The following is a 72,089-nucleotide window of genomic DNA, read 5'->3' on the forward strand; positions in this document are numbered from 1 at the left end:
AACATGAGGCACTCATAGGTACCTTAGGCCCCTGTGATCAAGCATGTTAGGATTAGGATTAAAATGTTGTGGTTTAGCCTTGCCATAAGGTGGAAAAATGTCTCCTAATATGTCTGCAGAATTTGATGAGCAAAGCTGTTATGCTACCAAATACGTGTCAGCACTGACATGCTCACAAATATAATTCTTGTTATTATATAATTACCAGACTCTGATACAGAGTCCTTTAAGAGTACAATAAAACTTTGATACAGTCATATAATGATTTGCCTATTCTGGTAAATATAGTGTAGCTTTACAGAGGCCATAGGCCTTCAGCCAGAACTTAATCAGAACAGTGTTCATGTTCTCTAGACTGCCAACATACGACCATTGGATCATCTGGTATTTAAGCTGTTTTGTAAAACAATTATCCTGTCAGTCCCTTCAGAGCTCCAAAAGAAAAGCTTCATTTAGGTGACAAGGCCATGTTTCTGTGGCTGAACAATGACTGTCTCTTACCAAACAATGATGTGTGTGTATGTGGGTATAAAATAATAATAAAAATCAATGCCTCATAGTCTCATAAACAGAGTTTTGGTATAAATACACTGAAGGGTGAATGTGTTTGTGTCTTCAGAAAGTATTCATCTGCCATTTTTCCCTGAAAAACACAATATATTATATTTATAAAAATATCAAATGTACATATATAATTTTTATATGATAATATCACTATGGTCTCAAATCATTATTAATAATAATAATACATTACTGTAAGCTGAATGTGTATGTCAACGCTATCTCATGACCAATTCTTCGTACGATTATAGCCACCTTTTACGAATTCGTAAGATTTGTCTAAACCCACTTGAAGGGTAAGTTTAGGGGCGAGGTCAGGGGTAGGTCATTCGTACGAATTCATACGAATTCGGCAACTTGTAAAATACGAATCGAATTTGTACGAGTGAGGTTGTATGAATTCGTACGAATTAGCCACCTCATAAAATTCATACGAATTGCTGTGAGGTCGGGTTGGTATATGTACACAAATATTATATAATATTATTACTATGGTCTCAAATGATCACTAAAAAATAGTACAAAATAAATAAATACTATTACTACTAATACATATTTAATTTAATTTAAATTAAAACAATTTAATAAAATCATTTATAATTTTCATTTATAAAAAAAAAAAAAAAATTTCCCAGTCAATACTTTGTACATAGTCTCTTGCAATCATTTGTTGACAATAAATGTTCACCCATCATGCAGATTTCTGACTGATTGAAACATGTTTTCCTCAAGGTGTTTACTTGTAAAAGACTTTCTTTCCCTGCCAAACAAGCTTTTCATTTCCTCTTGCTGAAAAGAAATGCCAGAACATAATGCTGTCATTCACAACGCTCGATAGAAGGAATGGTGCTACGTGCCCTGTGCCAAACATAGCGCTTTACTTTCAGGCCAAAGACCTTAACTTTTGTCTCTTTAGGCCACAATCTTTTCATCAGAAAGTTTTTAGCTTGGTCACATGACTTCAAGTAAAGCCCTATGTGACTCAATGCTGACTTTTTTTCCCTAGCCACTTTCCCAGAGGCAAATCTGTGAAGTGTTTAAAGATTGCTGATGCCTGGGCAGTTTCTTCTGTTGCAGCCAAATTGCTCAAATTCTATTTGTGTAATAGCTGGTCTCTTGGTCACTTCTCAGACAGTTTGCCTTCTTGTCTCGTTGCTCGTTTTGTTAGAAAGGCCAGACAGTATCTGGCTTCTGTCATTTTCATGCCTTTTTGAGCTCCAAGTAAGACATGTTCTACCTTACAACATCTCAAAGTTTCACAGACAGCTCATCAGTCTTCATGAGGGCATGATGGATCTGATCTACTGCTTTAGTTGTGAGACTCAGGGTGTCATGCATCTATTTTTATATGTGCTGCCCTGGCTCACTCTGTACCATAGGCAAGACGTATGTACTGTAGTATAGATTGTCAGTTCATTTCAAGTTCACACAGGTGTCTTCAAAGAGTAGCAATAGGTGTAGTTCATCACATTAACCAAGCACTTTGACAACTAGAAAGTGTCAGAATAATTTGCCCTCATCTGAAAGCATTGGTAGCTGACTTTTTCATGCCCCACTGCCCTATCAGGCAATGACTTTGCAGTCAGTGTTTGCGCATGAAGGTACCTCATAAAACTGATTTTGGAAAGACTTCTGAGGCAGCGTAATGGTGTAATGATCTACAACAAAATAAGAGCTTTGAAAATAGAAATTCATTTCTTGTTAGAAATGACATCAAAAATGGAAAATGTTGGACAAAAATGTTCATTTACACACAAACTGACCAACAACTGCTACTTTCCATAAAGGACCTTAAAGGCAGGGTCGGCAGTTTTTTTCTAAAAAAAAAAAAAAAATCATTTTTTTTTTTAAACTTTATTTATATACCAATACATAATTAAAATGTAAGTACTCTGAAAAAGAGAGTATAAAAATCGAGTGTCTGTAGTCCTCGCAGGACTGCAATAAACACAGCTACTTATTCCATTCACTCCCACCCCCTCCCTTCTGGGCTCCTTCTAAAGCCACGCCCCCAAAACACATGGACGCGTGATGCCGACCGCTCACACTGTTAGACTTTTCTGTAATTTATACAGTTATTTACTTTAAATCCCCCAGTATTATACTGCTATTTCTCTTCACAGTAAATAACTGTGATTCCCATTGCATCATGGGAATTTTCTGTGACGTCTAACACCACATACAGAGACTTAGGCCGTGTGTCCACCAAAGCGTTTTTTCACGCGGCTGGCGTGTTTTTTCAATTGTTTTCAATGGGAGCGCTGCATTTTTAAAACGCCATGAGCGTAACGAGGCGCTGAGCGTCTTTTTCACGCTGAAGCGCTGAGCGTTCGGCGTTTTTTTACAGGTCGCCGAGAGTTGAAGAATGTTCAACTTTTGGTAAAACGCAGCGCTCATCACTGTCACTTTTTACCCAACCGTCCAATCACAGTGGAGTAGGGGCGGGACTAATACCACACCGACCAACCGCGTTTGCCACATTCTGCTTGTACAACGTACGTCAACAGATGACAACAACAAGCATAATAACGGAACAAAATCATTTAAAACAAGAGCCAGAGAAAATACAATACATTGTATTGACATTTTAATATAGAATCAACACAGAAACAAAGTATTTGTGAAATGAGATACTAGTAACACTTTCGCGGATATTCCGTATCATAACAAGCAAAGTGTCTCAACTGAAAAAAACGCAACTCTGGCAAAACGCTCTCAAGCGCCCACAGCTAGGCGTTTGCAGCAGAGCGCCTAGCGTTTTCAGCTGGCTAAAAACGCTTTGGTGGACACGCGGCCTTACTGTATTTTTAAATTTGCTGTATACTACTGTATTTGTCTAACACCACATACAGAGACTTACTGTATTTTTTAAATTTGCTGTATACTACTGTATTTGACGTAACGGCCTCTCTGGCTGGCACCATTCCATCGTGCTTTTTATTGCCTAATTTTTGCCTTACACCACGTGTCTACAACGCTATAATAGCCAGAGGCTGTCTATATTGGACACATTGAAGCGACCGGGCCGGACCATTAATGCAAAATGTAAACCTGTTTGTCCCTTGCCAGAAATAGCGCGAGCGCTTGGACTCGGAGTAACATTACCGTCCGTACGTCAGAAATATAACGGCGCATCACTATACACTGTCTGGGATTTGTCGTGTCTCGCCGGAGCATCCAGTGTATCACTGGGACTGTCTTTTGCTGGACCGCGCCGTTCGTGTCTGGCCCGGGGAAGAGACGGAATTCACTTCACCGAGAGAGAGACCAGCAAGCAAGGGAAAAAACATTCTGTGTGTGTTGACAGGAATGTGCCCAGTTTAACCTGTTATACTCGTCAACGTGGCGGTAACGAACTTTACCACAGTAAACTGCGCTAACGTTTCATTTTACAGACTTTGCTGTCGAGTTAAAATACGCCAACGAGCAATGCTTAGTTTACATTAACAATAAATTAACTGTGAAATTCTGTTTTGGTTGTAGATAATGTTGGCCTACTGATGAGAAAATAACATTGTATGTTAGCTAATGTTAAGTTTTATTTGGCTAGCTGCCACCTTTCTAGTTTTAGCATTAGTTTGCAAACTATAACATATTATAGTTTTTTTTAATGGAATTTAATATTTACTTCCATTTTTGTATGTGTTTAAAGGCAACTGCAACAAAGCGCCAATTCGCGCCAGTGACTTCTAGCAAGATTCCGGAGATAAGTTAACGTTAGGCCATTTGTGATATATTTTGACATAAGTTTGCTGAAATGATTAGCAATATGTGATAAGTGCTTTGGAGTCACTGGTGCAGACTAGGTAGCATACAATATCTTATAAAATCTCTATAAAATTGGCTAACTTTATATCAAAGTGACCTTTGCATCATGTCTAACTTTATATTTATTACACAGCAAATGAACCAATCAGAAGATGGACCATTTTCTATGTTCAGTCTCACCAGATTAAATGTATCCAGGTAAGCACTGCACTAAAACTCTCACTAATTCATTCATACCAAATCTAGCATTCTAAACAACTTAAGTTTATATTTTTGCATTATTTTGATATTTTATTAGGCAGAAGACTCTCTACCATTGCAGTCCCACCTGAACAGGAAGGTCCTAACATCAGCGCACAGGTGGGTTAACTACTGTAGGAAGGAGAACGGTCATCACTCAGTGATTTCTTGCATGTGTCTTACTCTTACTGTGTATTTGTCTCAGACAGGGACCCCTTCACTGCAGATGAGCTGAAATGGGCTAAAATCATCGATGTCAGTCTTTCTCTCTATGGATCTCAGCATTTTTGGACAGAATTTAGGATTTGTAAGTATTCAAATTTAATCTGGAATAATTTAATTTAGTTCAGTTGAAATGTTTGAATATGCTATTGCCAAAGCTGTTTACAAATATATATTCTTAAATTATTGTAAACATAATAATAAAAATTTACAAAAAGGAGGTTAAAAATATTTTGACACTAATATTTCTCTCTCTCTCTCTCTCATAAATGGACATTACATACACAAATAATCAATAAATTCAATAAATAAATCAGTAAACAAATGCATGAATACATTTATATAAAAAACAATAAATAAATAAATTAAAAAAAAAAACACCTATGTACATTTGTACCAACATTCAGACAAGATGAGAATGATTCTGACTTTAGTTTTGTCCACTGGCTGACTCTCGTAGTTTGTGGCAGGCTGTCACATATTTTGCTGCTGTTGTGATTGAGCTGGAGTTCTCTCCCAGAATATGCTTTCATTTTTCTGAATTTGGTAGTGCCATAAAATTTGGTTCTATTTGTTGGAATCTAGTGAAATAGTCTGATCTAATGCTGTAATAGTGATCACAGTGTATCAGGAAGTGTTCTTCTGTCTCCACCACTTTCTGAGAGCACAGTGAACACAGTCTCTGCTCTCTCGGCTGCCATCTCTGCCTGTGCCATCCTCTCTCTACAGCCAGACTGTGGTCACTCAGCCTGTACTTGGTTAGGGTCTTTCTCATTTTATGCTCTTTCACACAGCTCAGGTATTCTGCTGGTGTATAGTCTCTTTTCAGGTGTAAATAGAGTTCCATCTTCTTTTGTGCTTTAGTAGCATCTTTCCAATAGGTAATGTAATTTTGTTTTTGTAATTTAATAATTTGGTTGGGCCAGATAGTGCTTTCCTTTCCTTCTCTCTCTCTCTCTCTCTTACAGTATATAGTGTTGGAACCGGGCTCTCCTCTGAAGGACTGAGTACATTTGTGTTTGTGGACACGCATACAGATCAGGGAACATTCTGATGTTGTCAGTAAAGTTCTGAACAGGAACCAATCTTTGGAGAAGTTCATTTATTCGCAAAGGTGGACAAAAACATTGTTTTGACTTTTTAAAGATTATTTTGATGATGATTTTTACTCGTAGAAGTAGAAGTAGACTGAGGGGTAGACAGTCAGACATTTATAATAATAAGAAATGTTTCTTGAGAATCAAATAGACTTCAAAAACATTAAGACACTTAAATACTTCTTTTGGCCACCAGTGTACACGAATCCAACAAATTTTTGTAAATAAGTGAAATTATTTTGAAGGTGGGGTTATGTGTCATGTATTGTGAAAAGAACTGTGTTTTGTCCTGTGTTGGACATTTCCTTTTTGACTGCTGAAAAATGTTAGCCTGACTTCGTCATACTCATATTCTAGTCAGAATGTGAGTCTGAGACTGCTCCATAGAGATTTGATTATGGGGCGTGTCTCAACCGAACCAGGGAAAAAAAAAAAACTCTGCACTCAATTGGATAGACCTACAACCAATCAGAGCAACGGAGTAAATGACGCATGTTCTTCATTCATATTTTCAACCAACAAAATGTCGCGGCTCTCTGTTCCTCTTTTAAAATGAATGCGCTGTGGATATCTTCTATAACAGACGCGATGGCGGAATCTACACATGATGTTTCATAAACAAAGTTCGGGAGAAGCACGTACAAATAATCAATCCAATATCAACTTGTCATCAAACAATACCATGTCTAACGTTACCCTATATCAGCATGAGGAAGCATATTCACTCTGTCAACTTACCTAACACTCCTTGACAGTTTTTCAGCATCCCTCCACCACCCCGAATCCTCACTCTTGTCTTGTTCTCTCACAACCAGGAACACGGGGGAGTATGGCTACCGAGCCCACAGCCCTCGGACAGCACGTCATATACGCATTTAGTCTATCTGACTTATTTGTGTGAACTCGTGAAATCTTATAGGCTATAAGCATTTATTCTATCTGACTTATTTGTAAATGTGAACTCGTGAAATCTCAATTCTCCAGCTGCACTCGTCTTTGTTGTAAACTAATTCAAATCAAGCGCTCTTTGGTGACGTACGGTGATTACGTAACCGCAGATCATCTGTCCATCATCGATTAAAGCCCGCCCTGACAATTTGATTGGTCCGAACAATTTTTGTTCGGGCATAAATAGCTCCTCAACGGAGCGAGTCCAGACCGAACTTCCCGACCAAAAAATATTGTGGGCGGGGTTCGGGCTGGCACCCAGGCTAGAAAAATGTATTTATATTCTGCAGTTTTATGAATGTAATGGTTGATATTTCATTATAATACTTGTATAAGCTAAACAACCAATGACTCTACATTCATTTTGTCAAATGCTAACGTTTTGTTTATGATTTTATGTATGATTTTAACAATGTGTGCAGTGAAGGACAGCACATAATGTGTTAATTTAACACGTTTACACATCTTTGTGCTAACCTTTCTGACATATTTACTTTGTTAAAATCATTAACACAATGAATGAGTTAAAATTAACACAAAAAACGTCCCTAAACTCACCCATTAATGTGTAAAAATTTCAGCATTGGCAGACTGTATATTTTGTGATATATATGAAATGTTTTAAATAAAAATATGGTATTTTGTAATCACTTTGTCTAATTGGTTTGTATGTTAGTAGTATTTATGTAGGATAAAAATAAAATTAATTATATATCAAAATTATGAAATCTAATTTAGTACAAATAAAAAATAATTACAGTAGTGTACTAATTAGCTTCGTTTTACAGTAATGCACTGTATTACGCAATTACAGTACCATACTGTAAAACTGAAAACGGTAATGTACTGTAAATCTTAATTACAGTAACAACAGTGTTGCCAGTAAGTTACTGTAAAAAACCCTTGAAAAGTCTAACAGTGCAGCTGCCAGCTGGAGGACGCGTTTACCAGCGCCGAGCGGAGAGGAGCGCAGTGCATGTAGTGACATCATGTCAGAATCACATGTAATAAAATACCTAACTTTATCATTATGAATATAAACAACTAACATGTCTGTTAGTACTCACTATCAAGCTAGCAAATCGATACTGGTTTGTTTAAAATATAAAATACGTTTAAAATATATTGAGTTTGATTCGGTAACAAGCTAGTAACATAAGGCAAAGCTAAAAACAGGTTGCATTGATACACGTTTTCCGATTACCAGTGTATCAGTTACACTGATGAAGGTGAATTTCGTGTAAGATTCATAACATATACTGTGTTTTGCATGTAAGAGCTTCCACGATGAAAGCACTGTTGGCTCTGATGAGGACTAACATTACACTCCGGAGACAAGTACCTTTCTACCTTACTAGTTCCTTGACTGTATATGCAGGTACTGGGAATTTGGACTTCTCTTTCTCTGCCATAATTGTGATTCTTCCTAGTTTCCGTGCCTCTTCCTTTCCTCGAGTCAAACGGGTGCGTGCATGTGGGCAGCTCCTGTAGCAGCAGGGGTGGTAGCCATGGTAGCGAGGGAGAGTGACACTCGCCCAGCCAATCATTTCATTCGTTCCGAATGGAAATAAGTAGCTGTTTATTGCACCCTGAGAGGACTACAGACACTCGATTTTTATATTCTTTTTCAGAATACTTACATTTTAATTATGTATTGGTATATAAAGAAAGTTTAAACAAATTTGGAAAAAAATTTTTTAGAAAAAAAACTGCCTTGTAACGCGCAGCTTTGTATGATGCGTTGATGTAATTTCCACTGAAACAGGAAGCTAAGGCGGGACATATTGAATGGCTCCTCCCCCTTTTCAAATAGCCAATAGCGTTTAGTTTACCTCACAGACTGCGAGTCGTACTTGACAGCTCCATGGAAGCGAATCTGAGCGCTGATGATATGTTGGATTCAATAGTAGAGGTGTGAATAAATTCTAGCCATTTCATTCTTAACCAACGTACAGTTGGAAAACGTAATAACTTTTTTGTTTGAGCGTTTGAGCAACCGAACACACATCTCCAGCCCATATTGCTCTGTGATGTGTCAACGGTCGCTTTAGCCAGGTGGTATTTGTAGCATAGGGGGCGCTACGCTTTACATTCTATAGAGCATTTGATTTTACAGAAGATGTGATGAGAAGCTGAAGTTCGCGGTGATGTCATAAAAATCCCTGATCCATTTTAGCGGAAGTGAGAGACTAAGTTTTGAATGCTTATATCTCCCAAATGCGAATTTTATCATTGTTTTATCATTATTCATAACCTTAAGGCTAACATATTCATACTAAAAGCTAAAAAATGTACATTTTGATTTTAGGGGGCCTTTAGCAGTCACAGAATGGAATGCACAGGAGTGTGGGATATTAAAGGCAGCGAAGGATATTATCTATGCTGTTTTCAAAAATCGATCAGATGAAGGTATCCCAGGAGAGAGGAAGGGATGATAACATTGGATTTAGATGTGCCTTGATGCCTTCCTACCTTGGAATGCATCCTCCGATGGTAGTATTTTTAAGCTTTTGAAAACAACCATGGTCTTTCTTTAAAATGGCATTTGTGATAGTCAATTGTGATTGTTATACAACAGATGTATATGATATTTTTATGTCTATCTCTAAAGTAGTAGTTAAAGTAGTTAAATCGAACCTTCATTTATTTGCTTGTTGTCTAGAGAAATAATAAATAATGTGTTAAGGTGTGCCAAGTTTTCACCATAGCAAAAGTCAAATTTCACACTGAAGATAAAACTGTCCTTATTTTTTTAAGTTAATAAGTGGCTTTTATTGACACGTTTTAGTTTATCTTGTTTTTTTGTTTTGTTTGTAATTAGATCAGATTTATTATTATTATTATTATTATTATTATTATTATTATTATAAAAAGGGATTTTAAGTCCTTGATACACCCCACGTTTCACTTCCTCTCTTTCTGGGAAGATAGCGAAAATGTTTATGCTGTATTCATGAAACAAGGCTAAATATTTGCATCAGGCATATATAAAATTAATGTGAAAGAAAATAATAAATTATTTGAATCCCAAGGTCATTTACACAAACTTGAGAAAATCAAAAAGTGTTTGTTTTATGCCTCGCTCTTGTCTAGTGGTGTTGTTGGCATTTCAGCTGTGTACACAGTAGCCCAAATGTGTGAAAAAAGCCTGGAAGGTGAAATACACTTTTACCCAATAGTTATGATAACATTTCCTTTGGCGTATCTTGGCAAAGATGTGCCTGTGCTTGATTGACAGCTGATATGAGAGCAGTGTGTTGTGGCAGGGAAAATGTTTGACTGACTGTAGCTCAATGCCACTGTTATGTTAATGGGTTGATTTGCTGCCACTGAAGATTTTCCAGAACTTAAGTTCAGCCCTGGAACAGCATTTTTATTTTTAAACTCATAATTGCACATTTCTCATATTTTCATTCAGATTGTATTTGTTCCAATAAAATATGCCTTGGCATTAATATTAATCTATATATAAGACCTTGCCAAAAGTGAAGTTTTCATCTGATTTGCTGTTACCACTGCAGTTAGCAAAAGCATGTGAGCTTTCAGATGTTGGCAATGACTTTACTATTAAAGTCACACATATGTTTGAATATATCTTGGCTTATTTCTCTTGCGTCAAGCACAAAATGCTCGCTTTAGGCCATGTGCAAATGATGCTCTATTCCATTTGTCTTAAGGATCATTGTCATATTCCAGTTACATATCTTCAATTTGCAGACACCCTTAAAGATTTGTCACTTCTGTCCAGAAATCCACAAGAAAGCCATTCCTTGGTGTTGGCTCCAATGCATAATGTTACTTAGAAACCCTATAAACATCTAAAACTGCATTTCAGCAGCACATGCTCAATTTTCACTTACACAAATGACTTTTTATTCTCTAGTTCTTTAGAAGTCCATCTAGAAAAAAATGCCATCAAAGAGTTATTTCAGTCTCCAAAGAATTGTATAGCCATGTCAAGATCCCAGTAAAGTAAAATAATAATAATAATAATAATAATAATAATAATAATAATAATAATAATAATATTAAAAAAAATAATTAAAATTAAATTGTCAATTTAAGTAGGCAATAGGCATGAAGTCAAAATTATATTTTCTAAATGCATGCTTATTTTTTTTTTTTTTATTAGTTTTGACCTTGTAATTTTTAACCAAAATATCTCATAACTCGGCCTTCCGGTGAAACGACAGACCTCTCTAGTGATATGCTTCAATTTGTTTCACTCTGATGTACCTCACAATACGGGAAAAAAGAAGATCTTACTTCTTTTTCACCACTACTTTAAGAATAAATGTATGTGTGTACTGGCTTAATCTCTAAATAAACATATTAAATATTTTGGTAACACTTTATTTCAATAGTCCACTTTAGACATTCTACTAACTATAAGTAACTTTGCATCTACAAGTACAACTACCAGTTATTAGAGTGTTAGACTGTCTGCTTAGTATCTGCTAACACTATTTTGATGTCCCCAAACAGACATTCTACTGACTCTAAGTAACTTTGCAAGTACGAGTCAACTTATTCTACTAACCCGAACCCTAACCAAACAGTCTACGGTGGAACGTCTAAAGTTGTGTATAATAAAGTGTAACACGTATTTTATTAAAAATGTAAAAATGCAGAAAATTTTCTGTGAGGGTTATGTTTAGGGGAGAGGTTAGGGATAGGGGATATAAAATATCATTAGCTCAGTATAAAAACCATGCAACACACCTATTGAAAGTCCACACAATGATAAGTGTATACCATATTTGTGTGTGTATGAATGTTTTTTTCTTCTTTACCTTATAGCCTACTATGAAGGAGTATGACCAGCAAACTTTAGTCCAGTGTTTGCAGAACAACATAGAACTGTAGTTTTGAAGCAATTGTGTGTCATTTTTGAGATTTGAAGGTTAGCAGGGAAGAAATACATCTTTGTGAGAAATAATAGAGCACTCAGTGAGTGAGTCGAGCTGAATAAGCAGCTTATTGGATGGTGATTGGTCTTACCGTAGGTATATGATCACAGCTAGAGATCAGAGTTTCACAAAGCTGAAAGCAGTCGTGAATGGACCAATATTTCCTCTATTCTTTAAACTGGACAATAGATCATTCATTGTAGCTATACAAAGAAATATGGAATTCAATTCAATTTCACTTTATTGTTCCAAAAATTGTCTCTCATCACACAGCGTTTACTGTCTCACTTCAATACACATCCACATCAAGTAATAAAATACAATACAATAAACCCCACTTGACACAAAAACAATAAATACATAACTGGCTGCAGTGCAATGATTTAGTCCTTTCTATTTTTCAGAAATCTAAGGCCTACTTAGACCTCCAATTCTGATTTATTAATTTTACAGACCGATGAACAAAAGAGTTCTGTAATCTGTTCATTCTAGCATATGCTACTCAAAGTCTTCTGTTTGTTGGCAAAAGTTGATGTTCCTCATACAGAATACACAGCAAAATCACCAGTGTCCACACTACAGGGTGTTAAAATAACACTGAAGCAGTGTTGAAGTTTATGAGATAATTAAGATTTGATTAGTTAAGTGATTATTGACCATTAGTGGTGACACCTGATGTTAATAAGCAGAATCACTAAAGGAAAGAGAAACAAGAAGAACAGAAAAAGAGAGACAACAACTACAACTGACTTCCAGCCATTACACATTATTACACTTATTATTAACCAGTATGACTTTATTTCTGTCATGCATACATAAGTTCTTATTGAGAATTAACAGAGGTTTAGATGTTAATGTTTTAATGAATGTTACATATAAAATCTCCATTATGGTGATCATTGTTTGCTTTAGTTGGACTCTTTACTTTTGACTTTTTAACATTCTTTTTTTCTCTGGCTGCTCAATTTGTGTTTGCAAAGCACATTTGTTATGGCAAGAGAAACTTTGACATGGTCATAATGGTTATGTTTTGGTGATGACATAATAGTGGCCTATTTTCACACCTTGAGTGTGGACACTGAGGGGTGTTAATTTAACACTAGGGATTTTGCTGTGAGAAGGGTCAGACATCGAGTTAAACAGAGAGTCAGCTATACCATGCACATTCCATATTGTACAACACTCTATATTTAAAAACAATAGCAAGATCTGTTTGTCTGCTCCAAAGGAACTTAGTCTCCTAAGGAAATAAATACGTTGTTGTACCTTACATAATCTATATGTGCACTGCACTCCATGATAAAGCAGCATCGACAAAGACACCCAAGTATTTATAAGATGACACTCGTTCAATCTGTATATTATGTGTAGTCATTTGTATTTAATATATATATATATATTAAAAATATTTAATATATTTATATATATATACTGTTGAACCAAAATTTTCTAATTTCTAATCATAATTTTCTTTGAGGAATTTACTTATTATAAATGAAAAAAAGACACACACCACTCCACTAATCTATCTGTACAACTCTGATGCATACTGGAATCATCTTCAATCTCCAATAAAGACATGCAACAGCAGAGTATCATCTGGGAACGTATATGTATTTACAATAGCAGCTTTATAATCGTCTGGGGAAAATAGGAAAGGTGAGCTCACACAACCCTGAGGCGCTCCGGAATAAGTGACAATGGGAGTTGAATATTTCTGATTTGCTCTAACTATCTCGGTGTTCTACCTGTCAAAAATATGTAGTACCAATGAATCAGGTAAGGATTAACTTCCATTGGAATAATTTTTGTCAATAGAAACTATGGTTGTATCATATTAAATGCAGAGGTAAAGTCCAAAAAGTCTAAAAACTCATACTCTGAATTGAAACATTTCCTTTCTCAAACCTGTAGAAGAATTTATTCAGTTGATTTGCGACCTCGATCTTTTTCTCTACCACTAAAGATTTCTGTGTGGTTGACAATCCCATACAGTCTCCCTTAACGGTTACTTTTAAAAGCCTTTTTTACATCTTCACCTCTCGTTTTGTCTTCTTTAACTCCTTTTCTATGTGCTTTATTTCTTTTGTATCCTTCTTAAAAGCAATCGTCCTGAAGTTCATCACATGCTTAACATCTTTAGTTATATACATCTTATTATTTGGATAGATGTTTATCTCCTTAGTATTATGGATGATATTTTATATCAAGAAGCCATTAAAAAAACTCCTCTCACACAGTACAATCAAAGCATGCTTTGTTTTTCAATACTAGCAGACGACCAAACTCTGAAACTCTGAACCTGATTTCCTCAGGTTTACTGCTTTTCAGCTTAGATTTTAAAAGTTGGTACAAGATGTACCACATTATGATCTAAATTTGCGATTGGTGATCTTATACTCGACACATATATTCCCATTTACAAAACATTTATTCAGCAAATTACTCTTGTTTGCCCCATAAAGTATTGCTTAAAACATGGTTTTACACTGGTTCTACTATGCTTTACTTATGTTATGTATATACTTCAGTTATGAATCTAAACTATAGTCTAAATTTTTGCTGAATAGTGCTTTAGTTCCAAGGCATCAAAAAAACTAAAAAGTCTTCTCCCATATTTCACTCTTTTTCACAATCAGTCCAGAGAAGCTCTAGGGTCTTTTTATTAGTTCAATGTTGATTACTAATGTCAAATAACCGCCTGTCTTATTTAAATGTCAAAGCATTTTACAATCATGGATGCTTCACAGTCTCCTGTCTGGTCATCTGTTGTCAAATATTGCACTTATGGAACAGAGTGGATCACTGTGTTATTCAAAGACACTATTAGAATTCTGTGGAGTTCTGTTAAAGCTGTAGCTGATATGCATAAGAGATTAGAGCAGGCACTAAGGGCAGACTGCTCTTTTGAACTCTTTATCCTGCTGATAAAGCCTGTTATAATCCCCCAAAGCAATCACAGAGCCTTTCAGCCTCAACAGACCTATGAAGACACACACACTAACTCGTATAACAATGCTGGGATTAATACTGTGCAAGACTGAAAACCACATACCTATTACTTTAACTAAAAACAATACTCCGTTTTCAAATCTCTCTTTCTTTGACAGTTATACACCCATACACTTTCTCTCTTTCATAAGTATTAGACAGAATGCTGTTACTAAAAGCCTTTAGTGACTACAGTGTGGCACTTTTGGTCCTGTGGACTTTTAGAAAATAAATTCTTTAAACACTTTTCACACACTTACTAGTTTCTGTTTTTTCTTCTATAGTTGGTTCTTTGTTGTTTTTTTGTTTTTGTCATGAAAATTCCCATCACAGTGTGATTTCCATTGTCATTTTGTTTCATAGTATTCTGTGATGGAAATGTTGGAAGTGGAAACTGATGAATAATGAATAATCAGATGAAGATGATGAGATGTGGCAGCGTGAATCTAAATGCAGTAAACTGCTTTAATAAACAATTTCAAAATAAAGAAACACATAAGATAAAAACATGAAAGTCAGACATAACTGGAGACTCCCAGAAGCCAGCCAGGATAATGGTGACCCACGGTGGAACCAATAGAGGGAGGAGCCATTATGGAGTCCTGAGCCCGACTGACCCATGTGATGATGTGATCGGTGGAGACCTAGGCGGAGTTCGATGGAACGGTGAAGCTGGAAGGACTATGGTCCCAGGTGGAGCCAAGATAGCGAGGAGCCAAGGTGGAGCCAACTAGTTGACGGCCTAAGGTGAAGCTGTGAGATCAGACTGAGACGCCTGAGGCGGAGCCAGGGGATCCAGACACCAAGGCAGAGCTGAAGACTGGGGACTCGATACATTATAGCATCACTGGGCTGAGTCATACAGTACCAGCATAGCTGACACCGATGAACCGTCTGCCTTGCTGCTGGTTTGCGTCAGTAAGCTCCGTATAGCTTTCTGTTTTGAATCTCTATTTACTATCATTCCTTGTTGTTTATGCTAATGTTATGTCCCAGGACGTTTGGAATTGTTTTACAATTTTAGTGTATGTGTCATTCATTGATTTACTGTGTGTGCTGCCAATGTATCCCACAGCCTGATGGGAGTTGTAGTTTTTGTTGTATGTTCTGTCCAATTTCCTCTGCTCCTCCCTGTCCTAATCTAGGTGATGGGACCTACCAGCTGCTCCTCATCAATGGAAAGACGAGCCAGTATTTAAGCAGAACCGGAGAGAGCGACGTGGAGAGATTTCTTCTCCCAAGAGAAGAAACTCACTATTGAGTGTTGGAGCAGTAGGGAGATGGGTGCCATTTTCTTTTATTCTCATATTCTCCTGTTTTTGTTAGGAAGTAAGGTTAGAGTTATGTTGTTTATTTGTATTTATATTTGTAGGTTAATTCGATTTCCTTCTACCAGGTAATGATCTTTTGTTTGTTGTTTTGGCTTTACCCGCTCCTGAAGAACACGCTTCATTCATTTTTATTTTGGTGTTGTTTGTTTAGAGTTTGTTTTTGCACTGTATTTGTGTTATCACTTGTTTATTGTAAATACATTTATTGGAAATCTTACTTTGTGTATTGTGTGCTGGGACTGAGAACGGTTAACTTCTCTTTGTCACTGTTAACTTTTGCTTTAAAACGTTACTTCCCTTTTGCACCTAGAAAACTAATTGGGAACGTAACACTGAATATACTGTAACTTACTCATCAACATATATTAGATATTGTCTAATATTGCCTATCACATTAATCTGACATTGCTAGCACAACACGCAAGTATCTTGCTAGCCTGTTAACGTGCCATCCGTGCTTGCCGTCTTTTTTTCTTGCGTGCGCTCGCACCTTTTACGAGTCTACCAAACAACTGTGGTAAGTAGGATCAGTCAACAAACATAGTAAGTAATGTCTTCTCCTGTTATTGTCACTTGCACTTCATGTCACATAGTATAACATTCTCTGTCAGCACTTAGGGCTTTACATGTGATAAATGCAGGGAGATAGGCTGACGGAGAAAATTTCAGAACTAGAGACACACATCCAAACTTTAATTGAGGATAGTAAGAATTCAAGGGCTTTAGATGCTGCTTTGGATGAGACTAGTTTTGGCTGTAAAGCTCGTGTAGCAGGGCAACTGGGTGACTGTGAGACGCTGTAGTCACGGGACAAAACACAGCTCTTCCATTCCGATTATAACATTAAACAGGTTCTCCCCACTCAGTGAAACACCCACTGAGAATCCTGCTGAATGTGCCCTTGTTATTGGCGATTATATTACATGGAATGTGAAAAAAGAGACACCAGCCACATAGTTACATGTTTGCCTGACATCAAAGCAAATTTAAAAGTGCTGGCTAATGCTAATTGTAAATTCTCTAAGATTATTATTCACGTCGGCACTAATGTTGAAAAGAGATGGTATTCATCCCTCCTGAGATGGTGCTGCTCTTCTCTCTAGTAATATGGCACATAGTCTTAGAGCTCAAACATGACGAATTGGGGCTCAGGTCAGGAAGCAGACAGACTGGCTAAACCGACCGTCTGTTAGCTGTCTCACGTCACTGAGGTCAGATAAATCACATCACGTAGAGACTCTTTCATCTAGATATCATCATATTGTAACGTCAACGGACTGAAGAAGAAGACGAAGGTAGAGCGAAGATACAAAATACTCAATATTTATTTACATAGGCAAAAACTAGAACAAACACGAAACAGTGTGCAAGTGCACAAACAATTACCGGCAAAAGACAAGTGAAGACCAGGAACTTAAATACACACACAGATGAACAAGACAGGTGATGCAGATGATGATAATAACTGGAACACAGGTGAAGGAGATGATGATAATGATGATGACGAATAGCAGGTGCAGGTGATGATGGAGGATTCTGGGAACTGTAGTGCAGACAGGACGATGGCAGACGGTGAATGTGACACATATAGAGACTGTATCTGTACAAAAAACTCCCAAACCCATTTAAGGGTAAAAATTTAATTGATGTTCAACAAACAAAAAATATATATAATACAGATAAACAAATGATAAAGCTAGGGTTGCTGAATAATTAATCCCTTACTTCAAAAGCACTTATTGTTAATGATATGATTACAGATTATAACATGGATGTGTTGTGTTTGACAGAAAACTGGCTAAAACCAGACGATCACATCACTTTAAATGAGTCCACCCCCCAAGATTACTGTTAAAAAAATTAGCCACATCTGAAAGGAAAAGGGTGTTGCTGTAATCTATAGTAATATCTTTAGAATTACTGGGAAGTCTAGTTTCAAATATAATCTTTTGAAGTGTTGGTGCTTAATGTAACACTATCTAGTGTAAATGATAAATCACGCTTGACATTTGTGCTAGCTACTGTATACAGGCCACCAGGGCACCATACAGACTTTATCAAAGAATTTGCTGATTTTTTTTATCGGAGTTAGTACTGGCTGCAGAAAAAGTCCTAATTGTTGGTGATTTTAATATAAATGTAGATCACGAAAAAGACGCATTGGGATTGCCATTTAGAGACATTCTGAAATATTGGAGTTAGACACGTGTCAGGACCCACTCATTGTCATAATCATAATTTAGATCTAATATTGTCACATGGAATCAATGTTGATGCCGTTGAAATTCTGCAGCAGAGCGATGACATCTCAGATCATTATCTAGTCTTGTGTAAACTCCATTTAGCCAAGGTTGCAAAACCGACTCAGTGTTACAAATACGTTAGAACTATCACTTCTGCCACTAAAGATTGCTTTATTAATACTTTTCCTGATCAGTTTCATCTCCTCAGCATCCCATATAACTTAGAAGAACTCGATATTGTGACAGAAACTTTTGACTCTCTCTTTTCCAGCACTTTAGACTAGATGAACCGATACCATTTTTTCAGAACTGATCTGATACCAAAAATTCTGAGTATCTACCGATCCGATACCAGCGCAGGTTTTTTTTTTTTTTTTTTTTTTTATCAAGTAGAATTTCTATAACTCTGTGTGTTAAACTGATAATCACACTTTTGTGTGTTAAACACAATCTACTTAATACAGACAAATTCATTGTAAAGAAAAACAACAAATCAAAAAAATATGATCATAATCTATGACAAAAATGCTATTATAAACTAGATTAGTCAAGTCACATTTATTTATATAGTGCTTTTTATAATACAGATTGTTGAGTGAGCACAGCACTGGCCACTCCCCCTCTCACACTGCACACTGAATGAGCACAGCACTGGCCACTCCCCCTCTCACACTGCACACTTAGTGAGCACAGTGCAGGACCAGAGGCCACTCCCCCTCTCACACTGACTCTGAGTGAGCACAGCGCAGGACCAGTGACAGAGAGGGTCGAAGAAAACAGCGGAGCTTAAGTAGCATTTTCTTGGAGTTCACTGTGTAGCCTGCTCCCTGAATCGTCGTGCTTATTCATTTGTGGATGTTAACTGAAACTGTAAGTCAGCTACACTGTTTATTTCTGAATATTATATTTTATTCTGGTGCGCTTAACATTATCGCTACTGTGTAATAGTAGCCTATGCTATTCACCAACTAAACATATCCTATTCAATGCGTTCACAGTCTCTTTCACGGCCATCATTTGTAGTAGCCTATTCACAAACTGTTTGCTCAAGCGTAGCGTTTTCTCGGAGTTCACTGTGTAGCCTGCTCCCTCAATCTTGTAGTTCAATTTTTCATATTTATTATATGTCATTATGTCAGTGTCAGTATTTGCTTTCTACCATGCACAAATGAAAATGTCACTGAACTTTGGCTGTGTAATTGTAACAATGAGCACTCAAACACACCGAACCAACAATTACTAAAAACACACACAAAAACTGATTTTGCATGGGCACTTTGCACTAGTTAAATTAAATGACCTATAATGCTGCCTGAATCATAATCATACACTGTTTGTTCGTTGGCCAGAGAAGAACTGGCCCCCCGACTGAGCCTGGTTTCTCCCAAGGTTTTTTCTCCATTCTGCCCTGATGGAGTTTTGGTTCCTTGCCACTGTCGCCTTTTTCCCTTTGTCGCCTTTTTTCACCTTTGTTGTCATTGGCTTTTGGTTTGCTTAATTGGGGACATTTAATTTAATATTCAACAATAATATTGATTTGCCTGCATTGGCACCGTTATATGAGAACTGAACTGAGCTGGACGATGACATCACGGTTTTCTCCAGAACAGATATGCAGATATATATACATTTTTTACTTTTTTTTACAACAAAAATGAAACATCACTGAACTTACTTAAGCTGGACTGTGACACTATTTTCTTCTGGAAACAAACTTTTTTGCATTATTTTCCTGTTATCTCTGTAAAGCTGCTTTGAAACAATCTGTATTGTAAAAAGTGCTATATAAATAAATGTGACTTGACTGACTTGGAGGAGGGAATAGGAGGCTGGGCGGTACCATCAGGGTCAAAGAAGACTTGGAGCTGGGCAGGACCAGCAGTGACGATGAATACTTAGGGCTGGACGGAACCAGCAGAGAAGGAAGGTCATGGGCATCAAAAAATTATCAGAAAATTGTATATCCAGATTCGGTATACTGACTTCTGATGCAGGAGGATGGCGGGATCTACACACTTCATCATCCAGCTTCACTAGTAAGTTACTCCCACAGGAACAGATTTAAAAACCAGCTGACACACCTGCTCAGATGGGACGGCAGGCTTTGTTTCCGGGATAGATGAGGCTGCATGCTCTTACACCGTTGTGGGCATTGGTTCAGGCACTGGGTCCATGGTGGGCATTTGCTGGTTCTCTTAGTCTGTGGTGGGCTCAGGCTTTCTTCCATGGTGGGCATCAATCAATCGATCAATAAGGGGAAAGCATACTCAAGGCACCGGAGAACGGCTTCACTCCATAATACGGCTTTCATATTCGGTAAATCTAAAGGGTTGTAATAATTTGCTCCAACTCAGTAGATTGATTTTAAAGTCTCATCGTCCAAAAATGAGCACTGGGCTAGCTGACAAAAGCGGGCAGTATATTCTGTTATAGGAAGCCCTTCATGGGTGAGGGAGATAAACTTAGCTGCAAGATCCATTTAAATCCTTTTGGGTTCTTCTGTTTTGTCACAGATGATCAGATGAAGAAAATGAGAATGAAAGTGTGAATCTAAATGCAGCAAACTACTTTAATAACCAGTATCAAAATAAAGAAACATGCAAGACAAAAACACTGTGCTCCACACACATCCAACACAAGACAATTATCTATATACACAGAAGGCTATATATATATATATATATATATATATATATATATACACACACACAAGATAATGAGCTAAATACAAAACAGTTGTGAAGTAAACAATGAATCACCACGACAACAAATAACACAACCTAGAAACCATGACAGCGTAAGGAAAGACAGGAAATAAAGCGCTACAAACTTTTGGCAATGAAAATAAAACCAATAAATCAACATAACATGACAATTACATTTTTTTTAAATTAAAGAGGCTGACTTCTTTGTCTTTCTAAGGGTTATTTCATTGCTGACAATGTGACTATGTATGCTAAATATACACAATTAACTATTTTTCACTTTTAGCATAATTTGATAAAATTACAGTTGTTTTTCTGGTAATGCAGAATTGCTAACTATACTAATTATTTGTATTCATATTATATTTAAAATGTGCATCATTTTCACACAATAAATATTGAAATGAAATGACACATTTTGACACTCTGTTCGAGACTGCAATAAAATACCCTACATCAGTTGTGTTCATCTCAAAGAACAGCAAATTAATCTCTGCCAATATAAATCTGAAATGTGACACCACTAAGTGCTCCAGTGTGACGCACAGCCCGCCTTCAACACTTGCCACCAATTGGTACATCCATCAGTCACTCTCTCAATCAATCCATCTTTCAACGTCCAGCCACTCCCACACACATCATTTAGAGTTCATTTTGCCATTTATCACTTTATCTGCTGCTTGTGATGTTTCATCTCTCCTTCATATCGTTCCTCCCTCAGCCTCAATATGTCAGGAAAAAGACAGTGATGAGACCCTTTCTCTCCATGCTGTACTGGCTAATGAGCTCTATATGGTTCTATATGATTGCTTAGTTATATCATACACATTTATTTTGGGGTGAATCTTGTTTATTATATTAATATTTAAAAAAATGTGTGAATTTCTTGCCCGTGTAAAAGCCATCACTATAGTGAGAGAGTGTTTTGTTTGTGGTTGGTGCATTGCAAAGCAGTTGCTAGGGTGTTCTGGATGGTTCTAGGACATTGTCAGGTGGATTCTAGTGTGTTCTGTCCAACGCTATCTCACGACCAATTCGTACGAATTCGTACGAGTGATAAAAAAGTGGCTAATTCGTACGAATTCGTACGACCTGACTCGTACGAATTTGTACGATTTGTCTAAACCCACGTGATGGGTAGGTTTAGGGGCGGGGTCAGGGGTAGGTCATTCGTATGAATTCATACGAATTGGCAATTCGTAAAATATGTAAGATTTAGCAAAAATCGTACGAATTCGTACGAGTGAGGTCGTATGAATTCGTACGAATTAGCCACCTCGTAGAATTCGTACGAAATGCCGTGAGATCAGGCTGGTTCTGTCAGTAGGGTGTTCAGGGTTGAGCCTGGTTAGTACCTGGATGAGAGACCTCCTGAAAAAAACACTATGCTGTCAAAAAGCACCGTCCTTCGGATGAGACGTTAAAACGAGGCCCTGACTCTCTGTGGTCATTAAAAATCCCAGGATGTCCTTCGAAAAAGAGTAGGGGCGTAACCCCGGCATCCTGGGCAAATTTGTCCATTGTCCTCTATCCATTATGGCCTCATAATCATCCCCATAAATTAATTGGCTTCATCACCCTGTCTCCTCTCCACCAGTAAGCTGGAGTGTGGTGGGCGTTCTGGCACAATATGGCTGCCGTCGCATCATCCAGGTGGATGCTTCACATTGGTGGTGGTTGAGGAGATTCCCCCCTTCCATGTAAAGCGCTTTGAGTACCCAGAAAAGCGCTATATAAATACATAGATAGCAAACCAGATTGTATGTGTGTGTGTGCGTGTGTGTGTGTGTGTGTGTTTGCATGCATGTATGTGTGTATGTATGTATATAAAGACATGAATAATGTTACAAAAGATATATTTATTTCAACTAAATATTGTTCTGAACTTCTGAAAATCCAGCTTTCCGTTCACAGGAATAAATTAAATGTTAAAATATATTAAAATAGAAGTTTTTTTTTTTTAAATTGTAGTTATAATTCACAAAAGTATGTATACTTTACAGTATTTTTGGCCACACCCTCTTGGAACAGGGTGTGTGTGTATATGTATATGTATATGTATATGTATATGTATATGTATATGTATATGTACAGTATATCATATGATTATGCCACGCACGCAGTATCTGAAGCCACGACTATTTAAAACAGGCCCAATGTGTCTACAGTGAAAAAATTGCACTCATCACATTTAAATTTTCAAAGTAATAATCATCCAGCCAGCCAACGTGCAGTGATAATAATGAGGAAACCAGAAGAGCGATGCGCAAGACTGTGAATGTATCTGACAGAAAAGGAGGTGAGCGTATTCCTGTGATGTCCTGCAGTGTGAAGTTACAGCTACTTGAGGATTAAAAAACATTGAAATTTCTCTTCCTTCTCTGTCTTTCTGTAGGAATTTCATTTCATCCCTTTCAAACGGCAATGGACAGCTCTAATGAGGCTTTTCTCTCTTTTCTGTCTCTCTCTCACATACAGCTGTCATATTAACTTGCCTTTCGCCCTCCTAAACGTTACATCAAACAAATGACATGAAAGACCTCTCAGTGGACTGAAATTGCCTGACAACAAGTTTTAGTAAGAGGCAGGCAATAAGAGAGCCCTTATGAAATATTATTTTCTATAACTGCCCATTTATATCTTGAGTGTCAAAACATGACACATCCATCACCTTGGTTTGCATGGGGGAAACATACATTTTAATCTTCTTAAAGTACTGTTTTCATGCATTTTGAAACATGCCATGTTTTTTTTTTTTTTTTTTTTTTTTTTACCTGCATTATTCGACAAGTTGAAGAGAGAACATGCTCTTGCAGATTAAAAACCCTCCAAAATGTCTCAGACAGCATGGCTTTGTCTAAGACGGTGGATTCAAATGAAAAAGATTCAACCCAGATCAAATGGAATACAGTAGAACAAAATATCCATGTACGGTCGTGAAAGTATGTTCCCAAAAACCTTTAGAGCCCTGAAAATCTGAAAACTACAAATCATTGTGCAAAGCTTTATCTTTTTTCAGCACACTTTCCTTTAAAACAGATTCTTTACATAAACCACATGCTTCACTAAACCCATAGACATTCCACTGGCAATCTTCATTTATAATATCTATGCCGTGTGCATGTTTCTTTAAGACTATGGAAAGCCTATGCAAAGGAAGGTGTTTTGTGTCAGTGATTTGAATTTCATTATTCTATTCTACACTTTCCTGGCAGTTTTGCGTGTGTGTGTGTGTGAGCGAAAGACTGTGTGCATGTGTGGACATAAAAGATAAATCTGTGTGCAAATAAATGATCTTGCCTCCTCCACACATTGCCATATTATTATTTTTTTTTATCTTCGTTTTTCTTCATTTTTGCCTTGATTCTCATCTGTTCTCCGTTTATAGGTTGCAGTGTATTTGAGTGTTTGGACATTGTTCGGTGTAAAAACTGTAAAATTTTATGATTGAATATTATTGAATGTTGAATGTTGGGCAGGAAGAGTCTTCAACATGGTGGTTACATCCCTGATTAAATGATTGCATACTGTGACCTCACAGTGAACGAGGTCAGGAAATCAATATAATGTTTTGTAGACGCAATGATTATCTGTGTTTGCTTTGCAGTCATTTCTAATGCATTTACAGATTACCTTGTAATAGTGTGATGTAAACAGGCTTTCTTTAATCGAAAATATATTCGTTGATTGTGGCCATTGTTGAGTTAACAGAAATACCCCCTTCTCCTTATATAAAAGATTATATGAGATTTTATTTGTGTTCTATAACACAACGTCTCTCAAATAACAAAAATGATAAATGAAAATAAATTACAAAACGTTTGACTTTAAGTCTTGGGCTGTAAGTATAAAAATACAATATATACTGTAAGTTGTTAAATATCTGAATACAAAATATTCACCTATAGGAAAATATATACAACTTGAAAAAGAACACAGTCGGAAAAGTTGTTTGCTTGGGAAGTCTTATTTGATTACATCATTTGCAGTGCTCAATCAGAGTGTGTGAGGTTCCCGTTTCCATAGTAACAGCAACTCTGATTGGTAGACCTCCCTCCAGGACTGTGACCATAGACTGTAAAAAAATATGGACGTAGTGTCCGTGACGTCACCCGTAGGTTTCTGAAGACCGTTTTTGAAGCCTAAAGTGGGCGTGGCCGACCGTCGCCATCTTGGCAGCGCGTCACTCCCGAATGTATTTATTTTTACAGTCAGATAATGAGCTGAGGTAATGTGACGGCTAACAGACAGCAGACAAATGGCTAATGATGACTAATGACCACAGCAGCGGAATCCACCTGTCACTCAAAAGTGGACACGCCCTTAATTATGCAGAACTTTAAGGCTTAATATAATGTAAACGGATGAGTTATGAAAAAATTCACCCCCCTCACAGTTGTCATGAAGGGGAAAATAAGCTATATAGACCAAAGCCACTTTTTGCACCAGGCTGTAAACGTGTTTTTTTCTGCTGTAAAGTTGGGTATTTTAACATGGGGGAGATACAGATTTGACTCACTTCTGCACCCAGCCTCAAGCGGCCAGTCGATGAATTGCCGTTGAATTCACTTCCGTGTTGGTTTCAAGAGAGAGACAGGGAGGTTGCCGCTTGACTGTGACTTGTGAAATACTTTACAGGGAATTGAGCATTTGGTGTCCACCAAAGCGTTTTTAGCCAGCAGAAAACGCTAGGCGCTCTGCTGAAAACGCCTAGCTGTGGGCGCTTGAGAGCGTTTTGGCAGCGCAGCATTTTTTTTTCAGTTGAGACGCTTTGCTCGTTATGATACGGAATATCCGCGAAAGTGTTACTAATATCTAATTTCACAGATCGTTTGTTTCTATGTTGTTTCTATATAAAAATATCGATAGATTATAAAGTATGTGCTCTGGCTCTTGTTTAAAATTATTTTGTTCCGTTATTATGCTTGTTGTTGCCATCTGTTGACGTTGTACAAACAGAATGTGACGGTTGGTCAGTGTGGTATTTGTCCCGCCCCTCCTCCACTATGATTGGACGTCTGGGTAAAAAGTGACAGTGATGACAGCTGTTTTACCCAAAGCTGAACATTCTTCAACTCTCGGCGACCTGTAAAAAACGCAGCGCGCTCAGCGCTTCAGTGTGAAAAAACGCTCAGCGCCTTGTTACGCTCATGGCGTTTTAAAAAATGCGGTGCTCCCATTGAAAACAAATGAAAAAATATGCCAGCCGCGTGAAAAAACGCTTTGGTGGACACAGGGCCTTAAGGTAAATAAGTTCAAGGAACATTACATTAGTCATAAGGTTACTACCATAATGATAATTTATAAAAAAAAAAAAATAAATAAAAAAAAAACACCAACAATGCAGTGTGATTATTATTATTATTATTTCTTTTTTGCCGGAGGCTATTTGCACTAAGTGGAAATGCTATTTACATTAAGTGCAAAGAGTGATAGATACTATTTACACTAAGTGAAAACTAGGACACTGATTAAAGTGTTACGAGAACAGAAAATGAACAGAAAGAAACCCAGAGCTTAAATACACATACAATCTACAAAATGAATCACATGTGCGCAAATGAATAAAAAAAAAAAAAAAGAAAAAACACAGAAACAAACTGAAAACTAGGACACCGAACTAAAACACTTGACAAACCCACCCAAACCAGAAACAACCCAGATTATCCCTTACAACGTGTAAATAGCTGTTAGGTGCTATTTAGTTGCAAATAGTGGCAGATTTGCATTTTAGTACATTATAAAATCCAATAATAACAACATATTGAGTGTATTATATGTATTAAAATCATTAAATAGTTCCTGCTTTATTGAGACAATAGTTCTACATCACTTTTCAAATATTACTTTTTTTTTTTTTTTTTTTAAATGCTCTTAGCTGATATGCAATGGGAAAAGGGAGAAGAATGAGTTCTGTAAAAGTCAGTTTCAAACTCTGGTTGATCGCATCAAAAGTTATGCCACCCACCTTTCTGAAAGGAGAGATATTCATGTTTAATGGTCTAGGAGAGAGCACCATTGTAAAGTCAAATGAAGGAGAAGGGAAATACTTCCAGAGAGAGCTCTGGAGATGAAATTCCCAAAACCCTTATTTATTTAGAATTGGTTGATTAGGCTCAGAGTGTAATTCGCAATAATGAATAATTTCAGAACAGAGGGCTGCTCTATTATCTACTTTCATGAGCATACAGTTTTGAGGAAGATGTTATTATAATATATTTGAGGCCATCTGGATGCATAAAACCCTTATTAGCGTAAAATATAGTGTTTACAATCAATAACAGCTGACTATGGCTTTACTAGGAAATGCGTTTTCATCACAAATATGTGATAAAACTTGTACAAACTATGAACGAAAAATAGTAAAAAAAGACTAGCTTCCTCCTCACTGTCTGTACAGAAAATTGCTACTTTCCATGAGCAACATATAGGGCCTGAAATTCTTATGAAATTGTCATTGAGAGGTGCATTACTTTAAAAAAAAATGCTAATCATTAGACTTGGGAGGTCAAACTAAATATTATATGAGCTGTTTTATTTTCAATTCATTTTATGTGAGGTTTGCAATTTTTGCAACCCTGTTATCAAAATTTGGAACTTGACTATTTAAAATGGCAATTTTTCTAGCTATAAATGTTATATAAACATCTAATTTAAATAATCTTTATACAAAAAAAAAAAAACATCTCAGGTTACGACTGTAACCGTGGTTCCCTGAGAAGCGGAACGAGTCACTGCTTCTGGTATTGGCGCTTTGGGGAACACCATCAACATGACGGGTGTCTGAGACATGTATAAACAAAAGCCAGTAATCATTGGAAGACGGCAGTCTATGACATCACACGCGGAGCACCGATGAATATAAAAGGGAGCCTGAGTGACATGTCATCATTTCTTTTGTATGAAGGAGACGCACAGGTAGGCCCAAGGTACGGCAACGAGGCGCAGTGTCTCGTTCCCCCTTCTCAGGGAACCAGGGTTACAGTCGTAATCTGAGACATTCCAACCTGATCTTATGGCAATTTTACATTTACATTTACATTTATTCATTTAGCAGACGCTTTTATCCAAAGCGACTTACAAATGAGAACAATAGAAGCAGTTAAACTAGCAGTAGGACAACAAAATGCAAGTGCTATGACCCTTCTTAGTTTAAATCAACGCATTTTTTTTTTTTTTTTTTTAATAGAACAGAATAGAGTAGTAGAGAGAAAGTGTTAGTATTACTGGATTTGTACGTATTTTATGAGTTGGCCAATTTGTATGAATTCGTACGAATGGCCTACCCTTGACCCCGCCCCTAAACCTACCCATCACTGGGGTTTAGACAAATCATACGAATTAGCCACCTCATACTCACTCGTACGAATTCAAACGAATTGGTCGTGAGATAGTGTTGGACATTCCCTTTCCAAGTGAAACTTCAACACTGCATCTGGTATTGACGCTATGGGGAACCAATACCCACCAGCACAAACATAGTGGGCATAGCATAAATTGAGTCTATGAATTACCCAAGCATGTCAAATCCATGGGTGCATCCCATGCATGTGACTCATATAGTGATGCTACTCCCTAAGCCAATGGTTCTCCATTTTTTTGGTCACATGCAATTGACCAAAATGCAATTCACATGCAATTCACATGCACCCCCCTTTAACCCCCCCCCCACACACACACACCTACCTCACCTCTGACTACCAAATAAGTTTACTAAAAATTGTACAAACTGAAAATATTTTACATTGAAAACCGTGCAATGAAAACACCTGCAATAGTTTCACTTTGTAACGTCGTTGAATGATTGAAAAATATAACAGTAAGAGAGAATAATAAATCAGAACATAACTTTTAATATAAATAAACAAAAAATGAATTATTTCAGTGATGCTTTGGATGAGCAATATATAATTAGTGGTTGCAGTGAGCTCTTTTGACAGCGCCTCACGAGCTCAGCTTGTTGTACGTCTTCTCGCCGGAACAGGGCAGTGGAGCGGCTCGTTCACAATAGCAGCGTGTGATGCCATCCAATAAAGAGATGCTTCTCAATGGCAAGGATATGTCAAGCTTGTTCAGACGGTATATATTTGTTTGAAGTTATTGTCAACTTTCATATAAGGGTTGAAGGTTGAGATTGAGGCTAGCACAACAATTATTGTGAAAATTGCGTGACATTTTTTACTTGTCATCCTACAATGCTGTAGACAGAGTCTAATTGATGTTATTTCTTGTTTCTTGTCAATTAAAAATAATAAAGTTTTACTACAAAGAATGATAAAATGTATTTATGATAATTATTGTTAGATACATTCATAAGAATGGGCTCCAGGCTATTTCAAATTTGGCTTCTTTACCCTGAAGATGTTCTTATGTCTTTCCCGTATAAAAATGGCAATGATATAATATTCATCATATTCTTTCCAAACTCTTTTAAATTTCTCACATTCCCACATACAATGAAATAATGTACCCTTTGCACTTATACAAGTTAGACAAGTATATGTATGTTGCTATTAATTGTATTTAACCTTACTGGAGTTACATACGAATGCATAAGCCACAGTTGCTGTCTACTATTAACTGTCTCTGCATATATTTGCTCCCATATTTCCTTGTCGATACCTAATCATACATCTAAGTATTGCTTCCACAGGGCTAAACTAGATGCAGAAAACTCTAGAGAGCCTGATATTAGCATGTTATATAAACAAGATATGCAACCTCCACCTGACTTGGTTTAGACTTGCATTTCTCCAGATTAATTGGTTATGGCTCTAGGCTTTGCCCCTGGGCAGTAAGTATAAAACTCCTAAGTTGCTGGTATTTATAATAATGTTCTGTAAGAATTTTGAACTTTTATTAACATCAATAAATGACATTATAATCTTTCTCTAGAGTTGAAAGCCTCAATCTTTTCGACCATGCATTAAATTGTCATTCCCTTATATTGGGCAATTTTTTTTCCCTACTATGGAAGTCAATGGTGCCCCCAATTTGGTTGCCCATATTCTTCAAAATATATTCTTGAAGAAATTCATACAGGTTTGGAACAACTTGAAGGTGAGTAAATGATGATGGATTTTTTTTTTTTTTTTTTTTTTTTATGATCTAGCCCTTTAAGAGGGGAAATTGCAGAAAAAAACATTATCACCATTGACTGGGATGTCCAATAATACCATTGAATATACTGAATTGAGTTTCAGTCTTCCACTATCATATGATTAGTATACCAAATATGTCATAACTCCTGGTTGTTTATTATTCCCAAAAACAAAAATAAATAAACATTCTCCACAAGCTGGTGAAAAATGAAGAAGGAAGAGACAGATGGACATTTTGGAACAGAAATTTGGGTAGTATATATTCATCTTTAAACTATTAATTCATTGAAATATAGAGATTGGTAAATCTGACCATTTATCAGTAATTTGACAGGGCCTTGGTATTTGAACCCGAGGCCTGGTAGTTCAATGTGATAAGGTTATATTTTTAACACTAGTCGATTGCCGAGTTCACGCGCGTGATCATAGGTAACTAAACCTATGCGCGTGAACTCGACAATCGACTACTTTGGACTTCAACCGAAAACAGGATGTAAATACAGGTATTTGCGCTGGCTTACATAACATCATTTTTATCCATTTCTTTCACATCTACTGCAGTCAGATTCACTCGTGTTCACTCTGAAGGAATCACTCACATGACCTGTGCACTTGTAATGACACATCAAGGATGTTAAGAGGCTAAAAGCAGGTTTAAATATTGCCCCATTGAAGTCAACAGGGTGCAAATTTTAAAAAGAGGATAACACGGTGTAGGCAACACCGATTTTTGTCGTTGTTCTCTGTATTGACAGCACTCCAAATTGACAAAAAAATGAGCTCAATGTTAAAATTGACCGGAGTTCTCCTTTAATCGGGTACATATTTACACAGCATTTTGAAAAAATATTATATATAGTAATTACATACGGTTTTTCTTTTTACTTTTATTATGAGAGCCAGTAATAGCATCTGCAAACAGAACACAAGTCCGCAAGTCACAAGTGTTGCAGTCAAGCTTCATGTCGAACCATTTTCTTTTCACTTCTGGGACTGTTCGATTAACAGATGAAACTCCATTAACTGCATCTGTAATATGCTGCCAAGCTTCCTTTTTTTAGGACCTGATACGCCACTATGTACGCTTGAAAATAAAATGTGGCGTTTTTAATGAACTTCTGATAATAAAACTTCAATTTCTGCATCTGAGAAATTTCTCTTTTTCATTCGCTTTTGAGAAGACATGTTGAAATCCTTCCTTTGGTGTCATAATATGATGCCCATACATAGTTGTCAGTCGGATTTAATGGGCGGGATTTATGGTAATTGAGAATGAGCGTGCACGCGCGTCCCATTTACAACTGATTGGAATTCATTAACACACACACACACACACACACACACACATTTCACTATCACATCTGACGTTTACGAAGTATTTGTGAATCAGGAGAAGAATTTCCGGGAAGGTCTCTTTACGCGCAAATCACTCACATATTTACTCGTATATTTACGAATGTTTCATGAATGAGACCCAATGTTACATTTTACAACAGCCTGGGAAATCAGCTAAATACACTGCTGCTTCTGTTGTCCATGAGGAGAACTGATAAGGGATCAACTGAGATCATAAAGCACAATGTTATCTTATCAATGAGAATATGCATAATATGTATTACCTTTGAAACTGCAAGGTCTTTAAGCTATTGATTACATAGCAATATGTTTTATAAGGAGCTTTGGTACTGCAGTATATCATTTCTGGCTGTTTCATTAACAAAGAGTATTGAATTGCAGATATTAGTTGCAATATTTTAGTTTGCAGTGATGAGATACAGATGAGATAAAGAGTGAATAATAAATGGAAAGAGCTATATCAGCTTTCAAATGAAGAGCTATAGAGAGTTAATGAGCAATGTGCTCTATGTAAAAGGGCCAATTTACTGTCTGATGTAATATTATCCCTTTTCATTATCACGGCTCTTGGTTGAGATGTAATGCATCATCTAAATGGCTTTTGTCTTGAAAGTTTTGTTCTGGAAGAACAAAAGGGACATGATTTCCTTTTCAAGTTTTCTTTGGCACTGCCGTCTTCAGTCATGCCACCTTGAAAAAAAGTATGTGATTTACCCTAGGTGACCTTGTTTTTCTTTTCTTTCTGGTTGATGAATATGTGTAAATGTGAGCAGTCTAACACATTGAATGCATTTAGATTTAAATGAGAAGAGATATTAATGTTGTAATACTGCACAACCTTAATATATTACTAAAGCAGGCAGCAGATAGGTAGAAGTTTGTCTACTTCAAACAAACTGTAGTTGGTTGCTTAACACATTCTTGGTCAAAATAAGCTGAAATAAATAAATGGATGGATGGATGGATGGATGGATGGATGGATCCATCCATCCATCCATCCATCCATCCATCCATCCATCCATCCATCCATCCATCCATCCATCCATCCATCCATCCATCCATCCATCCATCCATCCATCCATCCATCCATCCATCCATCCATCTATTTATTTCAGCTTATTTTGACCAAGAATGTGTGCATCCATCCATCCATCCATCCATCCATCCATCCATCCATCCATCCATCCATCCATCCATCCATCCATGCTTCCATCCATCCATCCATGCATCCATCCATCCATCCATCCATCCATCCATCCATCCATCCATCCATCCATCCATCCATCCATCCATCCATCCATTCATCCAATCAATCACTAGGAGTACAGCTCCAGTTGTAGGATTCTGGCCTGTCAATGTACACTCTGACTGAATGAAGTCTATGGTCCATTAAACACACTCTATTAGAGTTAGTGCAGAATCTGGTGTAGCAGAAATGCAAAAATTAGTTTTGCCAAATAGGAAAGAACTTAATTGTATTTGGGCGCTCCGCAAAGCTGGGATAAGGAGTTGTGGCGCCATATAAATAGACAGATTTATCCAGTTGTGGTGCAGTCTGGTGCCAATAGGGAGGAAGAGTGCATCTCTAAGTGACCATAGTGGTCACTGTAGGGAAGACATGTGGCCTTTGCCCAAACAAAAAGGTACACACACACACACACACACACACACACACACACACACACACACACACACACACACACACACACACACACACACACACACACACACACACACACACACACACACACACACACACACACACAGATCTTGCACTACTGGGTAAAAAGAATGGAAGAAGACAGGGTTGAGCAAAATTAATACTATTTATGCAAAACAATATATTAATTTTTTTTTAAATTTAGTTACATTCAAATTTTAATTATTTAACTATAAACGGGGTCTGTAAGAGTTTTTTTTTATGTTTTTGAAGGCTGCAAAATACAGTAAAAATATTCCTGTGATGGCAAAGCTGAATTTTTTCAGTTGCCATTTTCCCAGTCTTCGGTGTCACATGATCCTTTAGAAATCGTTCTAATATGCTGATGTTTGATGCTCAAGAAACATTTCTTATTATTATCACAGTTGAAAATGGCTGCTTCATATTTTTAAACTGTGACATTTTTTTCAGGATACTTTGATTAATAGAAATATAAAAATAACAGTATTTATTTGTAATATTATTTTTAATAACAATGTAAAAGTCTGTCACTTTTGATCAATTTAATGCATTCTTGCATAATAATTAAAGGTTGCACTTTATTTTACATATGTGCACTTACGTGTACTTGCAGTGTGCTAAGAAAATACTGGTTAATATAAGATAACTACATCGGTTAATGTTAGGTTTAGGGGTAGGTTCAGGGTTAGTTCCTAGGTATAATTCAGTTATTATTATTATTTATAATTATAATAAGTACATATAGTATGTACATGGGGAACAGGACCGTAAAATAAAGTGCTACATAATAAAAGCATCTTTAAAAAAACTCTTATTTACCTCAAACTTTCGAAAGGAAGTTTATTAAATGCATAACTAAATTTTTTTAAAATACATTTTAAATGATCTGAATTTGGCCCAAGATCATTGTGTGCATATATTTTTGTTGCTTTTCAAATATTATTATCTAATATTTTTTTTAAGCATTAGATATCATTAAAATGAATGGATAATTCAAAATGTAATAACATTTCAATATATCATTAAAAGCTACAAAAGCCACAGTCATATTGAATTTCTTGTATTTCATTCCATTATACTTCTGTAGGCTATTTAAATGTGCACAATGCAGGAACACTTTGAGGGTCAGATTTGTCAGACACTTTAAGCATGAATCAGAACAGCGGAAGTCTTATTTTTTTGCTCCTTTCTTTTAGGCTTTTTTCAGGCTTTTGCTTCAGGTAAGAGAAAGCTGGCGTGCTGGTGAACCTTGGGTTAAACTGTTGTGAAGCAGCTGGCAAGCTTTCAAAGATGACCTTCACACACTCACGCATGCGCGCATGCACGCACACACACACACACACGCGCATTGAACGCACGCACTCACACACAGAGAGAGAGACATCAAAGGCTGCGAGGATGATAAGAATTTGACTGGTGTGTGATAGAGGGCCCAAAGCTTGGGGCTTCTCTTTTTTTGCCCCTCCTTTTGCCCTCCTTCCAACTCTCATGCAGACGTTTGAACCTCCGCAAATCTCAATGGCAGTGTCATAATAATCAGAGAGATTCTCATACAAGAACTCCATCAGTTCCTGACCCACATCAAACAGAGCAGAATGACCTCGAGAACACTTAGTTAAATGTGCAAATTCATAATCATACAGCAGACATTCCTCTGTCCCCTAAAGCGGGCCAGTGTATAATAAAGCACAATGAGGTGAGGCCCTCTTTCAGATGTGGCCCTGAGTCACTGAATACATGGATGTGTGCACGGTAAGAAATGTCAAATTAACACACCTGTTTGAGAATGAACCTTTTTTTTAAGTTTTAATTTTTCAATCAACTTAAAATAAAAATAAATGTAATAAAAATCAAAACCATTTTATCTGTGCTCAAAATCAAACAATGCTTTTAGATTATACACACAGCGAGTCAATATTTTAGACACTACAGATCATTCATTAGACACTACATCAAAAAATGGAGAACACAGAACCCAAAGCATGCAGTTACAGAAAACTGAATATTTTGTAACAAAGTAACCAAATTTTGCAATTGTGTAAAAAAGTATGTAATTTACAGTAGAAAGGTGAATAAATTGTATACTGTATGCACTGCAAGTATAGTATTGTACTGAATATTGTATAGTATTGAATGTCTGTATACTTGCACTTGCATACTGTGAAAATACAGTAACCCAACTGCAAAAGCCAAAAAGGTTACAGTAAAATACTCTAAATGAAAAGCATGTTACAATCACTCAGTAGAGTTGTGCAAATGCAGAATCAAGGTCAGTGAGAGAGATTGATTCTGCTTCAGTATCACGTCTTCATTTTGAGTCCGGCTTGAGGAGGTCCACATCACAGACAATGTCGTCTCTGCAGGCAAAGGGAAAAACCCTAAAGCCAGATCCAGCCTTGACAACATTCTCCACACCTTGCTCTTTCTCGTCCTCCTCCTCCTCCTTGTTCACCTCCTCTTATACACATACTCTTCCTCCTCTCACTCTTATATTGTTTCCATCCATTGTTGGTATCAACATTCAGTGCAACATTTTGAATCAATTGAACTGACTTGTATTATGTACAGTTGGTTTGACCACATAATTAAAAATAAGTGTGAACAATTTTGAGTCGTTGACAACTGTGTTGTAGTTGGTTTAGCGTTTTGAAACTTAAGGGTATCACAGTGCGAAATGTGTTTTAGTGAGTGAAAATGTGTTTAGAGTTTTGAAAAAACGAGTGAATGAGATTTGCAAACAGTGTTTTAACTACCTGAACTTGTTTAATGTTTTACAGAAAGAGTGATTTATTCGGCATATTGGTTTAGGCTATTGAGAATTTGGTAGAATTTAGCAGAAAAACTGTAAACCATCTATGTGCTCTATTTTCTGTTTTTTCGGTCTTAGTTAAAATGCAACAGTCCTTTCCTGTAATGGATTTCATAAGTCAATTATATACTGAGGGAGAAGAATCAGGAAGAATAATTAAAGTTGATGATACATTTAGAAGACAGAGAAAAGGGTGGTGGATGGAGACACATGGGGTGAATAGCAACCGTCCTGGCATGGAGAAAGCAAATGTTTCCAAGAGCGCGCACACACACACAAACACACACACACTGTGAGAAAGTAAAAGCAATTAAGAGATAACATACAGACAGAAAATTTGAGTGTGCCAAACGCTTGTGTGTGAAACACCAACACATGCTGGAGGCCGGAGGGGGAGAGAGAGATATTCAGAATAACGTAGAGGAAAGAAGACGACTCTCATTCCTTTAATTATCATGAAAAATCTGGAGGAAAACTGGGGTATTGTGGGAATGATTATGGGTTTTATCTGATGAGATTGCACATCTTGCTGTGAATGTATATTGACTAATCAAGCAACTTTACAAAGTTAATATCCATTTTGCCAAGCCAAATAGATTTTTGTTTTTTTGGATGACTGTGTTTGTTTGCTTTCCTGTCCTCATTTAAAGTAATAAATGCACATTGTCTTTTAATTACATTACTTTTTCTTGCTAAGAAGGCTATGTCAGAAGACTCAATTCAAATGCAGAAAGACACATTGCTCCATCATTTTTAATAGTTCTATATTATATTCTGTGCCATCAAACATAAGGAACTATGTCGTTCCGAATGGTTGTCAAATCTCTTGTGAATAGTATCATGTCTAGAATATTACTTGTGAGAGGAAGACAATGAAATGCGCTTCTCATTGTCTCTGGGATCTTACTAAAAAGCTACCCTTTAACTCAAACCTATCATCATATGAATCTTTTTTCAAAAGAAACACACATTGAAAAAAATGAAATATGATCATGCAGCATATCTTGTAGTAAAATAATGGGCTCCATTAAAAGAGCATTTTCATTTGCTCTGAACTAAAGGGATAAAATTTAATTAGTGACCTATATTAGTCAAGGAAGGGCAGCCTGTAATGGTGGTGATTCATGTACAAGACTTCATTAAAACATTAAAATGTCATATGGTCCATTACTCAAACATAGGGGAAATTAATACTGAGATCAGTTATCAAACTCTTGCTTATTTGAAGTGTTTGACCAAATTAGATATTTTTAATAGACACACAGTGCTGGTAGATTACTTACAAATTGTAGTCAGTTACTGATTCCAAACTACAACTACAACTACACAAATTGTAGTTAGTAACGCTATCTATTACATTACACATTTAAGGTAATATAATCAGACTATTACTTTTAGATTACTTTTTACCTAAGTTGTTTATCACATTAATTTGAATAGGAAATCTTGTACCATATTGACATAAAAATACGAAGAGAAAGAAAATATATTCCATTCTTGGTTATCAACAACATGAAGTGCATTAAATATTATATTACATCAGGGTTTCCCAGACTGGGGTATGTGATGGAACTGCAGGGAGTTTTGTGAGTTTAATGAAAATCTATTAAGTAATTAAATCATTAACATTTAAAATTAAAATAAACAATTTTAAAATAAAAAACGATAACAATTAAACACTTACTCAACCCGCGCACGCACACACGCACGCACACACACACGCACGCACGCACGCACGCACGCACGCACACACACACACACACACACACACACATATACAGATACATACTTTTTTTAGATAGATAGATTTAAAACTTTAATCTTCAGTAATATTATTCATTCATTCATGTATAATTCTGTAAGGCCACCTTGGATCTCGACTGAGATCCTACAGAGTGTGGAATTGACTGTCCTCTTTCTCTCTCTTTCTTCTTTCTATTTTTTCCCCTTCTTTTCATTATGATGGCTGGGGTATTAGAGATTGTTCTGTGGCTAGGAGTGGAGTAGCTGATTAATACCCAAGAGTGTGGAATGTTCCGGGGACGGTGTGTGTGTGAAGAGGGCCGGAGATGATCCTTCACAGTATCGAATAACAGCCCGGGATGCCTCTTATTATGAAGGGCTTCCCGAGAGGTCTTCTGATCACATTTCAGCAGTTACACAAATCACAGCACAGGAAATAACACAGCCAGCAGGCATGAAATAAACACATGCTTCAGTAAGAATATGAACTAAATTCAATTCTGGAGATTTGTTCAACACTGATGATGTGCGAAATCTACTTGTATAATTTACTTACTAGCCCACACGCCCATTAAAATGTCTTGGTCATATGCAATGCCTTTTCTTTCTGCTGCTGTATGCATAATTCCCTTGATTTTTCAGACAATACTTTATATGTTGGAAATTACAGTTTGCAATGATTAATGAATCCACTAGCTTTTTTATTTCTTGTATTTGCTTTTTATACTGCAAACACTGTACAGTTATATAATATGCAAACAGTTATATAATATTGGGCAGTATTCAGTTTTTTTTTTCAGGTGTTCTTTTTATGTTCACTTTTTCTCAATATAGCTTGATAAGTATTTATGTACTTATGGACAGAATGCGCAAGCATACCTGGTTCTTGTCATAGGAGCTACGTTGCTAGTTACAGTTCGGTACAGGCGGCGGAATCATGTCTTCTTGCAGCATACCTTTTTTTGTGTGTGCATCGTACAAATTCGTGCGAGTGACTGCGAGGTGGCTAATTTGTAAGAATTCGTACGATTTGTCTAAACCAAAGTCAGGGGTAGGTTATTCGTACGAATTCATACGAATTGGGCAACTCGTAAAATATGTACGATTTAGCAAAAATCGTATGAATTAGTATGAGTGAGGTTAATTATCCACCTCGTAAAAATACTTACGAATTGATGTAAAAAAAATGATGTTTTTGCTGTTGTTGTATTTTTAGGTTTGGTGTTAAAAATTACAGTTTGAATGGTAAGCAAACCAGGACTAAATGTATCTTTTTCTTTTTTGGTCCGAAACCAAAAGAACCAAGAGAACTGAACTACAAGTGACACCATTAGAATACAGCTTAATTAACAATAGTATGAAACTCAGTCTTATACCTGGTCAGAAATTAATTGGACAAGAAAGCAACAGGCAACAAGAAATCAGTCAAACTTGAAAAAGCAGACATGCCGACTTTTCTCCATTTTGGGGGAATCTAACTAACCAACACACAGTGTACAAAGAAACAGTGCCTCATTTTTAATCTGTTCTTTTACATGAACCATTTAAATGAACTGATTCACTAGAATGAATCAGGCTTTCTTATGTTACGAGAAAGGACTGCTTACGAGAAACGATTCACTCTAATGAATCAGACATTGCAACATCTGACATTTTAGGTTTCAGATAGGTGCCTCCTTTATGGCCCATGATTTGATGTGAGCTCCACAGCCGACTACTGCACTACCCAACAGTCTATGCAGCATTGCGTCACCAAAGTTAGTAACTCTTCAACGCTGCGTTGCTTTTTTCGAAACCCCAGGAGACTGCAATAAATGAGTCTTTTTGAGCTTTCATGTCCTGAGTGACCTCAGCGCTGGAGTCTCTCCTCGTAAAGCTGTAGTGTCTGTTTGACAGGGTTAAATTTGTAATATCTACTGTAAACATACATGAAAGACTTCCAGTAATCTGAAGGCCACCCATGGAACATGCTGTATTTATCTAACATGGGGAACCAGGCTTTTTTTTACCATCCAAATCATTTTTTAGTAGCTTTGCACAGGTTAAAAGCGTAGCTGCTTTCATTTATCCTTTCTCTCTCTCTCTTTTGTCAGGCCTTTTTTTTTTTTTTTTGCTTCCCTTCCCTCCTTTCATCTCTGGGATGTTTGCAGGTGTGTGAGTAAAGCTCGGCTGATGTACACAAGAGCTGTGTGAACCTATAAAGGAGTGTACACACAGGATTTGTGTGACTCACGTTGTGTCGCCTCTAAGAACTGAAGCCTGTGTTGTGGGACTGAAGATGGGACAGATTATATCTGAGACCAGAGATCAGATTGTGGTATGTGTGAATGCTGGTTTAAGCACTGAGGTTTGTTTTTAACCATTTGAATGTGGAGAAGTGCTTGTATTTTTTAGGATGATGTGACTTTACTCACCCTCATTTTATTCCAAACCAGTATGATTTTCCTTTTCCCATATTGAGTAAAAGTTAAGCAGAATGTTTGAGCATTATTTTTCATGCAATGAAATTGAGTGGAGTACCATGAAGCCAGTTTAGGTGGATAGTTAAGTATATGTTCCATCTTTAATCAGTTGTGAGAAAAGTGACACATGTCTGACTGATGCCATACAGTCATTCCTGCAGATTATTTTGCTCCAAATTAAAGGTCACTACATGAAGGTTTTTAAAGACATAATGTTCTGGCTTTCTTTCAACAATGATTATTTATTATAATTATTTTATATGATTTACATATGATTTATATCATTATTATACCCCTAATCCATTACTCATGAGCAATTTTGAAGCATAATTTGTTTGCAGATGTTTTAATATTTTATAACACAATGCAATTCAGATATTTTTGAGTGTCAAAAAGTGTCCAAATGCATTTGAGTTTTTATATTGTTTTAGTAAATGAAGATACAATTTGAATTCTATTCTATTCTTTTAGATTTTTCACTTTTAAGTGAGTTATCCCTTTAAACCACAATGGACTTTTTGTTGAAGCTTGTCACTGGGTAAGAAAGACAGCATTTAATGTGTCACAACCCGAGTTATGTCATCGCTGTGACCTCATTGGGTCAGTAAGCTCTAGAAATTGGAAAAAAATCTCAGCTGGTAAAGGCTTTAAGCTCCTTACACAGAGTGGCAGAACATACCGTATCACCTCCATCATTCACTCTCCTTTATACACACACACATAACAATCACAAGTTAGGTCTCTTGAAGGTATCAATTGTTGATCCTAGAGAAATGAGATTAAATAGAGGGCCATTGGAGATTTTTTTGGTAGCACTTTATTTACAGTGTCATTGTTACACATGTTACATGTAGTAATAACTATAAATTATGCACAGTTACATGCGATTAACCCTAAACCAAAGCCTCACCCTAACCCTATAGTAAGTACATGTTGTGTAACTGTGTTTTGGCTTAGATTTTCACCTGAGAAAAAGTATCCTGGTAATCTCACAGTATCCACTGTGACCTCAACTCTTTCATAAACTGTGCTTAAATTTGGCAAGATACCAAACTCTGCAATCAAAAATCATTTTAATATGAGCTCAAACTGTTATTATACAAATGTTCAAACTCCAATTTATATGGGTTATTCTATCTACATTAAAGGGATAACTCATAATAAATAGTTCATAAAAAATATATAGAGTCCTCTGAATATATACAATAGCTTTCTGTGGATTGAACAGTCTGAAAATGAGATAAGGTGCCGCTAGACATATTGCTTCAGGTTTGATTGACATTCAATTTATATTCAGTGTACAAAGCTATTGATTATAGTGCACAAGTTATATGGGCTACTTTTTGGAGCTTGACAGATGTGGTCACGAAGGACTGTCTTTGCATGCTAAAGATACAAAATAATGTATGCCTGAGGCAAAGTACTGTAGATACTTTAAGGGGTAGATTTTTCAACCCTGGAAAAATGGGCTTTCAATAAAACTTGTCTGCCAATATAGTAGAAAGACAGAACAAATTTAAATAAATCATAGCTACCTGACTAGAGAAGCTTTTGTCTTCCCTTTCGCCAAATTGGTAGGAGAACTTCAACACCCATCATGTACTGGGCTTGTTGCCGTCCAAGGCCACTCCCACCAGTCTGCCATGGACATGCTTGACCAGTGTCAAATACCACCTTGCTCTGGTAGGAAATACTAGTCATAATGGTGTTGACTTGTATTATTTCGGGGTTGCAAAAATTCAAAGAAAAAAACTTTAAGTGGCTTTAAGAGTTATTTTCAGTTTCCAGTGAGGGATCCAGCGTTTTGTTGTCATTGGCTAAAGGCTGCAAAGAATTGCAAATATGGAGAGAAAACAGCAATGAAAAATCTGAAAAAACTCACTGTTTGTAGTCATTCCAAACTGGATGCAAAAACTCATAGGCTACAGGTAAGAAAGCTGTTGCCATTGTGTTCCGTTTTTACCATAATGCTATTTAAAGAGTAGACAAAGTACCATACAATTTTCAGTGATAAACCTACTGTTAGTTGTTTTGTTCATTTACATGTACCAACATTGCAACTATACAAAGCGAGTTTAAAATAGGCGAAGTTACACTTTAAATGAGTCATATCTGAGACGTTTTCTGAGCTATAAAAGAGCAACAAAATATTGCCCACTAGACATTCATGGTAGATGTCATTGTCTTTCTCCATGTGCATGGTGTGAAAACAGACCCTGTAATGCTCTGAAATCATGCATTAAAAACTGCATTCAATTTTGTGAGTATCCTCTAAGTCTTTAATATCCTGTAAGAAGGCTATTCGAATGTTTTACATCTTAAGCGAGCACAGACAATAAACAACGTTGTCTGTGCCTAAAGTCTCACTGGCACCACGCAGGAATTTTATTACGTGGAGATTGGAAGGAATTGAATGGAAAGAAGGAACTGAGCTGCAGGAGCCGAACCAAATCGAGATGAGAAAATAGCGATGGCTGAAATCGGGGCCCTGCAGTTTGAAAAAGCCATTACACGGATATTACAAAAAGAAGAGGCTGCAATAAAACAAGGAGTGTGCAGTCTAATCCTGCTATAACAGGACATCCATCTTATGGCATTTAAAATTCAGCTCCCGCACTCGCCACCGTAAACGGAGGGAAATATAGTTGTGTCCGTGTCTGCTTTGGGACATTAGGTGTCTATGAGGTGCCGCTTATTCCCGACACTAAATAAGTCTGTTGGCAAATATAGATAAGGGAAAGTGTGGACACGGTGACACATCACGTTCTTATCAGCCCCCTCCGTGGAGTTTAAATTAAATCCAGTTTCCTGATACAATGACACAGTTTCCTTGAGGCCTGACTGAGCATATAAGGAGATCAGATAGCTGGAAACGGAGGGGAATGTTCATTCCATACCAAGCGGACAAGATAGTTTCTCGTCTCGTGTGTTTTGATTTCTCTTCCCGTCCTGATTCTTTTCGCCATTCATGTTATTTGCCGTTTGCACTCATCTGCCTCATTTGCATTGTAATTATAAGAATGTATGCATGCAAAGCAGCAAATTTAAATGGATTAATAGCCAGCCAGTTTATTCATGAGATTCCTGGGAGTGTCTGGCAGAGCTGATCTTCTCTGATCTTTCCCCTGCTGTGTATTCGACCACACTCCAGCTATAGGAACGAAACCGTTGGGCCGTTTTGCCTTTACTTTTCTGATTTATTTGCAATTTAGGTGCGTGTTGATTTATTGCCGGCCTCACAGATTCCCATTTGTCTCTTTTGTCCTAGCCAGCCCATTATCCGTCGCTCCATCCTCCTTTCTCGCTCATTTTATCTGTCCTTTCGCATTACCTTTCACCATTGGCCTGTACTATAAATTACCAGCAGTGTCGCCTCTCATTGAAACTCAACACAGGATGATGGAGACAGCCCCTTAGCTAATGATTACGGTCTGTGTGCTATTTTGACGACCATACCTGTGGAGATAAGAGACCATAGCCATCGCGCTCACTTTGAGCTGTTATTATATTCCAGGACATGAGCAGAGCTGGAGGGAATCATATCCAGTAGTCTTTTCACCTTTCCCCCCCCCTCAGAGAGTTAATTACCTGTACTAGAGAACTTCACACTGCGGGTGGCTATATAAAAGACAACCACACACCTGAATGTGTGGAGATGTGAAGAAGAATTTTTAAACTTCACTGTTTGCGTGATAGATTGTCAGAGCTAGAGAAACTTCTCCACCATTAGTTTTGCAAACTTTGTTGCATTACTTTCCTGTTATCACTGTAAAGCTGCTTTGAAACAATCTGCATTGTAAAAAGCGCTATATAAATAAATGTGACTTGACTTGACTTGACATTTCCTAAAAAACTCTCCAATCATCATTGTTTCCTCAGAAGAACTGTAGACATTAGTCAAGCATGTGTATTACTGGAACAGTTTACCTAAATATGAAAAATCTGTCATAATTTACTCAAGTTGTGACTTTCTTTGTGTTGTTTTTTGGTTTATTTATTTTTATTTTGAATAATGTACTGGTCACATTTTTCCATGCAATCACAGTGAATGAAGACCAGAGCTTTCAAGCTTCAAAAAGTACACAAAAGCACAGTGGAAGTGCCATAAAAGTGGTCCAAACAATGATGCATTATATATCAAGTCTTCTGAAGTTTTGTGTGAGGAAAAGACTGAAATGAAAGTCATAATTCAAAACATTGTTTGTTTGAGTATTCCAACGTGTCCCCTTCTGGCACTGCAAATGGTGGAGTTATTGAAGGCACTAAAACTAAATAAACTTAAACAAAAATGAAATGAAAACATTGTTAACTGAATTAAAAATTAAAACTTACTAAATAAAACTGAAACATTACAAATACTTTTTAAAGACTCCAAAAGCAACTAAAATATTAGTTGTATTAGTAATGCACAGTAATGCACATAGACGAGTTCCTTTGTCATCTGGAACAACATTCCTGTCCGAAAATTTTGTCCTAACCATGTCCCTACCCCTAAACCTAATCCTACTTATAAGTCATCCTTAAAATCCAAGGAAAATTATAGGTTAATAACACAGATGTAGAAGTCTCTATGGTTGTAAGCCTAAACGTGTCCCTCAAATCTGATTGGTTGCTTGGAATGTTGTTCCAAAATCAGCAAAGATGTTGATCCAGGAACATATTGCACAAATTATAGGACATGACTGCTAGCTAGCAAGTCGTGTGATTTGAAAGTGAGGGGCAAACCACTCCAAATACCTCACACTGGTGTTTGCATCTAATCTTTTGTCAAAAGAACTGAGGGAAAAAAAATTATTGAGTGCATCTTTAATTTTGTTTTGTTACATCCAAGCTGTCAATAATGCACAATGTGTTGCATGATGTATTTCATGTCTGCTGTGTTTTGGTTATTTCAGACCTTTACTGCTCTCTGCAAGATCTAAACATTTTCTAACCAGCATTATCACCCAGTGTGCATTGATAAGTGTACAATGAAATCACATGTTATGAGTGCCTGAGGCTTCAGTTATGATTTCACTGCTCCACATTACAATCAAAAAAACATTTAATTGGGCAAGATGAGTTCAGAAAAGTTGTCTTTCCTTAAAAAAGTGAGGCTGTCGTTTGTTGGCTCAGTCTGCATCTGAAAATATTGATGTCTCCCTCTCATTTTACCTGACCTTGGACCAGCGTCTTCCATCCTGACATAACATCTGTCATTTCACAAGAAGCCACAAAACTGGGTTCAGAACAGCAGCTATCAGGAATGACTATCAACGTGGTTTGTTTATTGCCTCTCCAGGGATTAGTTTCTAGTTTTAGTCTCCAGACCATAATAATAATAACTCTGATCTATCATCCAAATAGGCTGTGTTGGGTTCTTAAAGGTTATGGTTTTGTAATCCTCTTCCATTGTGAAATAACCCATGCAAAAGGTGTTTGACACTCAGCGGGGTGAATTTTTATCATATTTTGGGGCAGAACATTGGTCGTTGACGGGAACATAAGGCGTTAATGATGCCATTATGATCATCATCATCCTTTTCATCTCCTGCTGAGGTCAGAAAGGAGACAATATGGCGGGCCGAGAGAGAGATGAAGCAGGACGAGTGAGGATATCAAGGCCACAGCAATGTGATGAGCTCTGAAGAGGACTGATTTCATTCCCCATTTTTCGTTTTTTTGTGCGGCGCCACGTGATCTTACGAAGCACTCCACTTCACACAAAAGCCAATGCGGCGTAACCAAATCAAAGAGCTTTTATAGAACATTTTAGCTCGCTTCTCAAAACCACCATTTAACATCATTTAAAATCCTTTTATACTGTAGCAGCAGGTTTCAGGTTAGAAGGAAATAAACTTATATCGATTTAACCCATTTCATTTTTACGCTGCAGAACCTAATTTGAACAAAAAATGCTTTTTGAATTTATGCTGCTTTCATCAGATGTGCCAGATCTTCTGGAATCGGTGAACGGGAAGAGATCTCTTCAGGACAAATGCACTCCAACTTATCAAAAGTAAAAGCTGAACCCTCCAAGTGGAAAGCTGGGAGCTTATGTTTGTCAGCTGCTCCTCATTGTGATTTGCAGGCGGCTCTCGGTATGTAGATCTTTCTGTAGCACTCATAATTTAAAGTGTATGAGTCAGCTCAGCTTGAAAAAGACGTTAATCCGGCAGGGTTTCAGCATCTCAGAGGAAGGCTGAGAGATCTGCTTCACATCATCTATAAATAGGGTTCTAAACGTAAATTTTGAAAGAGTGTGTTTACATAATCGGCTAATCGCAATGTTAAATATATAAACAGTTGCTAATTTCCATATTCTTTCAATACATTTTCAATTGTATTTTCCTTACATGTTTTGATCTCTTTTGCCCTCATTTTAACCTCAGTGATAAAAAAGAAAGCAAAAAAGTATAAATGCTCATTTCAGCTTTAAAAAGACAAGAGAATTGCAATGCTGGATTACATTTAGAACACCTTCGATGTGAATGTCATTGAATTATAACAAAATATCAAAGCATGTCAGTTGTTTTAACAAAAATCTTTAAAACTAAATATTTCACAAACGTTTGTTGAATGATGATAAAAGTATAAAACAATAGATATATTGTTAAAATTGCAGCAATTCAAAAAATATTTTGAAAGTCTTTTTTTTTGTATATAGTAGGCTACATTAGGTTGCACAAAATAACAATATAAATATAATTATTAGGTTACACAAAAACATTAAAATAATAATAACAGGAAGAAGAATTGCTTTCTTTTTAAGTATCCAAAAATGACCAAATTCTTGTTAAGGCCATGTTAAATGCTGCATGAAATGTTCATAAGCATTTTAATCAGAATCCAATCACTTTAAATGTGTGTTTTATCATTTGAGCAGTCAGGCACTGTGGATAAGCGAATCGTCTGAATTTTTAACAGGGGTTATAGCTCACGCTCACATCTCATTTTTGGAACAAATGTGGAAGAGTTGGCAATTACTGTCTAAGAAATCATATTCTGACAACTCCTGAGACTAGGTACAGGGCCTTGGTAGACTTTTGCCAAGTACCTGTCACATTAATTTTCCAAGCCCCTGATCAGTTAGCTAACTTTAAATTAGATTCAAATGCCTAACATTCCTAATGCTTGGAGAAAACCCCTTTGTTAACTTTGTGAAGTCAAAAGTGCATTGAGAATGCATAGGCATATCCCAGTGCAACAGAGCAAAACCGGACATTTTAGGGGAATTGAAAGCAAATAGGACACACGTGATGCCAAAGATGTTGATATGGGCTTGTGCAACAAAAGGACAGAGCGAATGGACACAGAATGCTACACAGGGACTTGTGGGAGTTTTTTTTTTTTTTTTCATTTGCAGTTTCATGAAATATCTGAATGCAGTGATTCAGTAGAATGAATCACACTTTCCTGTGGTTTATGAGAGAGTGCAAGAGGGCAGATTAGGAGAGTCCCTGTCTTTCTTCCATTTCACAAAGATTGCCTCCTCTTCTTGCATTTTTACTGCTCTTTTCTTTGAAGAACGAACCTCTCTGAGAGAACACAGATTTGATGTTCCTGTTGATATTCCCTGGGTACTTCCTGCATTAGAAGTCTCTCTTTCAGTCTCTTGTGCAGCATGTTTTAATCATAGTCCAGCAAGCTATGACACACTTATCGCTTAGATCTACAGTAGACATAACCTTGTCTCAGATCCATAAGTCATGAGTTCCACATTAGTGTCCTGATATGGTCTGATTTAGTTTTGTGATTTGAGTCGTGGTTCGGTAAGTAGTCATGACTTCAGCATATAGGCCTGAGTTAATTCAAGTGATGAAGGATTTTGAGAGTCTGACTTCAATGTTGAGTACTACTGTAAGGTTTACCCTGATTTGTAAGTACTTTATTACTGTATACTTATAAAGTGTTAACAAAAATTGACCCTGAAAATTATAACATCTAAATTAATTAGTCAAAAATATTACTGTACTTAATATTGCTAAATCAGCCCAAATACATTCATTTATAAAAACAAAATACATTTGTATGGGTTAAGTAAAAAAAAAAAAAAGGTTGTTTTTTTTTTACTACTTTTTACAGTGCTAAAGGGGAAGTATTAATTAATAAGTTTGAGTGCACACTAATCTTTCTTTCTTCTGTTTTGTCATGTTTTTCTCTTTCGAGGAAAAAAAAGGTCATCTTGTTTTCACTGCATTGAATGTCTTTGATCAGCAGAAGCTACTTGTGCCCTAACGCTAACATCAACATCAGCACTCAACACACAAACACACTCACACAAGGTAATTTGTTCCGCAGCAGTCGGTGTGCTGTGGGAGCGGTGAACAGGTTTGAGATGTGAGTGGGAGTGTGGTGTTTGTGTGTTCTCTCTCACCCAGCTGCCTGTTAATCTCTGATGCAGGATTTTAATGCAGGATTTTAATGCAGTGAAGTTTACGGTGTATATGAATAAGAGAGAAAGAACACAAGTGAGTGGGTGACCGATAAACACATTCAAACTTTTCTGAAACTGTAAATTGGTGAGAAGTATTTCGTTAAAACTTTTTAAAAGAGATATTAAACCTGTTTCTCGCTGCTCACCTTCCTCAAAGTGTCAGCAAGCAGCTGTCCTGAAATTAGGGTTAGAGATGCTAATAATAACTGTAACTGTTGTAACTGTAACACTAACTGTTTTCTATTTTAAAGTCCCCCTGTAGTCAATAATTGTATCCCATAACTCATCTTTGATCACCAAATTTTTTTTTTTTTAATGTTTTTTCCTTGAAAACAATTATTCAAGCCTTAAAATAGCTTGAATGTAACTCTACACCCTTGCCTTATTTAGTATACGTGGTTCAATGAATATGCGAATTAGCCCCGCCTCCACTCGCACCAGCTCCGCTTGTTGACGATCACACGTTGACCTGATTGGATACAAGGTAGTTTGTGACGTCAGAAACACCAGCGATTTCAAACCGTGTTTTTGAGACTGTCTTTAGATCACTTCAGTTTTAAGTAGAAAATACTCAGCAATGGTGTTGACTTTATGAATTTACACATGGTTTGTCTTAAAGCATATTAAAAACACCACTGGACATATAAACAACATTAAAAGCTTGATTTTGACCACAGGGGGACTTTAATATATTTTCAAATGTAAATTTTATCTGTGATGGGTTTTCAGTGTCACACGGTCCTTCAGAAATCATTCTAATATGCTGATTTGATGCTCAAGAATTTTTTTTATTGTGAATGTTGAAAACAGTTGTGCTGCTTAATATTTCCGTGAAAACGTAAAAAAACGCCCTTTGATTAAAAAAAGTTCAAATGAAAAGTATTTATTTGAAATAGAAATCTCATTATAAATGTCTTTACTGTTTACTATTTTGATTTTTTGCTATGTGAACACACACACACACACACACACACACACACACACACACACACACACACACACACACACACACACACACACACACACACACACACACGCACACACACACACACACACACTCTCGTCTGGTTCACTATGTTCGCTCATGTGTAAAGAGTTAGATGACAACTAACCATAAATAGTTCTCTCAAATGTCATTAAGTGCTTTATATTGATTGCTTGAGTATTTAATGTTCCTAATACACAAACATGGCGATATCTGAAGTCCTTGTGGGGACATTTTGTTGGTCTCCATGAGGAAAACAGCTTATAAATCATACAAAAGCCCTATTCGCACGGGATAAGTATTACCTGGTGACCTCTAGTCATTTGTAATAATTGCGGAGGTTGTCTATGTTTTTTTGAAAATGTAAAAATGCAGACATTTTTGTGATGGGTAGGGGATATAATATACAATTTGTACAGTATAAAAATCAGTATACTTTACACCTCACACCACCTTTTTTTGCTGTAAAAGGTTTAGCTTTTTATTTTGCATGGGCTTTTCTGAGTCAAACTTGCTTCTCAAAAGTGAACCCCTTTAAAAAAAAAAACAATGCAAATACATTGGAGAAATCAATTGGAGAAACATTGTAAATTAAGTTTAGTTTTTACAGTGATAGAAAATAAAACACTTTCCTTAAAACCCTTTTCACACTCACATTAGTTGATTTAATTTGTCTTCTAACAAAATGTCTAACAGTTGATATAATGCATCATAGTAGTATACTGTCATTTTAGTACTAACCCACACATCTCAGTTATGTTCTGTGTCTGACATTTTAAACTTTTGATTTTTTTGGAATGAAATGTCTGACTAATGTGACCTTCTATCAAAAAGAAAAGCATATTTAATTTTGTCTTTTTACTTTAGTAAGAAAGTAAAATTGCCCCCAAATTATTTACTATCACTCATACTCTAGCTGTTTAAAGGGATAGTTCGGCCAAAAATGATATTTAACCCATGATTTACTCACCCTCAAGCCGTTCGAGATGCATATGTCAATCATTTTTCAGACGAACACATTTTAAGTTATTTTAGAAAATGTCTTAGATCTTTCAGTGGTTATAATGTGAAGCTATGGGGTCCACCTCCTTCAAGTCCCAAAATGTGCATGCATCCTTCACAAAAGTAATCCATCCGGCTCCAGGGGGATAAACGAAGGCCTTCTGAGGGTAATCCGTGCGGTTTTGTCATAAAAATATACATATTTAAAACTTTATAAATGAAAATATCTTGCTTCCGGCAACGGTCGACGCGCGTTCACGGCAGATGGATGTCGGTGTATGACGTAGGACGTAGCGTTTGATTTAGCTGTACTTCATTCTATGTCAGGACGCTTCCTACGCTACGTCCTACGTCATACACCGACATCCATCTCCCGTGAACGCGCGTCGACCGTTGCCGGAAGCAAGATATTTTCATTTATAAAGTTTTAAATATGTATATTTTTACGACAAAACCGCACAATTTACCCTCAGAAGGCCTTCGTTTATCCCCCTGGAGCTGGATGGATTACTTTTGTGAAGGATGCATGCACATTTTGGGACTTGAAGGAGGTGGACCCCATAGCTTCACATTATAACCACTGAAAGATCTAAGACATTTTCTAAAATAATTGAAAATGTGTTCGTCTGAAAAAAGATTGACATATGCATCTCGAACGGCTTGAGGGTGAGTAACTCATGGGTTAAATATCATTTTTGGCTGAACTATCCCTTTAATAAATACAAATAGCCCACATATATATAAAATCTTCCCATTACTACTATTCGTAAAGACTCCAGAAACTGAACTAAAAAGATACCATATGCACAAGATACATGAGCAAGAAATAATTTATTCAGAGAAAGTGACAGAGAGGAAAAGGAAAAAGATGAAAGTGACAAAGAAAGAACTTCTTAAGCAACAAAGATGGTTTTATATTCACACAGCTGTTCACTTCAGAGCAGACTGAAGGACACCTCCTTCTGACAAATGTTTCTGTCACATCTGCGAATGTGATAATTAACGGATGATATTGTAATGGGCCTCAAACTGTTCCTGTGACTCTTATTAGAAATAATACTGTTAAAAACAGATGACTGCTACACAGCCCAAATCTGAATGCAGCTGGGTCATTCCTGTCATGCAGTACATGTTCATGTCCTCGTATGTATTATGATAATATATTAAAGTTGCAATTAAATTTCATATCAATTTATTTTATGTGGCTAAAAAAATATTTGCCATTTTGTCCCTTTCTTGGTGTAAAAAAAAAAAGGGGGGGGGGGGGGGAGTATTTTTAAAATATATTCCAGGTATTTATTTATTTATTTTATTAAATTAAATTATTTAGATTATTTAAAATTATTGTCTCCAATCGCTAATCTTTAGTTGCATCTATTTAACCAACAAAAAACAGTTTCTGTAATGACAATAACAACAGCACAAACATCAGTAACAATAGAGTTTATGCATGCTGTGATGTTTTGCAGTATTAATATGCATCATTGCACAACATCCCATCCATATAAATTGCTGTCAGATTGACACCCTTATGTAAAACTGCCCCTCACTGAACAATGGCTTACCAATTTTCGGTGTTAATCAAGTTATAACTCTGCCTGGGACAGTTTAATTTTAGTACTATAGCCTATACTAATTTTTCATTTTCATTTTAGTTTAAAGGGTTAGTTCACACAAAAATGAATATTCTGTCATTAATTACCCGCTTCAAGTCGTTCCAAACCCGTAAGACATCCGTTCATCTTTGGAACACAAATGAATGTCTTTTTAATGAAATCTGAGAGCTTTCTGTTCCTCCATTGACAGCTACTTCAAGGCCCAGAAAGGTAGTAAAGACATCATTAAAGTAATCCATGTGACTCCAGTGGTTTAACCTCAATTTTATGAAGTGTCCCGAGTGCTTTGTTTACAAAAAAAACATAATTTACCATTTTTCATTTATTTACAAATTATTTTTAACATATTTACAAAAAAAATAAGCTGCAACACGTGTTCACTTCACGCAACAATGTCTGATCTTGTGTCAACACAACACACATACGTAATGGTGCTTTCGTAAATGCGCGCATGTGGTAGTTGTGTGGACTGTCAATGGAGAGACAGAAAGATCTCAGATTTCATTAAAAATATCTTCATTTTGTGTTCCGAAGATTAACTTACGGGTTTGGAAAGACATTAGGGTGAGTAAAATTATGACAGTATTTTCATTTCTGAGTGAACTAACCCTTCAAGTTTTATAATTTTTTGTGCTTTTGTCATGTAAATAGTTTTTTTTTCTTCAAATGCTTTATTTTTACTTCAGTTTTATCTTATTTTATTTCAGTCAGTTGTCAAGGCAACAATTCTAATTTTCATTACAAAAAAGTTAAGTTACATTTTTCATCTTACATTTATATGGTATTTTATTTCAAAATATTTGTAATAGTTTTAGTTAACAATAAGTCTTAGATGAGCATATTTCTGATATTCTGGTACACCTGCTTTTACTTCTTAAATCTCAAAAGATAAACAGGAATGTCCCAGCTCAGTTGGAATTTGTGCTGTAGTGATGCACTCAGATATTCAAAAATGTCAGAATCACTGTATTCTCAGCCCATTGTTCATGTGAGTTTCTCATTTCTAAGTCCTCAGTCTTACTTTCAAAGGATTCCAGCTGAGTCGAGTCTTGACTTGTTCAGTTTGTTGAGCAGCTCTTGCTTGAGGTTGTAAAATCAGAGAAAGGTCTTTCTTTTTGATTTCCTGAAGGAAAGAGCAAAAACCGGCGCGGAGAAGGATATCTTTTTCTGTCAGTCTCGAGAGAGAGAGAAGGGATGATGGATGTATAGAGGGGGAATGAATACGGTGTTGTGGTCGTCCATCTTGCTAAATGTGACACACTGACACAATGGGGTATAACTCATAGGGTTCAGAACACAGCAGTACTCTCTCATAGGGGCTGTGGGGCTAAATCAGATACACACACACACACACACTCGCACATGCACATGCACGGAGATCATAACCTACAGTCCTTTTAAAGGATTTACAAAGGAAGAAGAATTGAAATAGCATCAGACTGGTTTGCTTTGTGTTGAGAGTCACAGCTGGACATTTTTGCTAATCAACCAGCTGTTTTCATGCAGCAATCCATCTACTTAAACTCAAAATTTAGAACCAACTCAAAGCATCTCTTCAAAAATCGTACCTATAATGACCTTTGAAAAATAAATTAGTGATTACATATTTAATAATAATAAAGAGTAATCAACATTTAGAAATTGCATAACTGACCCTAAAGTATGAAAGCTTGTTTCACACAATAAAAAATAAAAAAGGTAATTATTGACTTTTTGTTATCTTTATTTATATAAATCCACAATTCTAACTTTTTTTCTCGCTATCATGGCTTATAACTTGCAATTCTGACTTTTTTTCCTGCAGAACTCTAAGATATAAACTTGCAATTGGGAGTTTTAAGTCAGAATTTGAGATATAACCTCAAAAAAATCAAGAAAAAGTCATGCAAATTGAGTGTGTCACATCAAAGTGTGTGTACTGAAGTATGTGTGTGACTGCTTGAAAATTAAACTGTTAACTGCCACTTATGAAAAGAAACTTGATGGGTTCTGGAAGATCTATTTTACAATGGACTTTCTCAAAATGCACACCACAAACATCTGAAATGTCACAGAACATATCATGGTCTAGGAGACCCAATTTCAGTCTTTCAACTCTTTCCCCAAAATTGATGGAATTTTCCGTTGTAGCAATGTTAAAGGCTCAGGGAAGAAGGAGGCGGGAAACCATGAATGTTTAACATAAAACTTGAATCCCAAAATAAACAAATAACAAAACGAAAGTAAAGCGACAGTCCCTCATGGACTACTGCTGCATAAATTAAAACAAAACAACAAAATAAAATCCAGGCCTGGTTCTCTCTTGTTTTGCACTATCGTGACTCCTCCTTTTATCCTTCTGAAGCTCCTCTGTGAGACGGGAGACCAGTGAAGAACGAATAAGTGAAGCGCCCGGAAGTAAAAGAGCGCTCCTGTAGTACATGCCATCAACTTTTTTTTTTTTTTTTTGTCTTCAGGAGACACTTGTTTGTATGCTTGTGTAAGACAAACACTACTGGTGGAGCGTGTTCAACTCTTTGAAGAAGCTGGATGTGCCAGCCTGATCTCACGGCAATTCGTACGAATTCTACGAGGTGGCTAATTCGTACGAATTCATACGACCTCACTCGTACAAATTCGTACGATTTTTGATAAATCATACATATTTTACGAATTGCCAATTCGTATGAATTCATACGAATGACCTACCCCTGACCCTGCCCCTAAACCTACCCATCACGTAGGTTTAGACAAATCGTACAAATTCGTACGAGTGAGGTCGTACGAATTCATACGAATTAGCCACTTTTTTATCACTCGTACGAATTCGTACGAATTGGTCGTGAGATAGCGTTGGATGTGCTCATTATGATTCATTTACCAGACAGACTGAAAGAGACTGATAAGAAGCTTTGTTCTTCCTTGATTCTCACTCCGAGGGATTAGCATTCGTAGACTGTTCTCACTTGATTCTCGTTGGAGTGATAAGAATCTAGCATTGAATGGAGCGTGTTCGGCTCTTGGGAAAGTTGAATGCACGCTTTGTGATGCAGTTGTGGTAAGAAGCTCCCCCTATGCTTGACTCTCCCTTAAGGAATAAGAGTTGAGCGCTTTCCCCCTGCAGTTCGGGTCCCACAGCCGCAGTAGCAGCAAGGCGGGAATGATCACGGGGATTGTATACCATTGAACATGGTATAAGTCTGATGGGAAGTCATTTCCCTTTGGGGATGGTTCATGCTAGCTCTAATACTTTCTAGTTGTTTTCTAATAAAAAAAAAAAAAAGAAGAAAAGAAACTTAATTATTAATGTGGAATATCTAATTCTGAGGAATTAGATCCAAGACGCAGTGCCTCGTTCCCCTTCTCAGGGATCCATGGTTAGTTGTAACCTGAGATGTTTTCATTGTTATACGTTGTATATAGGGAGTGCTATTACACATCTTCTGAAATAGTACAGAATCTCCAGATCAATACACCGGTGAAGAAGAAGCAGAAACAATTGATAGAAGCATTGCTTATGCATATGTAAAGTAAAAACTGCCTAACGTTATAATGAATTGTCAACCCAGGGAGAGGTATAGGACTGTGCAAGCTTTGTGGGTTCTGATGGAAGCGATCTACTCCATCTATGTTTTGAACATTGTTCTGAATCCGATCCGGATGTAGTCTTAGACAAAAAAATGATTTTTCTCAGCTTTTTGTTCAAAATGTTGCTTTTTTATTTGAAATAACCCACATTCAAGTGTTGATAAAAAAGAATGCATGAAGCTAGAATTGTTTTATTTACTGGACTTTTTTATAATAATAACTGCATTATCCTGCTTAGTACATGAAAACTTAACAAATGAATAAATTAATAGACATGAAATATTGATTTGAGCTACAATAAACAACTACTGTGTGATGGTAGCATAGTAATAATCATTCAGTACCATGGTATTGCCGTCTGATAACAACTGTACCAACTTTTTTGTAAGAGGCCTAAATAATATATTATTTCATGCAAGATACTGTAATGCTGGATTTACGGAAACCTCCTGCTCTCATGGCATCTTTCTTTCACTTTCACTGTACACCTGAGGTTAAGATTATAGCAGATTTATCTGTGGTGTCTTAAAGCTTTGGGAGTCTCTCTGCTTATTCATCTTGCTGTCTCTCTCTCTCCTCTCCTCTTCTCCTCTTTCTCACTGACTGAATGTCTGCTACTATTCTATTTTTCTCCATTCTCTTCTCAGTGTGACTGGTGTGATGGTGAAACTTTGTCTTGTTCTTCTACACAAATGTGCTTTGCTCTACTTCTGTCTCTTCAGCTGTTATGTTTGCCATTCCTTCTGCTTTTCTCAAGTCATCCTTTTCTGTCTCAGATGGGGCAGATTGTTGCATAGACTTCAGCTCGGCAGGACAGTTATTACTAGGCTGGGTGTAAAGGTGCATGTCTGACTGTGTGTGTGTGTGTGTGTGTGTGTGTGTGTGTGTGTGTGTTGATTTATATTACATTGTGGGAACCAAATGTCCCCACAAGGATAGTAAAACCTGAGATCACCTCCATTGTGGGGACCAGCCAGCGGTCCCCATGAGGGGAATGGGTTAATAAACATACTAAATTATATTTTTTTGAAAATGTAAAATGTGTGTGCATACATTTATGTTGGGCTGGCATGAGCTGGTAGTCATGTGCAATGCAATTTTTTAAAAGAAATCCTTAAAAAAAGTAATTTGACTTAATTATTATTATTATTTTAGAAAATATATAAAATAATTTAACAAAACTTGCTTCACAATATTTGCGAGAACTTGTTCACGTTTTTCTTTTTTTTTTTTTTTTTTTTTAAAACAACAACAAAAAAAAAAACTTTAAGACCTCTGCATACAATGTGTCAAAATATCAGATATGACATTTTTATGAAAGGCGAATTCGGGTAAAATATCATGTAGTGTGCAAAAATGTATTTACTTATTGATAGTTCATGATACTTGTAAAAATACTTCTACATTGAAAAATATATTAAAACACTTCTTGAAAATATCGACGAAGAACAGTGTGAATATATTGAAGGTGTAGGGAGATACCTTTACTATTTACTTTATGGTTACAGCATATGATATTTTTAGAGTTATTAAATGTACATTCTTCTTTAAAAGCAAATGAAACCAACCTGAATAGAAAGAGTACATTTCTAGGCACATTTACATTTCTTGACTCATTTTTTTCTTTATCATGGGTATTCTTATTTGCTATTGACGCATTTAGCAGACACTTTTATTCAACGCAACTTCCAGTGAATCCAACATATAGATTTTGCCAGTATGTGTGCTCCCTGGGAATCAAATCCATGACCATGGCATTGCAAGCATATTCTCTATCAGCTTAGCTACATGATCAGTTGTTCAAAATGAAAATAAAAGAAAATTGTGTGTATCAAAGTCTTTCACAATTAATTTCAGTGGATAGCTTGTGTAAGCCCTTTTATAGTGGTAGCTGGAATCTGAAACCCATTAAACCTAGAGTGATGTAGCCAGTAACTTCAAACCCGTATCTCAGTCATTTTAGTCAAATTTATTTGTGTGTTGTGATTTTAAGAAGCATGGGGACAAAATGAAGTAGAGAGAGAGAGAGAGAGAGAGAGAGAGAGAGAGAGAGAGGACAAAACTAAAGTCAGAATCATCCTTATCTTGTCTGAATGTTGGTGTTTTTTTTTGTTTTTTTTCTTGTTTATATAAATGTATTCATACATTTGTTTACTGATTGATTTATTGAATTTATTGATTATTTGTGTATGTAATGTCCATTTATGTAATGGCCAATGCTTTGGCAATACTGTACAAGTCATGCCAATAAAGCTCATTTGAATTTGAATTTGAGAGAGAGAGAGAGAGAGAGAGAGAGAGAGAGAGAGAGAGAGAGAGAGAGAGAGAGAGAGAGAGAGAGAGAGAGAGAGAGAGAGAGAGAGAGAGAGAGAGAATGCATTGAAAAGCATGCTTCTTTCAAACAAAAGCAATCCTCGTGATGTCTACTGGACACATCAGTTTGAAATGAGAGACAGTTGTTTTCCTATGTTAGTTAGAGTGTTATTTTGATCGCCTTCAGTGTGCATTTCAGATGGTAATGACACCCTCCGCTTATGAATTCTACACCTTCCTGTCTGATAACAGCCTCTGTGGTTTTGCTTTCCAATCTCCATTTTCAAAAATATACCTATTATAATGGCAAATGAGGGGATTTACTCTCCTACGACACAAGCAGCATTCTGATTGGCAAACGTGAATCCCTGTCAGCATGCTATCTTATCTTTTAAGCCTAATGACACACACTTTTCTCTCTCTGCCTCATTCTCATTTCAAATCACTCCAGTAACATATTCATGAATTCATAATGGAAGAGAAGATAGACAACTTCAACTGTTTTAATCAGGAATTTATTAATTTATCTTCGTATGATGACAAGAAATGTGATCGAAAATGGTGGGCGAGCCATGCATTTGAATGGCATTTCTGCAATCTTGTATTTTCTATAACAATGGTTTTTGCATAATAACATAATTTATGAAAAGATTTTAGAAATCAAGAACAAATATTTGCCACGAACATGACTCAAAATTAAAATAAGCGCATGGCAATCTGTTTACAAAGGAGACATAAAATGCGGCTAACGTCAGAATGTTTTTTTTTGGGTTTTTTTTTTTTTTTGTCAGTGAACACATTTAAAACATATTTATATTCCTGTATCTAACTATAAATATCACTGCTGTTAAGTAAAGTAACTTCTTGTCTTGTATTTTGCAACTGTTCAAAGAGCAATATGTTAATGATCTAACTGCTTTGACTTTTGTAAACAAAATATGCTGTGTATGTGAGTCTGTGCCTATGACTAGATAAGAAGCCCATAAAACACATGGACTGTAATGGACAGTGCATTCAGAAGCATGTATTCACAGCTCACAGCTCTCTGGGTGACCTCTATTTACAGCGGGGACTGAGCGGCACATGGATAGACTCATTAACTCAGTCCTGCTCTAATTAGGCAAAGGGCCTGTTATAGCTGGCTGTTCCTGATCTGGGCCTGTCAAAACATCAACAGTTTACTATTATGTGCCTGTAGACAGTGCACTTTGTCAAAAATAGTCAGTCAATAAGACATCTGTAAATGTAAATGGTATTTATTAGGTATTTAATATTATTTATTGTAAAAATGACTGACAAATGATATCTCTTTCATGCTCATTCAAATTTCCACATTTACACTGGCAGCGTTTTTATTGTTGGAGGTCGACAGCAGGTGTGCACTGTTGCTTGCTAATGGACGTTCTTATGGGGGTTATGCACAACAAAGTTCCGTATATAAAACAAGTGGCATTGTTTCCGGTTTAGGTCTTTTGTAAGTCCTCCGTTAAATTTATAGCCGTTTTACTCAAGATACCCTCAAAGTGAGCAAAGATGAGCATAACCGATGTCCATCGCATATGCAGATTGGTACTAAAAGTTTTTTTTTCTTCTTGAATTAATCAAATAAAAAGAACAAGATAGGTTAGGCTCATACTGCCATTAACTAGGAGTGGGGGAATTGATACAGCATATAGCACAATATTTTTCATGGGGAATCTTGTATCGATATTCGCACACCAAGAATCAATATTTTCAGGGAGTGAATTTTTGACCTTATTCAGAGCAGTGCTATGACTGGTATGCAGTGGTGGAAAGGGTACTAAAAAAATTTACTTAAGTAAAGTATTGCTTCTTAAGAAATAATAAGTACAAGAAGTACTGCAAAATAATATGACTCAAGAGTAAATAAGTAGTAGGCTATGCTGAAAAACTACTCAAGTTACTACGTTGCAAAGTACTTTTCTATTTTTATCCAAAATGAGGAGATGTTAGCAATATTTTAAAAGTTTAGCAATGCAATGCAAACATGTAATTTCTGTTTCATTCATTCTGGAGGCCAGAGGGCGCCCTTATAGGAAATCCCTTATTTTGGATCTGATATGGCCACAGCTGAATAACATGCAGATAGACGTTTTTACTAATGAAAAATAAAGACAATAAACACGAATGCTATGATCTGTGTTTATCTGTGTTCTTCAAGCCATCTCAGATATTTTCGTAGTAAGAATGATGTATATCTATAATGCAATGATAATTGACATAGCCTTTGTCAGAGTATAGAATTTTTACTCACTCTGTGTTAAGAAGCAACATGGAATCACAGAAGCAAGTTATTTCAAACATGACTGAAGTGTATATATAGTGATTTTGGAGCAAAACATGATATATTGTTATGAATTGTCATGTTTGACACTATGCTACGCAAACATACCAGCTATACCTGTTGCCAAGAGCTATTGTTTTTATTACTAATTTTGAAAAGGAAGTCCATGTAAGATCATTTGAATGTTTTTAAGCAGGGCAAAAGCAAATAGCGGTGAGTGAGAAGTCTGATCAAAGAAATGTGTGATTAAAATAGTATAAATAAAAAAGTAAAACAATAAAGTGGGGTACGGGTTAACATGTTAAATAAAATGCTCTTCTTTTCGTTCTACCGAAAATGTGCAGGGAGTCCACTGTTGCTATATAGTAACAAGCTAAACTTTTAGGTGTATCTGATTGACAGATAAATCATCCGATCTTATTTCACTGTTGTTGCTATAATGTTGAGGTTATTTCAGCTTTGTACAAAGTTTGCTTCGTACATTTAGTTTAACAGCATTGTTAAAGAGGAAAAGCTAAAGCATTAAGCTCAGCTGTGTGCATGCATTTTTTACACTTATTGTTCTTGCTCCGTCCATGCAATAATGAGCCGAGTTTTCTATTTACTTCAAATGCTCAGTGCTCTGGTAATATCAATGGTATGACTCATTTCAATTTAAAATCCGAATATGAGCATAGCTCACTTACATTCACAAACATATTGAAACGTTAGCAATACTGATTCAAAACGTGAGCGTCAGTGATTGACTGTCAAAGTGCAGTTTGAACACCCTACCCACCCCCCACCGCTGAACTAGAAGTTTTCATTGGTTTTGAACCCGAGTCAGACCTGTCAGTTATTGGCTGAAGCGCTTTAGACCTGTCTGATATTGGCTGAAGTGCAGGGCTCCACCCATTAGTTTGAAAAAATGTCAGCTCGCCCTGTTGCTCCCTCGGAACCTTTGTCAGAGTACTTTGTACTTTTGGTGAAAAATAAATGTAGCGAGGTTGAATACTTTATTTTTATTCAAGTCAGGTAAAAGTAAAAGTACCACAATTTAATTATACTCAAGAAAGTAGAAAAAATTGAAAAATCGACTCAAGTACTGTAACGAAAGTATTTGTAATTAGTTACTTTCCACCTCTGCCGGTATGAAAGCGAGACTGTAAGGGGTAGACCATGTTTTCAATGGAATCCGCTGTTTGACTGTAGGGAAGAATTCTGCTGCGGAGCTCGCATCAGTGCGGGCTCGGCAAAAGTGTGCATTGAGGGCACAAATTGACTGCAAAGGGGGCGCTCGCGAACACCCTTCTGAGACCTAAAACGACAAATGGGACACCCTAAGGTCTCATGGACTTAACGGACTTGTGTATGCGGCAGCCATTGTAAGTCCACTAGACCGAAAGTGCATATAAAGTGTGCCATTTGGGACAGGGCCTATGTCTATGCCTCATTCCTGTCAAAGATGGCATTGCTGTGAGTAAGGTCTATTGGAATCTTAGTAGTAAACATTTTCTTTTTTACTTCAAGTAAATCAGTACAAAATTTCTTTATTTTACATAGGCTATACCTAATAATGACAAAGAACATCAATGGCAAAAAATGGCAAATCACACTGCCAGTGTAAATATCTTTTTTGTATTTTTTTTTGTTTTTTTTTTGGCCCAATCAGCTACGAGCAACACTGCAATTTGTCCATGGTTTGGTTACTATTTATTGGTTACTAAATCTTACAAAATACTGCTCCTCATGAATATTAAACATCAATCATGGATGAAAAGAGATTGATTGCTTAAAGGGGTGATGAACTGAGAAACCAAATTTTCCTTGAGCTTTTGACATATAAGAGATCATCATACTATAATAATATCCTGTAAGTTTCAGAACTGAAAACTACCCTGTTAGTCCAATAAAAGCTTTTATAGACATCAGGCTCAGCAAACGACTCGTTTTTCAAAGTGGGGAACTATGACGTCAAAGAGGATAAAACACCGCCTCCACAAAAGTAGATCAACTCCTACTTCAACACGGCCTGTTTAGCCCCGCCCACCGATTCGCCCAAACATGCTAAATAACATAGGACGACATGATGATTGCTTACCGGATCGAGCTACTTCCAGTGTTCGAATTGTGTCAAAGCTCTTGGGGGGTCCCCCCCGCCCCTGCCCCCGCCCCCCAAAAAAACGTAATAATATACATATTTTCATTTATTTATTTCATATAGCACTATAATTTCATTTACTTAACTTTTAGTGTTACAGAAAATGTTTTTGCAGCTGAGCATTAACAGGTTTTTCCTGGCTCAAAATGAGGCGTAGGTGCTAAAATCCCGACTATGTATTAAATAAGATAATAAAATGTGTATTTTTCGTAGACCATCATATAGCCTACTGTGTTTCCCACAGTAGCCTATTTTTGTGGGTTGAGCTCGGTACCTCTAGGGGGGTCCGGGGGCATGCTCCCCCGGAAGCAAATTTTGTACATTTTAAAGATAAATTCATTAATCTGGTGCACTTTGAGTCCCTCGAAACTGCTGTTAAAAATAAATAATCCACCCGCCAACCGCCCAAACCTATGATATTCTCTGATTTAGATATCTGCATATGATCATCACATTTCAATTATTAAAATTCTCAGTGTTAAGCATGATAATATGATAAAATATCACACTGAAGTAGGCTGATTTAAAATTAAGATTTATTTAAAATAAAAGTTCTTCTTGTGTCAAAATTACATTTCCAGCCTAAACAAAGGCTTTACTCCCTTCAAACTTAAATTGTCAATGTTTCATTACATCACTGTTGTTTTTAGCTTTATAAAGGGCATTTCTTTCCCTAATTTTTACTCTCTATACTCTTTCCCTACTCTCAGGGAACTGAGGTTACGTTAGTAACCGAGTACGTTATTTCTTATTTTATTTTTTTGATATTGAAAATTGTTTTAATCAGGGCATTTGTCCGGTTGGGCAAGTACAATTCTCTTTCACTAGTCCCTTAAAAAACACACGCACGTGTCCCGGACAAGCGTTAATGTCGAAATTCTATTCAGATCAATAAATTACCAAACAATCATAAAAGAAAGAAATATTATCTTACCGTCATTGTGAGGTGAAAATGAGGATCCACTCTGCCAGACTCTCGTGAAAGTGCTTATCTATAGCACGAAATTTATTTATCGTACCATTTATTCGCCAAAAATAGTTTTTGCGTGCATATGATAGGCTACACACTTTATGGCGTGTAATACGCACGTAGCCTACTCCACAACCCTAATCCTACCCAATGGGTTTGCAGTGCGTATCATTTACACGCAAAAAAAATAAATAATTTGCCGTATAAATGGCACGATAAATAAAATGTATCTGTTTATAAATTCAACAGTCTGTAAATTCCTTCAGAAAACAGCGTGTGGCGCACTTGAGCGTCTTTTCAGACGCAAATCTAATTTGAATTACTTTCTAATGGGAGCGGCAGCGCAATACTTTGATTAAAAAAATATATAGGCTATATTACCTAATAAATTATGTTTCTATTATTTTAGTTTTAATGAAAAACCAGGGGACCCCCCGAGGTAATTTTTTTGGGCCTTATGGGGGGTCCCTTGATGCTTATGGGGGGTCCCGGACCCCCCCAGCCCCCCCTCAATTCGAACACTGGCTACTTCCAAGCTATAAACATGCTGTTGACTAAATATTGTGCAGTGCCTGTTTGTGGAAGAAGACAGTCTGCATAAGCTTCGGATTCCAGCATGGTTTAACTTTATTAAATCAGTCAATCAGCACAATTTCCCGACACGGATCTGCCAGCAACATGTAAGTAACCATGTGTATTCTAATGCCTGATCTGCGATCAGTGATTTCCGATGTGTAATTATTCAAGTTCAGATATTTCTCTTAAAATCGTTAAATACTGTTTATGCATCAGTGACTAAACGATCAACTTCACATAATTTCTCGTAGTATTATGAAAAAAATAATAACTATTATTAAATTATATTCAGAAAGCGATCAAAGAACGATCCCTATTCAATCGCCCAAGCTGTCAATCAAACAGCACAGCGCGAGCCGCGAGAGCTTATCTGGACACTTACCAAACTCATGATGACATAATGACACTGTTACACTACACAACGAAGCTGTTACTGTGTATTCACATCGTGTTTGCATTGTGATTTGGTGTAAGCATTTGTGAGAGTGCAAAAATTGCGTTGCAATGATAAGATCTTTATTCACGCGATCAACAGACTGTCTGTCATCTGCTCAGTCAGTGCTCATCATGCTGCAACCTTTCATGTGATGGAATAGATTTAAATATAATGCTTTAAACGATACTTTTCATGATGTGTTAATCTCGATAGCTGTAATAGTAAAAACGTAGTAAAAGTTTTCGAGAGAGTTCATGTAATAATAGCTATTTTATATGCAAGCATGTCAGCCAATCACAGCAGTGGGCGTTTGCATTGCAGTCTCACAGCAGACGCGCCCCTTAAAACAGAGCGTTCAGATCTGAAGCTGAAATGAGGCTTGGAAAAATGGCTTTTATTTATAACTTATGACAATTTTTGATGTAAAAATCATACTAACATTATAAGGGCACCCCAGGCAACATTATAAAATAATAAAACAATCCAGTTCATGACCCCTTTAAGTTGGAACACATCTGACATAAAAATATAAAGTTCGAAGAGAAAACAAAATGTGGAGGCTTCACTGCAGTAAAGAAAATGCAAGGTAGGCTGTGTTCTTTTATGCTTTTAATAGTGCAATTGCTGAAACAGGGCACGCAGATTTGTCCACGCTCTGTTCAGATTCACTGTGAGTTGTTGTGTTTTGTTGCTTTCGCGTTCAGCGTGGACGGATTCAGAATAATTGCTTTGACTGGAATCTTGTCTCGTCTCGTCTTGTGGACACAGTGTAGTAGGCTATTTCACTGTAAATCTAATTCCTCTATCTGTCATTTAGTTTGCACTAGAGACATAAAATCCATCAATTCTGTTTATAAGCTTATGGAGCCTTAATTTAACATAATGTCCAAACAGTAATCAACTGCTGTCATAAATCATAAAAAAACAAACCTGTGGAGGGTAACAATATGGTATGAGCGAGTCTGCGCTGAGAAAAAAAAAACAACCTGCCACTGACAGATTGTCATGGAAATACAATCATGTTTAGACAGTCTAAACACATGCATATCGCATTTTAGAATATTGTATGGAACCTTCCATGAAAAGGTACAAACTGGTACCTTTAATATACTATAATTTAAAATGAATACAAATATTTTAAGTATTGTAAGAGTTGATATTCAATTGATTTGGTAATGCTACAACTGTTATATATTTAAATTCGATTTTTATATAATATTTATTGATAGAAAATACTGAAACATTTTAAACTGTAAAATAACCATTTTCTACCTATTTGTTTGGTCAAGTCAAGTCAAGTCATCCTCATTTATATAGCGCTTTTAACAATGTAGATTGTTTCAAAGCAGCTTTACAGAGACAAACGTATAATTTAGGGTAACAGAGATTGTTTTGACTTTATAGCGGTTCTATAGTTATGTGCGCAGGTTTGGAATTCCCTACAAACCAAGCCTAAACAAAGTACTGGTCTTTCCTTATAAATTTGGTACAGATTTTTATTTTATTTTGTCACTTCGGGGTAGGTACGCGAAACGAATTTTCCGGCAATGCTTTATCTGTAGAGTGGTAAAGGGATCCTCCATAGGGTGAGACTAGTTGGCACTTCAGCACTGCATTGACATCGGGTCCAGACGAAGGTCCTTCGTCAGATCTGGATACGGCCTGGATCCGGCAGGCTGCGGGAAAACCTCGGGATAAACAAAGACACTAAAATTAGCGTAGATGCCATTCTTCTTATGATGTAACAAGTACATCAGGATTTATGGGAAGTGTTCCCGGTTCCAGCTGACCTAATCTATGCAGCCTAACATTGAATTATAGAAGTCTATAATGTATTATGTGAATGCTAGGTCAAAGAGATGTGTCTTTAATCTAGCTTTGAACTGACAGAGTGTGTCTGCTTCCCGGACAATGGTAGGAAGACTGTTCCAAAGTTTTGGTGCTAAATAGGAAAAGGATCTACCGCCAGCAGTCGATTTTAATATTCTAGGTATTATTAACTGGCCGGAATTTTGAGATCGCAATAGACGTGAAGGACTATAATGCGTTAAGAGCTCGCTCAAGTACTGTGGAGCTAAACCATTTAGTTATTTGTAAGTAATCAGCAATATTTTAAAATTTATGCAATGTTTAATAGGGAGCCAATGCAGTGTTGACAGAACAGGGCTAATATGGTCATACTTCCTGGTTCTGGTAAGAACTCGAGCTGCTGCGTTTTGGACCAGCTGTAGTTTGTTTATTAAGCGTGCAGGGTAACCACCCAGTAGAGCATTACAATAATCTAGTCTTGAGGTCATGAACGCATGAACTAATTGTTCCGCATTTGTCACTGAGCATATGACCTAATTTAGATATATTTTTAAGATGGAAGAATGTGGTTTTACAGATACTAGACACGTGACTTTCAAATGAAAGATTGGTATCAAATAGCACACCCAGGTTCCTAACCAACGACGAAGACTTAACAGAGCAGCCATCAAGTGTTAGACAGTATTCTAGGTTATTACGTGAGGAAGTTTTTTGTCCAATAATTAGAATCTCTGTTTTTTCAGAATTTAGTAGTAGGAAATTGCCTAGTCATCCAATTTTTTATATCACCTATGCATTCCGTTCATTTTGTGATTTGGTAAGTTTCGTTAGGTTTTGAAGAAATATACAGAGCTGAGTATCATCAGCATATCAGTGAAAACTAATGCCATGCTTCCTAAAGATATCTCCTAATGGTAGCATGTACAGAGTGAACAGCAGCGGTCCTAGTACGGTCCTAGTTTGGTGAGAAAATGTTTTGTAACATTTGTGGAAAATGTCTCCTTTTTGAGTGTGCGTGGGTTTAAACAGTTATTTTTCTTCACTGTTATGGAAAAGCAATGTATAACAAGGGACAGGGCCCATTTTTCGGATCCAAAATGGGTGTGTGAATGTTCCTTCTTGTGAATAAATTTGTGCTAGACGTGCTAGTGTCCATTGACATTTCAATATGTCTCTGCTTATTCAAAACGAATTGATTTAATTCAACATCATTTCATCAACTGTCTCTTTTGCCCTCAATTTCTCTGCATATCTATGATCACTCTTCAGATGACCTCATAGCCCTCCTGGGGATTTTTCTGAGAGTTCAAATTGGTCTCATTTAGCGATATATAGCTTCACGCTAGGATCAGTTATTTATTTGATTGGCCAATTCAACCTGTGCTGTTTTGCCATTTCCTCTTCAGGTCTTCAAGTCCTTTGTGTTGAAAATGAAAGGAATCTTACTTATACCCTACTGTGGTGTCATGACGATAATATCTTACAAAAGCTCCGCTACAGCCAACACATTGAGTTGAATCCTATGAATAACAACTAAACCATTATCTCTCAAAGCAGAATGAAAAAGGACATTTGTCAATGCATTTGTCAATGCAGAAAAAAAAAGTTTGTGGGCACATCCGAGATATGGACGTTGTTTGTTTAGTGTTTTGATTTTTATATTATTTGGAACTAGATGGATAAAAACAAAAATCTAACCCCCCGGTTTTACAGACAAGGCTTAAACCTAGTCCCAGACTAAAATGCATATTTGAGCTGTATAAAGGCAACGTGCACTGATATATCTTAAAATATGACAGTGCCATTGTTTTGTTTCAAGATGGACACCAGTAATGTTTTTTCTAAGGTACATTTATAAAAGCCTCTTTAAAGCCCTAATTGAACTAAGGCCTAATCCTGGCTTAATCTAAGCCCTGTCTGTAAAACTGGGCCTATAACTATTAGTTTAAAAGTGTAAGTAAGTAAACATTATTATTAGTATTAACTTTATTTGTACAAGACTTTATAGAAATAGTGTAGCACAAAAATAAAAACAACAATGAACTAATCATAACTTCATTACAATTAATTAAATAGTAAATGAGACAAAACTATAAATTAAAATGATAAAATATAAAACAGATTGAAAATAAAAAGCTAATTAATTGCTGTATAGAACAACAGAATACAAAAGTATTTACCTACAATTTCTACAATTTATGAGCGCAAGCTTGCAAAAGTAGGTTTTTAAATGAGCCTTAAATAGAGATATGAGTGTATTAGATTTGTGTATGTGGTTGTGTATGAATCGCACAACGAAGGTCTTTAATGACAAACACTCAGGATAACATGGAGAAATACAGGAACAAACAAAGGGAACAAATTAAGAAACAGCTGAACAGTAAGACCAAACAAGGAGACTGAGAACTCAGACAGGCAGGAAACCGAAACAAAGCAAACAAGACTCAAACTGAACATAACAGAATGTTTTGCCGTCCCTCTCTTCTTTTTTTCTCCTTCTGTCTTTAAAAGGAAACTATGGAGCCAGTCTTTCAGAAATTATGGTCCACGAAGCCAACAACCGTCTTCGGTAAAACAAAAGTCTTAATACCTCAACCTAATAGCGTATCCTTTGGCTTCTCTGAATAAATAGCGAATTAGTCTGTCAATCTATGTGCACCTCCTTATTTGAGATTAGCTTCAGATCATCCTTAAACCAATGAAGCAGAATTCATTTCAGACTTCTCAGCTTACCTATTCACCATACAACAGTATCAAGAGTCGTAAACAACAGCTTTCCTTCTGACTAGCCTCCTCGGGTCTAGCCTTCTTCTCCTACGTTCAATCCTTAATCGTTTTAAGCGTATCAGCAAAGTGGAACAACTTAACCCTGCTGAGACCCAGGGTGGCCTGTTCAGGTCAGGGTCAAACAGCAAGGCTTTGGGATGTAATCAGGGCTGATCTGGGATAGAAGGCTGATCCATCTGTTTATTGTCTTTAGCACCTACTTCCCCTGGTGATCTCGATACAGACACAGATGCATATGTTTTTTTAGTAGTGGAAAAAGGTGAAAAGGTTACCTAATCTACATTGTATGTCTCTATATAAGATTTGAATTTTATATGTTTGGCAAGTCTATATTGATATTGTAGGTTTTAGGGTTTTTCCAAAAATGTATGTAAATGTTTTGTAAATGCTACAGCCAGTTTATATAAATAGGTTACTCAAATTATCTTAAAAATAAGCTCAATCTTATTTTCATTACATAAATGAGAATTATGGCACAATTTTGAGAAGAGCACTGCTGAAAAAAAAAAAAAACACTTTACTGACATGCTGGATTGATATTGCTTGTTGTCAGTGTTATTGAACTGTGTGAGGATATGCAGTTCTATTGGCGTTTAACTACATAAAGACTTTGTAACTTGACCCAGTCTTTGAACAATTAAAATATATTTTCATATCACACTGAATGTACATATTACCATTTAGGCTCACAGAATATTGATAGTAGGGCTGTACATATGGTAAGGGAGGCAATGTCTCCTCAAAACAAAATTAAAACAAGGCAAATATTACAAAATATGATATTAAAAAGTGTAAACGTCACTCAATTTCCACACACACACACACACACACACACACACACACACACACACACACACACACACACACACACACACACACACACACACATATATATTCTAACTGAAAGTTATTGAAGTACATTTATCTGCCTCTTTTGATATTTCTGAGAATTGGTGTTTTGAGGTTTAGGAAAGGGCTGTATGTAAATAGTAAAATGGAAATATACTCTATCTCAATTGCAAGTATGTCTTTATATGTCAAGGGAGGCTCATCTGCAACTAAATCGCTTCATTTATCCTCCCCCACTTTCAAGGCACAATGTCAGATCTGATCTTATTACAGCATTTTTATAGTCATAAATTTTAATAAAACAACAAATATGATTAGCAATGTAGAAATATTGCACAGTAGTAATATGCATCGACAGAATGTGCTTGATACCATCATGTACAATTAACAACCCTAAAAACCGAGAGTTAATCCTAAAGGCTAATCCGGTGGTTTCAACTAATCCAACATCAGATCAAAGAGTGACAAGGAGGCTTTAATGAGATGGTTTAAAACTTCTTTTAGTGGATACTTCCTTTTTTACTGACCTTTAGCAGGGCTCACATAGCCTGATCCTCCATCCTTGTAAGATAATCATCAGAACTGATCAGATGAAGCGCTAACTGTTTAACTGTTCATTCCCTGCTCAAGTGATTGCTTAGGGGCCCTATCTTGCACCAAGCGCAATTGACTTTGTACACCAACACATGTATCATTCCTATTTTGCACACGATGCACAGCGGACTTTTCCCTCCACAGACGCACGTTGGTAAATTTGGGGGCGGTTCAGCGAAAAGAGGAGGCGTGTTCCGGCGCAAACGTTCCCTGGTGCTATTTTGCAGTTTCAGAAAACAATTCCGCCACAGACCAGGAAAAACCTAGTCTAAAGTCAGTGGCGCGCTATTCAGATGCAATTTTAAGGGCTCATGCTTAGCCATAATGTAGCGGGTGCGCAATGCTTCTCTCATACACAGACGCAGCAGTTCCAATTTCTGCAAACCATACATAATTACAACCAACATTCAATCATTCATTCATTGTGGTGTCCATGAAGATGTGAAAAATAGGCATAAATCTAGCTTACACATTTACCCAAATTATTATACGCCTGTTTAACCAAAGCTAATTTGGGTGGGTTTCTCCCATCCCCATACAATGTCACTTCTCTGTCTTTTACGGCCCTGACGAGAACGTCGGTCTCCTCGACTGTGAACCGCTCCTGGCGTGCGTCTGGCAAATCCGCCATTATAATAGCAATCCACCATGAAACAAGCACACCTGCTTTTAAAGGGAATGTGAGATGACGCTCTGATTGGTTTATTTCACATTACGCCCAAACCTATGAGTAATGTAGCTACTTCAGACCAACCCATTTTAGATTTGCGTCTGGCGCAAGAGTCATTTATCCTGCCAGTATAATAGAAACAGTGAGATCCGCCCACAAAGTTACTTGCGTTTCGCGCTTGATACTTGCGTTTCAGATCGTTAAAGGTATAGCGGAGGATTTTCTTTTTCCGGGTGGATCATCAAGACTATTGGTCCTCCTAAGTGTCAATCATTCTGGTGATATGTTTACGTAAGGCCGTCGTACGTGCTTGTGCACACGATTCACACGATGGCGTGTGCTCAAAACACAGGTTGGGCTTCCCACTGATGCCTCAGTCGCGAAGTTTTTACTTGACAGGTAAAGTTTGGCATGCTATTTGGAGAAATCCATTTAAAATCACTGCTAGTAAAAGTTAATGTAAGCTGTGATTAGCTTGTGCATACGTTTAATAGGCGTTCCCTCTCGGGAGCAGGTAGAGTGTTGCGCATGTGCATTTTTTCAAAAAGTGGAGAGGGCGGTTCTTTTCTAAAATTCGGGAAAATCCTCCGCTATACCTTTAAAATAGGGCGCTAAATGTGAAAAGATACTTTCTGAGGATCAGCATTACTTGAGAAATCGAGCATGTCTGACCTCTATATATAGTCATCTATTAAAATGTGTTTGGATGGATGAGAGAGTGGATGTTTGTGCGTAAAGAGAAGAGCAGCAAACATATTGTATACACTCACCAGCCATTTTATTTGGTATACCTTGCTATTACTCCAGGTTTGTTCCATTTTTGCCTTCAGAACTGCCTTCACTCTTTGTGGCATAGATTCAACAAGGTGCTGGAAACATTCCTTAG

The 72,089-nt window shown here is 36.7% G+C and overlaps 1 long non-coding RNA gene across 1 annotated transcript; it reads left to right on the top strand.

Annotated features, from left to right (window-relative positions):
* The first annotated feature begins 4,184 nt into the window (after positions 1 to 4,184).
* On the top strand, positions 4,185 to 5,836 carry LOC307153493. The gene is made up of 5 exons (XR_013820162.1): positions 4,185 to 4,271; positions 4,463 to 4,527; positions 4,628 to 4,689; positions 4,775 to 4,876; positions 5,760 to 5,836. It is a non-coding gene; the product is annotated as an uncharacterized lncRNA (long non-coding RNA).
* Positions 5,837 to 72,089: the final 66,253 nt, after the last annotated feature.

This window comes from Squalius cephalus (genome assembly GCF_949319135.1).
Source record: "Squalius cephalus genome assembly, chromosome: 2".
Lineage (NCBI taxonomy): Eukaryota > Metazoa > Chordata > Actinopteri > Cypriniformes > Leuciscidae > Squalius > Squalius cephalus.